We start from the raw sequence: 72089 nt of genomic DNA on the forward strand, positions 1-72089 counted from the left end.
ATAATAAATTGCAAAACTACATTTCTCCTAACATGAAAGCACTTAAGTGGTGGGTTCTCATCCTTCGCAGATGTTGCCGTCAGAAGAGTAGTTTATACAAACTACTGAAAACAACTGCTATTAGAAAAACCTTTTGCGGCTAAAGAAGGGATTTATGTGGGAGGGGTCCCTTTGGGTTTCAGACCCGGTAGCATTTTAGAATGGACACTCAAACGAGTCCCTATCAGGCCCTGTATTCATGTTCTTAACTTTACTGGGTAAACACTGACAATTTCTGAACAATTAATTTAATAAATGTCCAGGTAATCAATGTCAGCGATTTAGTTCTTTCATATGTTTTACTGAAACTTGCACTCCTTTAGAGTGTTAACTGTTCCTATGATGTTGCGTTTTATTTTTATTTTTTGTTAGTTCAGCATATTCCTCATGTATTGTGCATACTTCGAGCTAATAGTCCAGGTTTGCTTTAGGTGTATGTTAAATGTTGTGTTATTGTACCTGGATGCAATAACTGAAAGCTCAGAGAAACACCAAGAAACAGATCAGGTGGCACAATATGGGAAACACAGAAACGTAGTATGTGTGTTTAAGCCATGGATACTCAAAGTAGGGCCTGGGAGACGCATGCGGCCCACTTGACCTTTACATACGTCCCCCTGGACAATAGGAGTACAGGGTTGCTCTTCACTCAATCGTAAATAAAGAGGCAATAGTTTATTTCATGGTTAACTGGTGTTTGGAAAGGAAGTAACCAGGGAGTCCTGAGCTTCACTTTAGAAGCAAGTTAATTTTTAAAGACTTCTTGCAGCAAAAGTGTACAACTATAACTCACTTCAAAATTCAAAAAGTGTAGTAAGTTGATACGCAGTCCATTTCACCCAAGTATAATTTATTGTATCAGATCAAGTATTAATTTAAATGTGATAGTTTTCAAACAAGAACTTAGAAACATTAATTTTCACTTCTACCCTTACAAATGCACCAGTAGTGAATTAAACAAGCAAGTCAAATGTTATGTTCAGCTTTTGAGTGTCCTATTATAGATGAACAACATTATAGTTTATTAAATCAAACACAGAAACAGATTTGTATGGTGCAGACTCTGAACCTAAAATTAAGAAATTGCCTAGGATCACACACTTTGGTAAAGTGGGGAAGCTAAAATTAATCCCAGGTTTTCTAGTTTCATATTGCTCAATTCAGCCACAAGATGTACGCCCTTCGCTTCACCTACCAATACTTAACCGCCGGTCCTCCCAACCCCCTCGCCCGACCGCCATTCCGCTGCGGCCCTCGGGTACATCACAGACCAAACTTTTTGGCCCCAGGGAAAATATTTGTGAGTACCCATGGTTTAAGCCATGCTTTTAACAACACAGGCCACGCCCCTTTTATAGAAACCGCCCCCCCCCACACACACACACATACACACACACATTTTCCATCCCACTTAAGGCCCAGGCCCAAAGAAACACCCATAAAAATCTACATGAAGAATGCAAATATTTCTCTGATTATTATAAGCGTAATTAACTGAAAACCAACAGCCATTGTCTTAAACCAGCGACTGCAGTTTTCGTGATTGCCACTTTAGAAAGATTGTGATTCTGTGGATCGTGTTCCGGCAGTGCTCGTCATGCTGTTGCACGAGGAGTAAAGAAACACGCATTTGCAATGCAACAGGTCTTGCATTTGCTTGAGTTAGAGCTATTGGCATTGCAAATGCATAACTGGACTTTTCTTGCCACATAAATTGATCAACACTGCTGAATAGTTCATTCCTGTCTGACACATAATTCCAGTATCCCTGTATATATCTAAAGCACTTGCATTTACCTTCTTCCTCTATCTGCAGCAAAAAATTAAAATATTGCCAGTATTTTGTTTTATATATTATTATTTGGTACGATTGTCACTGCACTGCAGATAATTAAAAGTTTCTAGGAGGTGCGCTAAATAATGTTTTCAACTAGGCTCATTAACACTTGGGGGCTCAGGACATTTGCAGAGATGTTTTGGACTTCTGTGTTTTCTCGTTTCCGTTACTTGCAAAGTGATAAAACCTGCTGCAAAAGTCTTTCATTTATACTTGCAGTGTCAACACTGAACAAAATGTCCTTGCCATTGTACCTTTTCCAACACTGTGGCTGACAGTAAAAACGTGGTCTCAGTCACAGCTGCACACCCAGAAAAACACTCGCAACAGTCACAAGTCTGGGGATGCCGCAGTTTTATGGATTGCTTTCTTTATTTTTAATTGCAAAAAAATATGACGCCTGCAAAATTTGGGTCTGCTAAAGAGAACACAGGTTATTATGTAAGAACTTCGAAAACCACTGTCCCAGCGCTCGAATAACAAAAACAGTCAGTGAGGCACACAGTGAATTGTGAAACCCATAGATGTACTCTATTCTTGTCTTGAATATGCACATCATTATGTACAGAGCAGTACTTTCAATCATCTGAAAACTGCCAAGGAGCTGAAACTGAGCTTGCCTCCTGTTGTTGAAGTCTTAGGGCCGTCAAAGACTTCCCCTGCCAACACCTGGATTCTCTGCTGAGACTCCTATCCCTGCCAAGTGGTGCCCTATCAAGTCCCTGGGCCCCTGAGAGGTATGGCTGGCAGCTAAGAACTGGAAATTAGCTTTAGATGCCCAGCATGTAGGAAAGCTTTCTGTATATAGTCCTAAATCTAGAACTGACACATTATTTGTTGGAACGAGTGAAAGTAGACATGTGTTTTTGTTTTAGAGTAAATGGGTTTTCATGTTAAATGGACAAGACCCAGCAATTCCAGGAGTTTATTATATCTGTGGACCAAATGCGTATTACCGCCTTCCAAGAGGATGATATGGCACATGCTACTTGGGATAGTTTTCCCAAAGATTTATCAACTTGAGAACTTGAATAAAATACCTACAATAACTGAACTACGCCATGTTAGACAAAAGCAAGAATCTTATTTTGGCACAGCTGGAGACACATTTGAAGCAATAATTCCTTCAATGGGAGTTATTCTGAATTCTTTGAAAATTTGAAAGTTTTCTACTATTGCGGATAACATGCTAACAAATTTTTCAGGAGACATGATCCTAATGGATATAGAAATGGCTGCAGTAAGATCTATGACTCTTCAGAACTGCCTTGCCTTACATATCCTTTTAGCAAAGGAGGGTGATGTTTTTAAAATGATCAACTGCTCATAATACCTAATAATAATAAAGAAATTAGAAGGCTTATTAACAATTTGACTTATGATAAAGGTGATTTGAAAGAGCTGAAAGAACTAGGAGTTTTGGAAAATGTTGGCAAAGATTTTGCTTTTGTGGGAAATTGGTTGGGCAACCTAGGGAAAGGGATAATTTTGAAAATCATGCAGGTTATATTGATTATTGTGATTTATATAATTGGAGCATGGGGAATTTATAAAATGTATCATGTAATTAAAATTAAGAAATTAAAAAATGATCAGAGGAGAGAAGAAATTGAAATAGAAAACACTTTAGAGAAAATTTGAGAAGAGAAAGAAGAAATAAAAGTCAAAGAAAAAGCTATTTTTAGGTGAGCAAAAATTAGTATGGAATGTTGTAAATTTTGATGACATATTTATTCGTCAGAGGAGGAATTGTGAAAGCTGAATTTACTAACTAATGATTTTCATGCATTTTTGGTTAGGAATTTGCAAATAATTTGTCTAATATAGAAAATAATGTGCGACTTGGAAAATGTTCTAACCTGAGTGGCCACCATGAAATATGTAATGCCTTAATTAAATGCATAATATTATTAATTGAAGTGCATGTACTAAGAAAATGATGTATTTAGCTTTATTAATTAAAGGCCTTAATTGAGAGAGGTTTGGGCTTAGTCTGCACAGCCTCGTGTTAAGCTGCAATGTTTAAATCGTGGGAATGTATGTCCAGAGAAATCAATGCATTTATTGTTCACGCTGTGTTGACCAAAAGTTTAGTAGATGTCTTTAACTTTCTCATGAGAACTGCCTGCTAGAATGTCTTGTATTAGAAGTCTCTACTTTGTAAAGTTTGATGCGTGAGACAGCGATGTTCCCAGGAGCTAACAATGGATGCCCTGACTGGAGCACAAATTGCTACAAGAAGTTAAATTGATGAGTCTGACAATGGGAACAGGAGAAGAGAAACCAATCATTGACATGTGAAAGACAGTTTAGTTATATCATAGATTTGGGTTTTTGTTTCTGTTGGACTAATTGTAAACGCACGATTTTCTGATCAATGACAATGTGGGCAGTTGTTTAGGACATTCTAACTTAGCCCGGCTGCACAGAGAGGAGGTTTGCATTCTTTTCTGATTTTCCTCATAGTATAGTCTGTCTGAGGAGCTTAAAAAGTTCCTGATGACTTTATTTCTATCTTTGACTTTATTTCTGATACCTTAGATATTGCTTCTTAAATGGTTTAGATAGCTTAGGGTCAGATGTAGCAAGCATTTTGCATGGTGCAAACTGCGAAAATTGCAGTTTGCGCCATGCAAAATGCCGATTGCGATGCTCATTCACAATTTGCAAGACGATACCGACACGCAAATTCTGAATGTGACTCGCAAATAGGAAGGGGTGTCCCCTTCCTATTTGCGACTCGCATCGCTATCCTAAATTGCTTTGTGACCGCGAATGCAGTCGCAAAGCAATTCGCAGTTACCACCAGTGTCACACTGATGGTAACTCATTCACAAAAGGGAAGGGGACCCCAGGGAACCCCTTCCCTTTGTGAATGTTGCCCAGAATGTTTTTTCAGAGCAGGCAGTGGTCCAATGGACCACTGCCTACACTGAAAAAACAAAAACAAATGGTTTAGGTATTTTGTTAATTTTGCAACTCGTTTTCCTTTAAGGAAAACGAGCTGCAAAATGAAATAAAAACTGCTTTATTTAAAAAGCAGTCACAGACATGGAGGGCTGCTGTCTTCAGCGGGCCACCATCCCTGTGCGTGCAGGGAATCGCTATGGGGTCGCAAAATGCGACCCACCTCATTAATATTAATGAGGTGGGTCTTTGCGACCCCATAGCGATTCGCAGAAGGTGTCTGAGACACCATTCTGCATATGCTTTTGCGACTCGGAAATTGCGAGTCGCACCGACTCGTAATTTCAGAATCGCAAAGGCATATCTTGCTACATCTGGCCCATAGAGTCCCCCATCTCTGAACCATCCCCTTTCATTGCCCTTTGCTGATGCTGACCGAACAGATGTCCAACTGATGAAGATAATCGCAGCTTGTTGATCCATACGAGGAGAGATATAACAAAATGTTATCGTCCTTGTTGTAGGTTTTGTTCTTTGTTTCTAGGTACCAAACGCTATTTTGCTAGAGCCATAGTTAGATTTTTTTCCAAATTAACTTTAACTAAAATAGTTTTTCATAAAGTTCAACCATGCTACTCTAACCAGATTAGTTAGGGAGCCCTGGAAATGTTAACAAATTGGTATTAACAAATAATTTATGTTTTTCACTTGTTAAATCTAGATGTATGTCATTTCTATTGTGCAGTTATTCTTGCTATTAATTTATACCATAATTCTTGAATGCTTGATTGCTAATGCTTTAGTTAAAATGAGATTGTTTAGACGATTTGGTCAACTGCTGTTATTCATGTATGCTTATCATTTGAGTTTGAAACTAATTTACGTGACATTGGCACTGTTGATATAGGGCAAAAAACGTTCTAACCTTTACATAAAGGTGTGGTTATTTGTGGCCAAATGGGTCATGGTGTGTAAAGATTATTGATTCAAAAAAGTGTTTAATGATGTTTATTGACTATGATGTAGAAATTGCATTGAATATAGGATATATGTTGGAATGACTCTGAGCGTAGTCAAAAGTCTATCAAACCTCTAACGCATCCCCTTATAAATTAAAATTGAAAGACCAAATAAGGACTGAAGCGCTAACACCTGCATTTGCACTAGGCAGCTAATTTTAGTGCCAGTGCTAGGGAAACACAGCGGTGCACCGTATTGTTTTAAATATGGCTCATCCCCGCATTGCTTAAGTGACAGCGTGGCACTATCAGTTTTGGCATAGCTGGGCCACTTTTAAGGAACTGAGGCCCTTTGTTTGTCTATATAGAATGACTTAATAATTCAGGCACTTAGCCCTCAAATGACCAAGACAAAGCTTTGTGATGATGATTTTATGTTGTTATTATTGGACTCGAAAAGAAAGTGCAGGAGTTACTATTTAAAATGATATGTGCATTTCAAAGGTTAAGAAGATATAAAGTTACCAAATCCAATACAGGAATTGCTCACAGAGGATTGTTTGCCATAATTCAATAATTGTTTCCTTGTCTGGCCTAAGAGCTATTTAGGGTTTTTTTATAAACTGATGTGGAAAACGTATTTTATATAAATTACAAGCCCTTTCTGTGTAAAGTTAAAGAATTACTAATTAAATGGACACTTCTTGGTAGGGTAACTCTTATAAAATGGAGGTCCTTTCTTTATTTAATTTTCTATTTGCTGGGGCCCCTGTATACTATATTCTAATTTCATTCAGCAGGCAGAATCTATGGTTTTGCGCTTTTTATGGCCAAACTTGAACCAGAGATTAGCACTAAGGGGCAAATTTACAAGAAAGTGGTCCTGATGCACCACTTTTCTTGTGTCGCCCCTGCCCCACCTAACAACACCATGGTTGTTCCTTATTTACAATAAAGGTCACTATGGTGGTCATTAGGAAAATAGTGTTAAAAATCTTCGACGCTTTTATGGCACTTTGCTGAACTAGGATCAAAAATGTTGACACTAGTGCAGCAAAGCACAGGGCGGCCCACTGATTGAAATGGGTGCACCATTTCAACACCTGCTCTGAGCAGGTTTTAAAAATGACAGGAAAAATGGCGCAGTGAAATGTTGTAAATTTTACTGCACCATTTGTTTGGGCCTCCCTGCGTCAGAATGCCCCCCTTGCATACATTATGCCTACCAAATTTAAATAATTCCCACTGGATGAAGAAAAAAGGAGTATGGAATAAATATTTGCTACTAGTTGAAGGAGTGGATGTGTATGCTCGGATTGGTGGTAAATGGTTAAAGAAGCAGGGTGTGATACTGACCAGAGAAGGTTGGCAGACAATCAATGAGCTAAGTCTTTTCCACTGTGAGGAGGGGCAACTTTCTTAAAATGCAATTCTTTAAAAAATCGTTAATATGTTGGACCCCTCAGTTTTTAAATAGAATATGTTGGGGTCGTTCTAACCAATGTTTCAGGTGAGACACAGCTAACAGAGGTGTTTGGTCACACACTATATGGAACTGTAGAAAATTGGGTAAGTTCTGGAGAAGTATTTTTAGATAATCAGCTGTAGATACAAATTCCGCAAAACTCATGTTTGCGCTTTTTGGTAATTGCCCCTTGATTGGCAGTGAGGCAAGGCAACTGTGACTGTTATATATTTTGATGCTGATGGTGGGGCCACTGCTCCAACAGAATTGGTTCCTTGTTTTTCGGTCTAGTTATTGAAAATGAAAAGTCTTAGGGTACGAGGGGATGTTTTGGACCAGAGTCAAAAAGTTTCAGCAAGCCGCGAAATGTACCATTGTTTTATAATTCAAACTACTTTCAGGGCATTTAGAATAGGAAGACAACTCAATTTGTGTCTTTCAGGGTGGTATCATATCCCCAATGAGCTTGGCTCCGTGTTGTTCTAGTGACACTTTGGAGGGTAGTTGATGATGATGTGCTGGAGCTGCTACCCGGAGGATGTCTCCAGGAAATGTGTGTGTGTACCTTTTAAACTTAATGACAGATCTTTGTTGTGCCATTTTACTAAAAACTCACGTTGTAATTGCATCTCTTAATCTTTCATGTGTCTGCATGAACACTAAACTATTTGTAATTTCTGTATATAGCAAGTCTTTCTGAGTAATCATTCGACTGTAATATTGAAGGCATTTTGTTGTGAGAATATAGGCCAAACTACAGCTCGGTACGAGCCCCCGCTATGATTATTAACGTAGTTATCACTTGAACCTTGCTCCTGTGTGCCCGAGTCAGACACTGTTTCAAATCTGCCATGCCAGTAATATATGGCTCCTTTCAGCTGAACTAGATGAATGATATCCTTTTGTTATTCCTACAAAAATGGGGATGATTTAAGGCAACGCGTAAAGGGGATGAAAAAAATACTGCAAAATGAATGACAAGTTTGGAATTAAAGGTATTTTCATTGTAGAATGTGTGCATTAAGTTTATGAATATCCTTACCATTATGATACATATCGCTATAGTTTTTTCCCTCCATTCTGTTGTTGAATTTTAATCCAATACAACACTTCCAATATACCTGTATAACTTTGGTACACACCTGATTCGAGGTATAAATGATCTTGAGTAAAACATATGAGATCGCCTAGGATTGGTGTCCTATTAAATACTTGTTGTGGCTAGTCGAAAGCTATAGAGGAGAGTATTTGCATTAAACCTAAACAAAAAGCAGTACACTACACAAATCGTTGTGGAAGCTACATTGCTTTGAATAATAAATTGCAAAACTACATTTCTCCTAACATGAAAGCACTTAAGTGGTGGGTTCTCATCCTTCGCAGATGTTGCCGTCAGAAGAGTAGTTTATACAAACTACTGAAAACAACTGCTATTAGAAAAACCTTTTGCGGCTAAAGAAGGGATTTATGTGGGAGGGGTCCCTTTGGGTTTCAGACCCGGTAGCATTTTAGAATGGACACTCAAACGAGTCCCTATCAGGCCCTGTATTCATGTTCTTAACTTTACTGGGTAAACACTGACAATTTCTGAACAATTAATTTAATAAATGTCCAGGTAATCAATGTCAGCGATTTAGTTCTTTCATATGTTTTACTGAAACTTGCACTCCTTTAGAGTGTTAACTGTTCCTATGATGTTGCGTTTTATTTTTATTTTTTGTTAGTTCAGCATATTCCTCATGTATTGTGCATACTTCGAGCTAATAGTCCAGGTTTGCTTTAGGTGTATGTTAAATGTTGTGTTATTGTACCTGGATGCAATAACTGAAAGCTCAGAGAAACACCAAGAAACAGATCAGGTGGCACAATATGGGAAACACAGAAACGTAGTATGTGTGTTTAAGCCATGGATACTCAAAGTAGGGCCTGGGAGACGCATGCGGCCCACTTGACCTTTACATACGTCCCCCTGGACAATAGGAGTACAGGGTTGCTCTTCACTCAATCGTAAATAAAGAGGCAATAGTTTATTTCATGGTTAACTGGTGTTTGGAAAGGAAGTAACCAGGGAGTCCTGAGCTTCACTTTAGAAGCAAGTTAATTTTTAAAGACTTCTTGCAGCAAAAGTGTACAACTATAACTCACTTCAAAATTCAAAAAGTGTAGTAAGTTGATACGCAGTCCATTTCACCCAAGTATAATTTATTGTATCAGATCAAGTATTAATTTAAATGTGATAGTTTTCAAACAAGAACTTAGAAACATTAATTTTCACTTCTACCCTTACAAATGCACCAGTAGTGAATTAAACAAGCAAGTCAAATGTTATGTTCAGCTTTTGAGTGTCCTATTATAGATGAACAACATTATAGTTTATTAAATCAAACACAGAAACAGATTTGTATGGTGCAGACTCTGAACCTAAAATTAAGAAATTGCCTAGGATCACACACTTTGGTAAAGTGGGGAAGCTAAAATTAATCCCAGGTTTTCTAGTTTCATATTGCTCAATTCAGCCACAAGATGTACGCCCTTCGCTTCACCTACCAATACTTAACCGCCGGTCCTCCCAACCCCCTCGCCCGACCGCCATTCCGCTGCGGCCCTCGGGTACATCACAGACCAAACTTTTTGGCCCCAGGGAAAATATTTGTGAGTACCCATGGTTTAAGCCATGCTTTTAACAACACAGGCCACGCCCCTTTTATAGAAACCGCCCCCCCCCACACACACACACATACACACACACATTTTCCATCCCACTTAAGGCCCAGGCCCAAAGAAACACCCATAAAAATCTACATGAAGAATGCAAATATTTCTCTGATTATTATAAGCGTAATTAACTGAAAACCAACAGCCATTGTCTTAAACCAGCGACTGCAGTTTTCGTGATTGCCACTTTAGAAAGATTGTGATTCTGTGGATCGTGTTCCGGCAGTGCTCGTCATGCTGTTGCACGAGGAGTAAAGAAACACGCATTTGCAATGCAACAGGTCTTGCATTTGCTTGAGTTAGAGCTATTGGCATTGCAAATGCATAACTGGACTTTTCTTGCCACATAAATTGATCAACACTGCTGAATAGTTCATTCCTGTCTGACACATAATTCCAGTATCCCTGTATATATCTAAAGCACTTGCATTTACCTTCTTCCTCTATCTGCAGCAAAAAATTAAAATATTGCCAGTATTTTGTTTTATATATTATTATTTGGTACGATTGTCACTGCACTGCAGATAATTAAAAGTTTCTAGGAGGTGCGCTAAATAATGTTTTCAACTAGGCTCATTAACACTTGGGGGCTCAGGACATTTGCAGAGATGTTTTGGACTTCTGTGTTTTCTCGTTTCCGTTACTTGCAAAGTGATAAAACCTGCTGCAAAAGTCTTTCATTTATACTTGCAGTGTCAACACTGAACAAAATGTCCTTGCCATTGTACCTTTTCCAACACTGTGGCTGACAGTAAAAACGTGGTCTCAGTCACAGCTGCACACCCAGAAAAACACTCGCAACAGTCACAAGTCTGGGGATGCCGCAGTTTTATGGATTGCTTTCTTTATTTTTAATTGCAAAAAAATATGACGCCTGCAAAATTTGGGTCTGCTAAAGAGAACACAGGCTATTATGTAAGAACTTCGAAAACCACTGTCCCAGCGCTCGAATAACAAAAACAGTCAGTGAGGCACACAGTGAATTGTGAAACCCATAGATGTACTCTATTCTTGTCTTGAATATGCACATCATTATGTACAGAGCAGTACTTTCAATCATCTGAAAACTGCCAAGGAGCTGAAACTGAGCTTGCCTCCTGTTGTTGAAGTCTTAGGGCCGTCAAAGACTTCCCCTGCCAACACCTGGATTCTCTGCTGAGACTCCTATCCCTGCCAAGTGGTGCCCTATCAAGTCCCTGGGCCCCTGAGAGGTATGGCTGGCAGCTAAGAACTGAAAATCCACGCACAGAACGCAGTGCAGGGAAATTTACAACGCACCTTCCACAACAAGGCTGATAAACGACACACTGCTGGCTTTGCGGCTAAAATTGATGCTCCACCTGCATCGCGGCTGGGAGATCAATGCAACAATATGGGAGAAACAACGTGCAACACCCGCTTACGGAGGCTGATAACGACGCAAATCCCCACAGTGCTGTTTTCTAGCACAGTGCGACCGGAGTGTCCACGCATCGTCCCTTGGCTTCCAAGTCAACCCGACTCTGCATGGATCAGATGTGCCAATATGAACTAATGCAAGAATTGATGGACCCATCAATACTACCAACAAGGCTGCTACCATGTTGGCATTGAGGACAACCACCCATGACCACTTGCCATCACTGTAAATTGCACTATTCACTCCCTGCCACCAATAAAACACATATCACACCTGTAACACTGTCCCCTGTGTTAAAATGTGAACAACGTGAAGTGTGGTTGCAACTGGCTCATAACCACTTTATTGTCAGTATGTTGCATGAAAGACTCCTGTGTGCCTAAATGTGGCCCCAAACTAAATACACTAAATTGTATTCTGTACCATGCAAACCTGGACCCAGTTTCACATAGACATAGACTGACAGTATGTGTCACAAACCCCAATGTCAGCTCTTAGTCCCACATAGTTACTGGAAGTAGAGTTTTATCATTTGGGTCCTGGAATTGACATCTTCCCCTTCCTCATCATCACCTTCACTCTCCTCACCTCTCTGAGGTAGCTGGTCAGGACATACAGCACCCTCCACCTCCAAGAGGGGGATAGAATTCCACACTGCCACGTTGTGCAGCATGCAGCAGGCCACCACTATTCTACACACCTTTTCAGGCCCATAGGCCAGGGAACCCCCAGAGATATGTAGAGAACAAAATCTAGCCTTCAGGAGACCTTTTGTTCGCTCTATCACCCTCCTAGTACGTCCATGGGCCTCATTGTAATTCCTCTCTGTATCCGTTCCAGGATTCCTCACTGGTGTCAGGAGCCAACACAAGTTTGGATACCCAGAATCACCTAGAAAAAGGTGCAATACAGAGTAGACATTGTCAAGCCTCTTAGTCAGACAGCCTGGCTGTCTGCTAGGTGTCAGTTAGTGACAGAAACACCTACTTATGATCCACCCTCTGACCTCTTGGAATTGTTCCATCTTCTGTGGCACACTACTGTTCCTCAGCACAAAGGAATCATGGACTGAACCTGGGAACATGGCATTCACATGTGAGATGTACTGGTCTGCAGAACATAGCCAATTGGATGTTCATGGAATGAAAGTTCTTTCTGTTTATGCACACCTGTTCACTGACTCTTGGGGGTATGATTGGTATGTGGGTGCCATCGATGTCACCTATCACATGGGGTATGTTGGCAAAGGCATAGAAGTCCGACTGGATGGTAGGGAGGTCAGTACTTTGGGGAAACCTCACATAGGACTGCAGGTGTCGTACAAATGCATTTAGAAATCGTGACAGTACCATGCACAGCATTGGCTGTGAAATTCCAGCACCCATGCCCACTGTCACTTGAAATGAGCCCATGGCCAGAAAATGGAGAGCGGAAAGCACCTGCACTTCAGTAGGGATGGCATGCTGATTATGATTTCCCGGAGTTAGTGCAGGATCCAGTAATGCACAAAGTTCAGGAATTGTTGCACGGGTGAGTCTGTAATTGATTATGATCTGACGCTCCACCATGGTCCGCATATCAACAAGTGGTCTGTACACCGATGGTGCCCTTCCTTGCCACAAGGGTTGGTACCTACGAGGGATATCAAACAAGTGTGAGGAACACACATACATAGGCACACATTGTCGTTAATTGTGCACTGCATACTTGATTTTAGGGACTCAACAGTAACATGTTCTTGACAGATCTTCATCTACACCCTAATGAGGGAACAGTGTTTTTCATGTGTGTTTTTTTTTCCAGTGGTCACATGCATAGGTGCTGTATGTACAAAATAGGGCCTGCATTGTGCACAATTATTTTTTATAGATGCGTAGTTAATGCCTAAATGTCTGCCCCATGCAATCCAGGCCTGTCCTTGTGGAAGTGACCTCATACCGCTAGCGGTTGATGTAACAGCGTAAGGTGGTGTTTACCGCCGTTCATACCGACATGGATGCCAATGGGGAATCCTGGTGTATCATGATCGCTGCCGGTGAAGATGGTGCACACCGCCACAGTACGTATGCAAATTTGTCATCTATACTTCACTTGACTCCCTGATCTCGTGTGAACAGGTACTCCACTATGTCTACTGCAGTATCCTGCCTCTGGTCATGGAAGTGGCTCGTGTTGTCGGAGAAAGGGCTTTGGCCTTCACCCAGGAGGAACTGGAGAGGCTAGTGGACGGGGTCCTGCCCCTGTACGCCAAGCTCTATGGACAGCCAGAGGTACAGGTAAGTCGGGGTTTGGGCTGCACTGTTTAGCTGTAATGGATGGTGTTGCAAGGACATATGTGTACACCTCTGAGCCTGCATGGGCCTTGGATCATGGCATGCTGCATGCGTATGTCCTGTAAGTCTGACAGTACTGTCCTTCCCATAGTGGACGAATAACCTGCTTTACCTATTTTGCAAGTGCCTGACCTCTGTGTTCCATCTCTGTGTCATCCTTTTAGGGTATGAAAAATCTGTGAGGCCCAGCTGGGGAAGTCCTCCCAATGTGGAAGGGGTGCCCGTTGGGCACTGACCCCCTTCATGCAACGCATCCTGGCAGTGGCATACCCGGACCTGGATAGGTGCTTGAAGGCTGCACAGCAGTCACAAGAGGGTGGGTACTCATGTCACAATATTAAGCCTGGATGGATGTCTGTGTGTGCATTAGGGTTCATGCTGCTTAGAGGCAGGGACTCTGACTGTTGTCCATCTACATGATGGCCCCTGTAGGGTGTAGGGGTGTCTTGGCCAGGTCTCCCACACTTCGGGTCCTTAGGTACTTCAGGGGATGGGTGTAGAGCAGGGTTCTGGTCAGTAGTCAGGGGCATGGCCATGGGCATAGTGAACGGTGGTGCCTGTTGGGGGTGTTTTCTGGGTGGGTGTATGTCTGGCCACTATGTACCTCCATTCAGCTATTTACAAGTGTCCCTCCTGTTTTCTCTCCCCATCCCTGTTCTCTTGTGTTGTTTTTGTACATCAGCAACATCTGGTGAGGGAGTTGAGGCACCGGCAAGTGGGGAAGCAGCTGCCACAGATCCGCAGAGGCAGAGTTATCCGACGCCACGGGGACCAGTGGGTGGGAGGACGAGGGGAGTACCACGGGGAGGCAACTATCACTGAAGGTAGTGGCTCTGAGACCTCCTTTGATGGGGGCTCCCCGGCAGTGGCGGACCCTAGTGGCCACACCACTACAGTGACATCTTCCGCCACCCCATTCCATCACTGCCCTCCGTTTTGCTCCCCACCAAGTTGCCTGTGCCCGCTCACCAAGAAAGGTGGGTGTCTCCTTTGCCCCAGGCACCTCCTCCCCTGTCCCAGTCAGCCCTGCTGCCCTCACAGAGGAGGCTAGTGACCTCCTGAAAACCATCTCTGTAGGGCAGACAGCCATTGTCAATGATGTGTCTGGTCTACAGAGAACTTTTCAGGCTCTGGCCTCCTCTTGGACGGCAGCCAGTTTGCCTGGTCATTCCGTCCCCCCTCCAACCTCCTCTACTCCTTCCAGCACCCTTTACCCATCCAAAGTACACAATCTGACACGCAGTCAAGCACCTCAACACACAAGAAGCACACTTCAAAACAAAAGCACCACAACTCCCACACAAGCATTCACACAGTCAACATACACATGCACACACAGCAACATCCACTTCCCCCAGTGTGCCCACCTCTTCTGCCTCCCTGTCTGCCCCCTCTACATGAACACCCTGATGCACTGCACCTTCAGACACTGTTGCTGCTCCTCTTTCTGCAGTCACCACAATAGCAGACATTGATACATGCACCCCAGAGACCACACCTTCACTCACCACAACTACTGTAGTTGACACATGCAGCACACTCACCAGACTTGCAGTCACCCACACAACATACATCCACACTGGCAGCCTGTCTTCTCCCACTGTGTCCACCCCCTCCTCCAAAAACACACAAATGCACCAAGACACCCACCCATCACACATCCACCACACCTCAGCATACTGTCCTTTCGCCTGCACCCACCACACGCACCCCTACACCACATACGTCCACACCCTCTGCCTCTACTCCCACGCCCTCATCCAGGACCACCCCAATTGCTCCGAAAAAACTTTTCCTCTCCTGTGCTGACCTCTTCCAACCCACTGGCCCACCCCGTCTTGTCCCTAAGCGTGCACACCTCCTTTCCTTTTCCACTCCTTTCACTTCACAGCCCACCCCTGTCTGCCATTCACATTCCCATGCCCCTTCTCCAGAGAAGAAGAAGCCCTGTGCAGAGCCAAGTCCACATGGCTCCACCCGCTCGAAAGCCCCCACCTTACACCGACAAACCCACACCCCGCCACCTTACAAGTGCAAGTCTAAGCCCCACCCCATCACAAATCCCCACCCCCACCACCCCCTGCCCCGTTCCGTGAGGTGCCTGGATGCCCCTTTGTTGCCCCATTAGGTGGAGTACCGTCCACTTTTGGGAGTCAGGTTGGGGCCGTTGGGGCTCATGGGACTTCTTGCGATACGGACTGGCCATTGGCCTTGTTGGAAATATTTGGCTCTGTGAGCTGTAATAAATATTTTTGTGTGGCCTGTGTTTAGGCGGCACACTATAGAACCCTGGTCTTTCGTTTCATTGTTTGTGGGTGTGGGGCATTTGTATGTACTATGGTCAAGTTGGATTTGCCTTGTGTCAGGTAAGTACCTCTTGCTGTAAGGGTGTATGGGTTGTGCTGCTGTGAAGGGTTGGGGGAGTTGCTGGGTGGGTGGAGTGGGTGGGTATGTAACTGTGCCCTTTCCTCCCTTGTTTCGTAGGTTGCGGTACTTACCATCATCATCTTCATCGACGGTCTCAGTTGTGGAGGTATATGGCAAGGAGCAGGGCTGACATAATCTGCAGCTCTCCATCCATGTCTGCTTCGGCACGTTGTGTGGGCCTCCGGTGAGTGTTTCATTGGATTTGGTTCATTTCCGCAAGAACTTGCGTGGCGGTGGTTCCCGCCCCGGAACTGGTGGCGGACAAATGGTTCATAATTTGATGGGAGGGTTAGGACTTTCCGTCGGCCTGTGGGTGGACTCTTCCGTTGTTGTCGGCATTCCTCTATTGGCAGTGGGTGGTTTTCTGGATGCCTGTGTTTCGATTGGTTAATTATTCGGCGGTCTGGACCGCTCTTATGTTGGTGGTTTTTACCGCCACCGCCAGTGGCGTGGTAGGGACCCCCATGTTCATAATGAGGGCCTAAGACTCTTAGGCCCATATTTATACTTTTTGACGCAAAACTGCGCGGCGCAGTTTTGCGTCAAAAACATTACCGCCGGCTAACGCCATTTTGGTGCGCCATGCGGGCGTCATATTTATACTTTGACGCACAGCGGCGCAAACAACAGGTGGGACTACACATTGCATGTAAGTCATCATATACATGGAGTGGCATGGGTAAAGGGGCATGGCAGGGGGGCATGGCCTGCACAAACATAAGCTGGGGCACACCATTACACTACACCAACAACAGTCCCATGGGGGCATGCTGTCATGCCAGGGATGGAGCAAAGGGAAAGCCACGACAGGAGGGAAGGCCACTACGTCAAACTGACATCCTGGCACTCATCAGCCAACATACCTCCTACATTAATTAGGGCCCTATTAGCAATCCTCTAGCCAAACCGACAACTGCAATGTAATTGCAACAACAGTTGCCACTACCACCTCTGATCTGTGTGCAGCTCAAGTAGCCAATGGCAGTAACCTCCCCATGGAACATACATACCTAAATAAGGGGGTGAGGATGACAACTGCAACAATCTCCAGAAACAAGACAAAGGCCCCAGTACACTCAAATGTCAATGCCCATGGTTGCTGCAAACATCAGCCAATGTAAACAACAATAGGAGCGACACAGCACTAAGGACACACCCATGCTGCATATGTCAGGGTCCATCCTGTGCCTGGGTAACATGGCAACATCACAAATGTAATACTGCTCAGACAACAGCATTGAGGAGGGGACACATGTAACTGGTCACTGAAATACGCCTGCACAGTCAGAGGGGGAAATAGGACACTGATACGATTATCAGGGCAATCCAATGTACCACACATTACCCAACATCAGCAGGACACATTAACAATGTCAACATCCATATCACATCCTAACATTGCCATGCATAGGATATGCTACATGTCAATTACAATTAAGTCGATGTGAAAGATCAGGGATTGGGGCACATCCTGATAGTTAAGTGTGCTGCCAGGGCCATCAGAACACCCACAGCCAGTGAAAGGTCTCACTATGAGAATGGATATACACGGAGGGTCGAGTAGGACAAAAAGGTGGCAATTCTCTAGTTGGCATAAAGCAACACCTAGAGGCAATGAGGCTGACAAGTCTGATAACTCAATAACATACATGTAACACACAGGTGGGCCATAGGCCCATCTGAAGGACTGCAGATATTAATACAAAACAAGATCACATAGGGAATTCATCAAAAGGCAGGCACGTCACGTCAAAATTGTCACAACACATACACACTAATTGTACCCTGTTTCATTGCAGAGGAAGATGGATCTCCTGCCGATATGCCTGTCCCAGATTTCCCTGATGACATGGATGACAAGCCGATAAACATTCCCCAGGAGACCATCCAAAAGGTCCTTGAAACCCTCCAGACCCCACCTTCAGTCACAAGGAGGAGCACAGAACAAGCAGCCATCGCAGAGGATCCACCCACCACCCCAATTGTAAGACCTGCCAGCTCCAATACAGCTGAGGACTCAGACGACACTGGCACCAGCTTTGAGAGAACTGTAGTTGGAGTACAGCGGGAGCTGGCCAAGGAGGTGGGGATGCAAAATATGGCAGCCAGCCTTGAGGGGGTGCGTTTGTGCATGATGTCATCTGCAGATCAGGCAGCAGCTATGCAAGCCCTAACATCCATACTGCAAGGACTACAAGAAACTTTCAAGGAATTCACCACTGCAGTAAGGGATTTGCCACAACACCTCGCACCCCAAACCTTCCACTGCATGCACAAATGCAATCATGACTCCCTCAGGGACGACCAGGCTACCTACCATCGTGATGTGGCTGCTATTCTCAAGAACCAGCAGATCCTCCTTGCTGCAGTACTGTCCTTAAGACCATCACAGGGAGCAGCGACCGGGATGTCTGACTCCACGTCTTCTAACACTGAGATGTGTGTTGCCCCTTCACAACCAAAAACAGCAAGGACAAGGCAGGCAACACACACATCAGAAGAAGAAGACATGGAACAGATCACATTCACAAGGAAAAGTACCCGGAAGCACTAGTCCCTGCCACATGGCCGACATTTATCAAGGTCCTGCGCTTTGTAACTTGCCAGTCTTGCAACATTTGTACTCAAGCACTGTTCTGCAAACCACTGTATATCTTGTCACCCAGCCCAGTGATTGTCTCTCTCCTACTCATTGCCAAATCCTGTCCCTCTGCACTGTCTGAAACAGCAACCCCAGCATGACAAAAGCATTTTGGTAAACCCTTGTGTTGGATCCCAATTTAAAAGGTCACTATAATGGACTCTCAGAAATGGACAATGTACATATAGCACTACAGCACTTTTCAATAAATAGCACTTACACCACAAATCTGTCTCTGGGTAATGTGACGTATCAACTGCGCAGTAGATAATTGGAATGTCCCTACTGTCAAATAACGTAGCTTCTCAATACAACTGTCCAGATATTATGTAGCTAGAGAAATCTGCACAGTGACCATGATTGCATCATACTCTGCCCATCCGGAGGGAATAATCTGATAAAGTGAGAAACCATAGACCACCATGCTGTGTTGGACCTTGCTTTCAACATGTATGTGTGAAATAGTTGTGGTCCTCTGCTATAGGCCTTCAAAGGAGATATGTACATGATATATGTCATTAAGAGGGTGTGTGTATGTGACCATTGTATGTTAGGCATCACATTAGCTCTGGGATGTTCCGTGTCCTACTCAGTATCTCAGCAATGCTCCATGAGGCAACACTCTTATTCTGATAAGTAGAGATGAAGCTGTGTAAAAAAGGAATAGCCAGACCATGATATGGTGATTATAATAGGTGTTTATTTAAAATAGTTAACTAAAGTGGTGAAGGTGATCATATTCAGAAGAAATTATTTACAATCTGTTGCCACCTGCGTATACCAGCAGCTGTGTTCTGTAGTTCCCCCTCCTGTAGCAGGCCATCATCCTCCTCTTCCTCCTCTTCAGGCATGTGTGGCTCTGGTTCCATGAGGGGAATGTTTCTTCTGACACAAATGTTGTGCAATTTTGCACATGTGAGGATGATCCTACAGACAATCTTGGGGGAATATAGGAGGCTACCACCAGTGATGCTGAGGCATCGGAACCGTGACTTGAGGATGCCGAAGGTCCGCTCGACAATGCTGCGTGTCCTCCTATGGGCCTCGTTGTATGCACGCTCTGCAGCTGTACTCGGGTTGCCAAATGGTGTCATAATCCATGGCTGGATGCCATACCCCTGATCAGCTGCAATAGAAAATGAATGGGATCATGTTGATGTAGCTGGCACTATTGAAAAGACCTTTAATGGCAGCAGTTGTCTTGTGTTGTCTGTGTCTCTTTTGTGTACTAATGTGACATCCTATGCTTGTAGGCTATACCATCTGCATTGTGTTGTTTCCTTGGCTGAACAAGTGTCTGTCTGCTAACCGTTTGTCAGCAATATGTTTGGGGATTTTCAGTACAGTGTGCCCTCCCTAGCATTGTGACTTGTGATACAGGTGTCCGTGTGTCTTCACTGGGGGTGAGATGATAGTTCCATGCAGAGTTAAAATTGAAAGTGTTGTTAGCACGTTCATATGAAAGTACCCTGGACATCCTATACCTTTAGACTTATGCAATGTATTAATGTAGAGGTCATTGGGGCACTTACAATTTGCAAGGTGACATTTAGGCAACCACACTCATTGACATCTTCACATTAGGCTGTACAGTAATTTCCGATGTGTGACAGTTTCAATGGTGACTTCAGAAACATGGCTAGTGATGTCACAACCTCAGTGTGTTCCTGTTGACATGTTGCTGTTGTGGTGTATGTGTTGTGTGTCCTAGTGGGTTGCTGTGCAGTGTATATATAATTAGGTTTTTGTACTTACCAACAAGTAGTCCATTGCCATACCGTCCATCCTGGAAGTGTTGATTGATGGTGCAGTGATGGAAGATGAATGAGTCATGGACTCTCCCAGGATATTTAGCCACGATGTTGGTGATCAATCCCTGGTGATCGATAATGGCCTGCACATTGATGGAATGTGTGTGCTTCCTGTTGCGGTAGAGGTGTTCAGTTGCAGCAAGTGGCACAAGGCGTACATGTGTTCAGTCGATTGCACCAAGGACGTGTGGGAAGCCACTGATTGCGCAGAGCCCCTGTTTTGTTTCCTGCTGCATCTGCAGTGTGTTAGGGAAGCAGATGTGGCAGGGTGTCAGTCGAATGATGGCATCCAGTACTTTGGGCAAAAAGGCGGAGAATGATGGTTGTGATATTCCGCCAACCAGGGCACTAGTTGTTTGAAAAGAGCCACTTGCCAGCATATGAAGTACGGCAAGCAGCTTTGTTTCTGTTGGGGTGGTGTGGGGTGTCACCAAAGTGGGGGCCAGCTGCAGTTCAATGTTTCGCAGCAGCTGCTGAATGGCCTGCCAGTTCAACCTGTACTTCTGTATGATGACGTGTTCCCTGAGGCCCTGAAGGGTTGTTCTTGGGCGGAATATCCTCTCCTGCCTTCTGCGCTGCCTTTGGGGTTCCTGCTGGTGTTGTTGTAGCTGCTGTTGTTGTTGCTGGGCTCTGCGTCTGCGTGCATGCTGGATCAGAATGACCTCCATGGCTCCCTGTTGCTGCTCTGCTGTTTGTTCTGTGTGATCTGATTACATACAGGTGTGTTTGCCCCATTTTAACGCCTGCCCTGACCCAGGCGTTAATTTTTGATGCAAATCGGGCTGTGCGTCATTTTCTGGCTCCGCCTCCCGGCTGTGCATCATTTTTGCCCGAAAGCATAAATACGACGCACAGCCCTTTAAGCCATTTTTTGGACGGGAACGCCTACCTTGCATTTAATTAACACAAGGCGGGTTGCCGCATCCAAAAAATGACGCACACGGCGGAAATTTGTGGTCCGCGGGCGTCAAAGTTTAAATACGGGGCAACGTTTGCGCTGATTGTGCGTCAACATTTTTGATGCACAATCGGCGCAGACGGAGTATAAATATGCCCCTTATTCTTTTGAAAATATATATCTAGAATTGTGTATGTTGAATTTTGTCATTTTGGTCTTGTTTTATTTAGATAAGTATTACCTACTTTTCTAAACCTGAGTTGTGTCATTTTGAAGTGTATTCACTGTATTACTTTGTGTGTTGATGCAAATACTTTACACACTGCTTCTGAAGCTAAGCCTGCCTGCTCATGCCAAGCTACCAAGGGGGAGAGCGGGATTTAACTGTGTGTGATTCTCCTCTACCCTGACTAGAGTGAGGGTCCTTGCTTGGACAGGTGGTAACCTGACTGCCAACCAAATACCCCGTTTCTAAGCGTAGCTTCAGGGAGATGCATTGGGTGTTACAACCCTCCTAACAAATGTATCTTGTGGGTACAGGTGCTTTCAGTCGGGCATTGTGAGGTGTCTGTCAGATTTCACCAATAAGTTTACACACACAAACAAAAACACACACACATACTCTCCCTCGCTCTTTTTGGGAAGACTTCACAAATGTTTATTATTTCTCAAAATAATGTGCATTCTCTCACCTAGACCCCAACCAACCTGCATTTTTATCTCTTTCACCTGCCCCTTAGGGCCCTGGTGCGCCATGCTTGTGGTGTAATGTATTTTAACATCATGTGCCAGTGTGATTGTTGGGAAGTCTGAGGCTCAGACTTCCCCAGTCTTACTTACAAAGCTATGCACCTGTGTGTGTTGAATATTACAAGGACCTTAACCGGCTCAGGAAAATTAGTGAGGGATGACTAAGAAAAGAAGGCATTAAGTTTTATTTGATTGCGTCCAAATAAAATGTCAAACTATAAATGCAATGGGGTCAAAGGAAACATTCTTACTCAGCGCTGTACCCCAAATCTCTTCTGGCCTGTTGGTAAGAGGTCCCAGTCCAACAGGTCTTACTTTATCCTGGTATCTACCTGTGGTCCTCTTTACCAGTTATGTACTTTGAAAAGGAAACAGGTACGCAAGAGTGACAAGTGCAATTAAACTAATGGCAAAATTATATTAATGTTTTAGGCCCTCATTATGAGTTTAGCGGACAGGAACACTTGTGTGCCAAACTCCTGACAGGGTGGCCACCACTGTAGTAATGACCTCCCTGCCGGACCCAATATGATTTTAATGCTGGGATGGCGGCCAGAAACCAGTATTTGAGCCGGTGGCCAGCTCACTTGTAATGAGTACTGTCTGCCTAGCAGACAGTGTGCAGTAAGAGGGTGCTAGTAAGGAGGACCCCTGCGCTGCCCATGACGTGGGCAGTGTAGGGGACCCCCTGTACCAGTTCTCCACCACATCTTAATGGAGATAAAACCGCTGTGAAAAGGCTGGGGGTGAAACAGGTTGTAATCAACAGGGTGGCACTGCGTGTAGCGCCGCCCTGGCTGATTGCAACCTGCACCTGCCGTCAGCCCATCGATCCCGGGGCAGACAGCGGTACCCTGGTGGTTGGACTACCACAGCAGTAGCAGTCCAGACCACCACTGCGAGTCTGGTGGTCTAGTGACCGCCAGACTCATGATTAGGTCCTTAGTGTCCCTGCTTTACCTTGCTACACTAAATTAATTACTGACTCCTTTAATTCTTATGTGGTCTTTGCAGCATGTTATTCGGTCTGTAGTTCTCCACTCTCTCTTCTTGCTCTCTGGTTACTCCCTTTCTGTTTTAGGCCTCACATTTTCTCTTTCTGTGTTGCTTGGAATACTTATTAACTCTTCAGTTACTACATTTTGCAGTCACTTCTTTGCCTGGAGAATTTTCCACCCTACTAGACCCTATAAAGACCACATTCAGGATGCTTAATTGAAGGCTATGCTGTTCCCTTATGGGGCCTGTTTTTACATTTTGTGCTCAGAAGTCTTCCCAGCAGGGACCCAGGATCAAGGCAAAAGGAGTACAGAAGTGAAGAGGTAAAAAACAAGAAAATAAAATAAAATCAGGAAACGGGTTGCAAAAAGTGGAAAAAACACCACCCTAATACAAATTCACTTTTTGCCACCCCCCTCCCTGCGAGAGCCACAGCAATCTCTTGTGTCGTTCCATGAAATTCTGATATTCTGAGTCCCGTGGGAGTACCACGAGGACTGTGGCCAAAAAAATAGGTAATCTCTCCAACAAAGTAATATCTACTTAGTACAGTGACAGAAATCCTGCTAAAAACCATAAAGCGTGTATCTAGATCCCATTTGCCTATCCTGCAGCAACAGTCTCTCCTCCTCCATATACATTATAAAACCACGCAAATAACTTTGCATACATCATTTAATTGCACCGGCTGCAAGCGTCTGAGCAGAGCTTTGGGCACTGTCTCTCATTCCTTACAAATGATGCACTGTCTGTTGGTTCCTCTATTCTGCAGCGAGTTATCTGATCCAAGCTACTTAAGTAGATCAGAAGTTGCCTCATGCAGCCTAACAGTCCATCTTTTTTTAGTAATAGCTGCATTTGAACTGGCCTTTCGGCGGTCGACAGTCTGGCAAAATTGAAAGTGCCATTGTGGCTGTAATACGGCTACATGTTGATGTAATGGAAACTGCGTTGACTATCTCAAGCTCCTAAACACTCGCTCACTTCTACCTTGTCAGTTACTTCCTCACAGAATATGGTGAAGCGAAAACTATTAATTAATATTATTTAAAAAAAACTTGGACTAGGAAATCTTTCAATGTTGTGATCTAGTAATATCTGCCCGAGATTTTGAGGAGCCATTTAGAGACAGAGTAAAAGTTAATGGGCAGTACTTCTAATGAAATAGCATTACCACAAACTATCGCAAAAAACAAATTGGAGGAGAGACCGGGAGGTTGATTGGTCCAGTGTACAATCTCCCAAACTATAGTCAAATATATCGAGTACACTGTTCCAAAAAATTGCTTATCATCCTAGGGGACCAATAGTCTCAGGAGCAAGAACCCTCAAGCATCACAATGGATGAATAGTATCATCATCGGGAAATGCTCCACACCAAGCTGGTACTGCAATGCCTGGTGGGCACCCCAGACGGGGGCTCTAAACCATATTTATATAATCAAGACTTATTATACAGTCACAGATGCTTACATTCAAGCACCCGTACAAAAAAGAGGTCAAAAAGCTAATTAAAATTGGTTATACATCTCCCAAACAACATCATATTTTAATCAGTATCATGAAGATGAAGACCAAGGTTAAAAACAAAAATTGAAAGTCATATATAGAGTGTAATGCTCTTGGTACTTTCACATCATACTAAGGGCTCCAGGTTTTTATAGGGCCTTTAGGAACAGGCCAACATGTTTCGCGTCTGTCGGTCCATCTGGATCCATTGCCGCTTCATCAGGACCAAAAATGAATAACCTCTTCATATAATACAAAAGAAAAGGAACAACCACCTCTAGTAGGGTAGAGAAGCCGGTAACTTACAATTTAAGTACACTGGTTACATCAGGTCACCCATCCCCAATATGAGAAAGGACCCCCTGGGGAACACGTTCCTAGGACTCAGAACGACTGGTTTTGTCGTAAGGTCCAGACTGTGGACCTAACCTCCGGAAACAGTGCCCCGAACAACCGGCGTCAATGGATCCAGATGGACCGACAGACGCGAAACATGTTGACCTGTTCCTAAAGGCCCTATAAAAACCTGGAGCCCTTAGTATGATGTGAAAGTACCAAGAGCATTACACTCTATATATGACTTTCAATTTTTGTTTTTAACCTTGGTCTTCATCTTCATGATACTGATTAAAATATGATGTTGTTTGGGAGATGTATAACCAATTTTAATTAACTTTTTGACCTCTTTTTTGTACGGGTGCTTGAATGTAAGCATCTGTGACTGTATAATAAGTCTTGATTATATAAATATGGTTTAGAGCCCCCGTCTGGGGTGCCCACCAGGCATTGCAGTACCAGCTTGGTGTGGAGCATTTCCCGATGATGATACTATTCATCCATTGTGATGCTTGAGGGTTCTTGCTCCTGAGACTATTGGTCCCCTAGGATGATAAGCAATTTTTTGGAACAGTGTACTCGATATATTTACCACAAACTATGCCTAAAGGGTTTTGATATTTCTCCCTGAGCATTGATACAGTTGTTTGCTTTTCCTGCTTAGGTTTGGGATGCCTCACACGATGGGCCCGGGAAGGAAAAATTTTTGGCCTCACCCTAAATAGGGGAGTGCTACCACTGCTGCCACCCATAGGTCCCGTAAGTGATGGGTCACCAGTTCAAAGTTTTCTGAAGACAGATCGAGCTAAAGCTCTGTCCACAAAAACCCTGATGTTGCTCCTGCCCTAAATAACATGGACAATAACACGTTTGAAGGGGAAAGGTTTCCGTCACTTTATGGTGAAGGTCCTATGCTTTTGCGCACCAAATCGCCCCATGAATTTATAGTATTAGTTCCTTTTGTCCTTGGTATAAACGCACAAAACTTTCACAAAGGGATCTACATTTAAAAAAAACAACAGATAGAGTATTCTGCAATTATGATCCACACATGAACCTTTTTAATATATTTCAAACGTTTGAGAAAACGGCTATCTTGTAATTGTGTCCATCACTACGAAATGCCAATAAAATAGCGTTAGCATAGTCGATGTTTTCTATATTTTATGGACGTTCGATCATCACTTTTGCATATGTGTGTATTTGGAGTGCTCCCAAATAAACATGCGTTGTTCATTTGTTAACATAAAGCATTTTGCCATCGTTATGATTATTACATTGCTACACTTTCACAGCTGAGATACAACCCTGAATTCAAGACATGGTAATACTCATGTCTTGTCACATATGGGCCTGGGTGTTCAGTAGGCTAAGCTCAACCTTTCATCATCATAGATAACAATTGCGCGTACAACAGTTTCTGCTCAGGGGAGGAGTTAAAGAATTCAATCAAGAATCCTATGACATGAAATAGAATGTTGTCTTAAACTTAACAATATAATATATTTTATTCAGGTGTGATTGGTGAATTTGAGAAGTGTTGCCCTTTCATTTCACAGTGTAATGAGATTTCACAAGTTGTCAAGGTGTGAATCTCACTCAGCTGAGATGTTGCAATGTGATATTTGAGTACCAGCACCTACCTATAGAACAGGAAGCTCCCCGGCTGCAATATACGCTTATATGACTCAGAAGTGATTTTCTGTATGTAATTCAAAAAGACTAGGGGGGTCATTCCGACCCTGGCGGTCATGGGCCTCCAGGGCCGGGGACGGAAGAAGCACCGCCAACAGGCTGGCGGTGCTTCAGGGGCAATTCTGACCGCGGCGGTAAAGCCGCGGTCAGAAAAGGAAAACCAGCGGTTTCCCGCCGGTTTTCCCCTGCCCCAGGTAATCCGCCATGGGGATTCCGACCCCCTTCCCGCCACCCTGTTCCTTGCGGTTTTTACCGCCAGGAACAGGATGGCGAACGGGTGTCGTGGGGCCCCTGGGGGCCCCTGCAGTGCCCATGCCACTGGCATGGGCACTGCAGGGGCCCCCTAACAGGGCCCCATTAGGATTTTCAGTGTCTGCAAAGCAGACACTGAAAATCGCGACGGGTGCCACTGCACCCGTCGCACACCAGCAACTCCGCCGGCTCCATTCGGAGCCGGCTTCATTGTTGCTGGGGCTTTCCCGCTAGGCGGGCGGGCGGCCTTTTGGCGGTCTTCCGCCCGCCCAGCGGGAAAGTCAAAATGACCGCTGCGGTCATTTGACCGCGGTGCGGTCTTTTGGCGGTCTCCGCCCGGCGGGTGGCGCCCGCCGCCCGCCGGGGTCGGAATGACCCCCTATATTTGGAAGAAAAATCTCAAGATATCTTTGAATCAAGATTGTGTTGATGGTTCTTGTATTGTGGATAGCATTTGATTTTTTTGTTTTTACTGTTTTTAAAAAGAATGCTCACAAACATTTCTGAGTTCTAAAAGATGGCATAATCTGCAGTCATGAAGTCTTTTATATCTTCTAATTAAAGCTTTTGTGCGATTGAAGTGTATTTTAAATGAAAATCACAGCATTTTAAAATGTTTATGTGTAGTTCATGGTCACTATTATCCTTTTAAAATCTTTAGTATGCCAAATGTAAATAAATACAGGTCCAGAATTACTAAGGTTTTCACGTTTTATGGCTCAGTCCCAACACAAAATTATTTTTGACATTAACTTAGCTATACCAAGCTACTTTGCATGGCTTTCCGCATTTTAGTAAATACAAACTAGAGCGCCGCCTTACATTATTTTGGATCAGGGAGACATTCCTAGATTTACTAAGGTGAGTAAACCTGGAATTGCAATAAAGTCAGTCCTGTTTGAGGCAGGTATAACAAGGAGAAATATCTTCATTTCTACTCATTATTTCCCCTTTCCACATGTGATGCATTTGCAGCACAAATGTGGAAAGAGGAATTGCCTCTAAGGAATGTTCATGTGCAGCAAGGTGTCACTTCCGGCATAAAAGAAATCCTATCTGTAACACAGGCATTTTTGCCCTGCGGTCAAAGTGTGCCTGTGCTGGCGCTTAGCAGAACAGACTGTGTCAGCACAAGGGGAGGACCGAAATGCTCAATATAAATGTGCTATATATTTGTGAATAGAGAGCATTTCTATTCTCTCCTTATCATGCAGTGAAACTTCGCTTGCTGCCTTGTTTTGCGTGAAAGATTTTCAATTACTGCCACAATCCTTAATTTGTAAAAAATGAGTGATGTTTTTTCCAACTTTTTCTAACTCCTTCTTTCCACTTTGTATGCTTTATTTTATAATATGCTGGCCCCCAACAGCACCCATGGTTCAAACTAAACACTGAATAAATATATGTATAAAACTTCATATCTTGCAACATCTGAGAGCAATTCAAAACAAGGACATGACCTATGCAATTGCCAAGCATATTTGGGAGAGCAACGGTGGGCACCATAAGGGTCTCTATTATTATGGAATCTGCCATGTAACCAGAACTACAAGAGATGGAGTTTGGGAGTATGTTCTTAGGCAATCTTAGACGAAATGGATAATTTGATGAATCCAGAGATACCTTGGGGTTTAAACTATGATGCAGAACTTCAAATCTTTGATGGAGAACTTCATGTATTTTTTTACGATGAGTACAGATATTTTTCTTAACTCTTTTAAAGGCTTTGCTTTTCTGTAACACTGATTGAGATCCTAACTCTTTCACAGAAAGTTATCTTTTTGCAAATATGGATTGAAGTTTTCTTTAAAACGTCTTTGGACCTCATTGTGGATATTAGCATCTAATGTTGAAGAATTAAGAAATGGGGCACTAGGACTACTGTGATGATATGTGTTGTGGTGGAAGGGGAAAAGGGATGCTCCTCTTCCCCTCTTTAATATAGGGTAAAATGTGGGAATGAAAGAGAGTTTTAGTTTTGTGAAAAAGTAGATTACAGTGCAATTTTGAAAAAGTGCTTAATATATAATTTTGGTCTTGTAGAAAATATGTCATTTGATGCAATATTGCAGTGCTCCAGTTATTAATAGTACCACCAGTGCATCAAACATGGGAATGATTATTGTCAATCTGTTTGTATTTTTAGAGCATATAGAACTTTTATACATATAAATTGTGCAATTTTTTGAAATATGTGATGATGTATTCTGTAAAGCATATGTCACTTTAGCAACAATGCGTATATGATCTTTGCACTTTAGCTAAGCACCTGTCACTTTATGCTTGTGTATAGTACACAGCAAGATATCTTCTAATTTACTAACATGTATCTGCTTTGACTAAAACCTATACACCTTAGTAAGATCCCAGAAATGCAAAAACACACATATATATATATATAACACAAGCCAGTATATCTGGTACCACTGTGGTCCAGTGATGATTAAATGTTTTACACTTTAGCAGAGGAGTTGGCACTTTAATTATTATGTATGCACTTTATCTAATAGGCTGATGTAAGGGAATAAAGTTATCTAGTCCTGTTTATGGTATAGATTCCATTAAGCTAATGACTGACATTTGGACATTAGGGAGGGGTTGTATTGGATGTGTAAGAGGGCACATTACAGGAATAGGGCTCACTCTGCAATAGGATTAACAGCAATTGAAAATTTAGATCAATATTTAGGAATTATTATGTACCATTTTGGAGGTCAAAATATAGTTATTTACAAGTTGCTCAGATTCGGATCCTATATATCGGGTGATGAAATAAAAATGTCTCTGTAGAAGATGTAATTTGAAAAAACTGTACTGTTACTGGAAAAATGAAGTTGGTATTCTGTATTAATTTGTAATTTGATATTTGTGATTACTCCAGTGGTATTTGATCCATAAGACTAATATGGGATACATATGTGGCCTGATGGTGTAAAAGATGATTTTTCTTCCTTTTTTATGTGAATTATTCTTTTGTGTCCTGATGTTGTCACAACTTACGTGCTGCTTTAACCTGGAGTCCGCAGAACGAGTGGCGTGGATCTTGTTCTTGAATGTTCGGCCTTGGCCCCGGTAGGGGCGACTCTTTCTGGTAGCCACGGTGCTGCAGTTATGGGTATGCCAAGAGCAGGCCGTGTCCCTCAGAAGTAGTGCCAGAGGGGAAACAAAACCCTGAAAAGGGGAAAAAACCTCCTAACGATAGGTTCCTGCAACAGGAACAAAATGAACAAGTAACAGCAGGAGCAAAATACAGCAAAATACACTGGAGCCAACGAGAACCAGCACAGGAAGACAAGGAAGTAGGAGGAAGACACCATCCAAACAGAAAGTGTTGCAGCGCAAGGAGAGAAAGAATCGCGGCCCTTAAATACCAACAAACAAGAATATGGGAGAAAAACATAAAGGAAGGCACAGCCAGATGACCAGAAAAAGAAGAAAAAGAACAGGTGAGTGGGGGGTTCAGACCTGCCTGTGAGTGCGGTGCGCTAAAGAAGAACGAGGCCCCATGCCCAATTTGGGGCCTTAGAAGGTGCGAGCAGGCTGGGGAACGCGACGCGTATTGGAACCGAGTGCTGCGGCCCGAGCCAAATGTTTGGCTCGTGCTGCGCGCAACAGATGTTTCTTTCATGTTTATGAGGGATGGGAAGTCTGATTCTGCTTTAAAAGCACTTGCATTTTTTGTTTTCATGGCCAGTGGACAGCTTCGGCTGGAAAAACATTGCCATGTTTGGTGGATAGCATCACAAATGCACTTTGAAATGATGAAAAAATAATAAAATAATTCCCAAAATTGTACCTGACTGCGCCGTCTTTTGTCTAAGAGCCACCCCCTGGCCCCTGGAATTGCATCAAGGTGTGAGGGTGCAGCTGAGAGGTGAATATCTATTTATCTATCTATCTATATACATATATATATATACATACATATATATATATAAATCTGTGTATATCTTTATCTATATGGAGCATACATTCTAGCATTCCCGCCCACATCCACCATAACGGGATTGGTGCGAGTTCCCACCACAAATATACAGAGAAGGTGCTGTGGACTAAGGACACCTAAAAACGCGCACTCCAAGGCCTATTGTTTGCAGAGATGAATTTAATGGCAACGCGCTTCGATCTCACAGAGATCTTCTTCTCAGCCAGTGCAAAATCAGTGTGCACTACCAACTTTAAAAAAAAATCAATTCAACCCAAAGAAATATATTGAAAAGACTGTGAACTTGACATTATCTCATGGAAGAAAGAATCCACTACAAAACATCGTAAATTGTAAATCATAATTCATTAATTGCAGCCCACATGAATCTCGGCATCACATTAGCTTCTTGTTCAAAAAGCTGCCTGAAGAAAACATGAGCATTACAAAATATATGTTAAGTTCAACATGAATTTCAATTACATGATCTGGATTGTCAAAATCAAGTCCAAGTGGCAATTCAATCCCCCTTTTTGGATCAATCATTTAACAAGAAAGATCTGTCAAAAAAACACTCTATACCTGATTATAAAATAGCAGTGCATTCCCAAATATATGTACATAGTGGAACAAAGTACGCAAAAATATAGAAAGCAAAATATAAGAAATTATAAAAAAAACACAAAATTACATTAAATTAAATAGAATAGAAAAACCTTGCATTTCCATATCAATGAATTCCATCTGTTTCTACATAAGGGATGGACATCAGCCAACATGTACAAACAATTAATGGAGATAGTGTTTGTCAGAGTGCACTATTTATACCCATTTGCTTTGTAAGAGTGGTGAGTAGGGTATAGTCTCTCCCCACACCCTACTATGTACACCAATTATCAGAGAGAGGAGTGATAGCAGAGAGAACAGTTTGTCTCCGCTCACTATTACTCACATCTATCATCTAAGAGGGAGGTCTCAGGGGAGAGGTCAGTCTCTCTCCACACACCCTACTCTGCTTACTCCCATCATCTGAGAGAGAGGTCTGTTAGGGGAGAACAAAGGTCTGATAGAATAGGTCTGTCCATGTCTACACTATGATATGTACACCCGTGATCTGAGAAAGAGGAGTAAGTTGAGACGCAGTCTCTCTCCCTAAACTCATCATCTGAGAGAGAGGTCTGGAAGGAGAGGACAGTGCATGTACACACCTTACTATACACTCCTGCTATCAGGAAAGAGGTGTGGAAAGAGAGGGCAGTCTGTCCAGACACCCTGCTACGCACACCGTTCATGTAAGAGAAAGGTCTGAGGGGAGAGGCCGGCCCGCCTCATACCCTACTACGCAATCCCTCATCCAAGAGATGAGTCTCACTGGAGAGGCCAGTCCATCAATACACACTATTTCATATACCTGTCATCTGAGACAGAGGTCTGTGTGGGGAGACCAGTCATGTAAGAAATAGATCTCAGTGGGGAGGATACTCCATCCCACATACTACCATTTCCCTACAATTTTGTTGCAATTCTGGAAGACTCTCACCAGAGTAGCTCACAAGCTTTGGGGAGTGAAGCTTGCTGCATGAAAAGGTGTGATCTTGCGAGAGGATCGCAAAACCTGAGGTGAAATTACTGACCCTATCACAAGGTGTTTTATGATTCTGCAAGCCTCTCCCACGACCCACATGGAAAATCAATGGGCCTGCAACAAGGTGTTTTATGATCCTGCGAAAGTCTCACAAGATTGTATTGGAGGAAAGTTAAAAAAAACTGTCAAAGCTCAACCAATAGTTACTATTCTTATTGCATGGTTGAAGTAATGATGTGATGTGAATGGATACACAACCAGTGTTAGCTCATATTGTCCTTGGTGATTTGGAGAAAAGGAAGCCTGTTGGAGTTGTAGTCAGTGGAAGTGGCTGAATTTGGAACTGAGACAGCCTGCTGTCTTCAGCTATATATAAGAAACTTCTTTAAGTTCAGGTAATTAGAAAAATGCTCAATGAACTTTGTTGAGAAGTGTCAGTAAGTGCACTATTGTTCTTAAATTTATTCTATAAAAAGTTTAGTGTGTGAAAAGCTGTTTGTAGAGATGGATGTTTATTAACAGAGGTTTTGAGAGGCAGGCCTTAGATTGTGGAGAGATATAATCAAGCACTGTATGTTGTGTTCAAAAATGGAATGTTCACCCTGTATGTAGTTGTCAGTAAAAGAGGCGGTGTTTCTGAAATTATAACAGAAAGCATCTGAAATCTGTTACTACAAGGCCTGGAGTTTTTATGAACCTTGCTATGCACATATTTAACTCCTATGAGATGTTTGAGTGGGGATATTGCAATTTCTAGAGTAAAAAGTTGTGCTCACTGTTAAAAAACAAGTGGAAAGAGAATTGTTTCATTCAAGTAAATTTTGACAGAAAATGGTGTTGGAGACAATATTGCAATGCCTCAAGTTAAAACCATAATTGAGATTTCCTCTGGGATTTGAACCTGAATACATCTTGTCAACAACTGGTACGCTATTCTCAATAGTTGGCCTAGGTTAAACAATGTCTGTATAACCAGCTTTGCTTCAGTGAAGGAACTGGTTCTTTGTAAGCTATGGTTGAAGCATCCAGCCATTTATAGAGAGGGCCTCATTTACAAGGAGCTTGCACCACCATCGCATCATTTTTTTTTACACACCGGTGGTGCAATCAGTGCTTCACACTGCTCCATATCTACAAACTGATGCGTTGGGCCCAGTGTGTCAGTTTGTAGAGGCCTGTGTCACATTATACTTGTACCAGGTTTAATTTATGCAAGGTCGGCATTCCCACGTTAAAAGCCACTTAGAACAGATACAGTGAAACGTACAACTTTTCACTGTGTTACTCTGACTTGACTGCGTCAAAATTCTTACGCCTGCTCAGACCAAGCGTAACGATTGACACAGGGCTTTTAACATAGGACTCTTTTCTGTGTTTTGATGCATTGCTGGAGTTGCACAGTTTTATGAAGCAACTCCAGCAATGTGTCATTTTAGTGCCAACAGATGCAACAGAATTTCTGACACATTCGTAAAAACTTACAGCTGGGAGTTCTGTATTGTTAATATGGCACATCCATGGCATCATTAGGACATTTGTGGCAGGTGCAAGAAATCTGACACATCGAAACTGATAAGTCAGTTCTTGTAAGTGAGGCCCAGGGTCTTGCTAGAGTTCTCTCAAGTGGCACAAACAATTGTTTATTGTAATGAAAGTTTTTTTAACAGCTTATTTGAACACTGATGCACTAGGTCTCACCTTTCTTCACAGGGTCTCAGCTCAGAGTCCTTTCTTTCTATCCTGCCTCTTTTCTGTCAACTGTGCCCTAAAAGTAGCACAATTCATCTCATTGGTAGCCCTAAAAATCTCGGGATCTGAGGTGGGAGCATCTATTTACCCTTCTGACAAGTACTGTTTGAATTTTATCTGAAAACTCATGGTTTAAATGTGTGTCAACATTTGCAAGTTCATCTTTTGGAGTTTCCTTCATAATCCCCTCTCCCTTCATCTTGTAGTGGTTTGCCACTCTTCATGTTTGTGGCTGCTGCATTAAGGTGATGTGGCATTGGCTACCTTTCTGCTTCTGCTTACCTATCCCAGATTACTGACAGTACACAAAAGGTAAATCTTGAGCCACTTTTCCTTTGGAGCTATTTAAAGGTGACCAGCTCCTCTTGACCTCAGGGAAGTCTACAGAGTGCAAGCCGGGAAAACAAGTTCAGTTCACAGTTCTCTCCTAGGCAGATAAGAATTGTCTCCAGGGGATTGTTCATTCTGTTGTTTTTGTTTTCTTGCTTTCAGACAACACTCTGCCTTCAAAGTAGTAGGAGACGAAATTTAGTAATGCTAATGCAGAAGACAAGTAGCACATTCCCGTAAAATCTTTCTCAATCTTTCAAATCTTATGCCTTGTGAAAAAATCAATCCCACACAGTCATAATTCTCAGATTTTAAAAATAGGGACAGAGAGACAAGGACAGGATCATCTCCTGACATTACTAGATATTTTAATAAACATACACATTAGTTTAGATTTTTATGAGTATCTTATGTTAACTTTTACACCATTGTTTAAATTGATTTATCTTCTCATGCTGTCACAAGAAGTAAGGAAAGTTTCCTGTGGGACAGGAGTAGCTAAGCACATTGTCAGTGATTGCTCTGCTCTTTCCTGACCTTGTGTTACCTGGTTATCCTTTTATGGGAATGGATTCTCAGTTGGACCATTGACGTGGGAGATACTTAAAAGACAGGCCTTTAAAGTGCACAGAGTCCCTGAACTTCTTGCTAAGCTCCAGTCTCACTACATTGGGTTATGCAAACTTTTGTGTGGGGACTTGACACAACCTATTCAGGTGTAAGTGAGGATGTGCCCAGCTCAAAGAATAACCCATCAAGTTACACCTAAGCACATTGTCTGTGGCTGTCCAGCGGGAATACACAAATCCCATCTGTCTTTCACCCCAGACAAGTGATTAGAGAGAGGCAGAAGAAATGGCTAAAGTTAGAAAATGCCAACTTTATAAAAGTGCCATATTAAGCATTGCAAATTCAAATCTGACTTCACCATAGGTTGCAATTTTAAATTGTAAATCCAGAGACAGCAAACTCAAAAAGTTAAGAAGTAATAAGTTAATTACAATGCTATCCTATAGGAGAGAAAGGCCTTGCTGTAGTGAAAAATGACTTTCAATACCAGGACAAGTCAGTAACACAATCAGTGCTGCTGATCCACCAGTAGCTTTTAGTTTATAGGCCCTGGGCACATGTCCTGCACTGTACTAGGGATGTATAGTTAAATTAAATCTGCTGTTTGGGTATAAGCTAATGATTAGGGGAGCGAGAACAAACACTTTAGCACTGGCTAACAGTGATAAGATAAAGAGTCCTAATGCCAGCAAAAACAAGAACAGAAAAATGGAGAAGGTAGGCAAAAGGTTGGAGGGAAGGCCAACCTAAGTCTGTCAGGTCTAGCATTATGTATAACCAACTCTGTGTATGTTAATGTGGAACTTGGAATACCTGAAACAATCCATGTTAGATAATACCTAAAAGACAATGGCTAACTAAAACATTAACAAATTAAATTCAAAACCAAAGCAGTCAACACAGAGAAAGACAAATCCATTTCAAATAATACAAAATACAGAGCATGCTAAACAAAAGGTTGCACAGCTAGCCCAGAGCAAAGGAGACAGCCACTCTGACAGAGTGAAAGCCCTCCAGCACATTGGAACCTCACTCTAGAAACAAAATGACTTGCACCCTGAAAGAAAGTAAGTTTAATTATTCCTTAAAACTAAAAACAATCTAAACCACTGTAAATTGCAATTAAATAAATGAATAACTAAAACTGATTAAATGTATATTCATATTTAGATTACTTCTCAATACAGAACAAAACGTAAAAAATTCCCAGTACAGAACAAAGGGCCAGATGTAGCAAGGCTTTTACACCTCGCAAACAGCGAAAATCGCTGTTTGAGAGGCGCAAAACCCACATCACGATGCCCATTCCCATTTTGCGAGTCAGCAACCTGGTTACCGACTGGCAAAATGGGGCTGCGAGTCACAAATAGGAAGGGGTGTTCCCCTTCCTATTTGCGAGTCGCAGCGCGATGTAAGATTGCTTTGTGACCGCCAACGCGGTCGCAAAGCAATCGCAGTTACCACCAGTGTCACACTGGTGGTAACCCATTCGCAAAAGGGAACGCTTCCCCATGGGACCCCTTACCCTTTGTGAATAGCCTTCACATTTTTTTTTCAGAGAAGGCAGTGGTCCTATGGACCACTGCCTGCTCTGAAAAAATGAAACTGACACATTTAATTTTTTTGTTTGTAATGCATCTCGTTTTCCTTTCAGGAAAATGGGCTGCATTACAAAAAAAAAACTGCTTTATTTAAAAGCAGTCACAGACATGGAGGTCTGCTGTCTCCAGCAGGCCACCATCCCTGTGAGTGCTGCGACTCATTAATATTAATGAGGTGGGCCTTTGCGACCCCCTTGCAACTCGCAGATGGTGTCAGGGACACCATCCTGCATCCAGCATTGCGAGTCACAAACTGCGAGTCGCTCAGACTCGCAATTTGCAAGTCACAATGCCGGATTTTCCTACATCTGGCCCAAAATGTGATAAGGCAGAAAACTAACTACAGCAAACAAAATCAACTTGGAAGTACTGCACAAGCCAAGATCACACCACAAAACATGAAAAAATAATGTACGTATGAAATGCACAATTTCATAAATTATTAACTCTTAAAGTTATATCCCTATTAACAACTTTGAATGAAATGCATTTTAATTTAGATTTTTCATATTTGTATCATTCATTGATTCCAAAATGTTCAACATAGCCATCTGAACAACTTTACTGAATTGAAAACCCCTTATAGGAAACATCAGCTTTAGATCACAAAGAACACATTCACTCGCTAACAGAGCTCAAGTACACATTTGTAATATAGTGCAATAGTTAGAAAAAATGAGTGACAACAAGAAACAATTTTAAAAGGCTATGGTTTTGATTTAATTTTTCACAACTCACCTTCCATCATTGTGGAGAATGTGTTTCCTCCACCACCCGGCTGACATACCCACCACCAAAATAATAGAGTAACACCGACCCTGCGGAGATAACTTTGCCTTCACAGGTGTTGTCATCACTTCAACTCTTCTGAAGACGTGTAAAGTTTGGTGAGTGGCCACAATCGTCCACTTACCAAATGTTTTTTGTTTTTTAAAAACAAACTCCCAAGTAGGGATTTTGTTTTTGAAAAATGAATGAAACTAATACCTTTGGATCTTTCTCACAGAAAGCGAGGGACATTCTTCTATGCTTTCAGGTCATGACATGAGTATTTCCCTGGTCACATAAAATAAGGCTGACAGTTTAATATACATACAATGATGACCCCGACTCAGTCGTTTTGCAGTGTAGGGTTTTAGATGACTGAACTAGCAGTGTCACTCCCATTAGAAACATGAAAGATGCCCGACTCTCAATGTAGTAGACGGACTGTCAGTTTGGGGAACAAGACACAATGAAAATCATATTGACTTCACATGGTCCTTGGTTTGATCCGCTCCTGTTATGGGTAGTCATAAGTGGGGTACCATTTGTATTGGGAGTGGTGTGGGATTGCAGGGTGATAGAGATTTTGTTGATACCTGCAGATTACGAAAGTGTCTCTCACGTAAATGAGCATAAAATGTGTGATTTTGGTATAAGTTTTAGGTTTGCTGACATTCTGGGTAAGAAATCTTAATAAAATCCACACAAGTTACACCACTCTGACCTCTCCTCTGTGTCTAATTTTCAGAAATATGTGGGTTTAGTAGGAATCCCTTTTTGATGACAGATGCCGAGCCTCTCAGCATGTCAATTGAAAAGAATTTTGGATTTACCCAAGTTCTGCCGGCCGACATGTCAAAACTAAACCCAAAAACATTCAAATTTTCTCGCTCTTGCAATGGGAATGGGAACACTCCAAGTCCTATGTTGATAGAGAGACAGTTGAAGCTTTAGAGACAGAGGGAAAACTTGATGCCTAAAACGATCTGTAGTGGTTTTCTACTTCCTCTTAGAGTAGATTATGTGTTGAACCCCCAATCTGCCTCCGGAGGGTGGGGAGGCAGAAAGACTGTGGACCTGTTCTGGGGTGGGAGCATAACCTGGCTGTGTTTCCCCCACCCACCCCTTTTTTTTATTTTTTTCTCTGATGACTAGAGGCCTTTATGCCCCATCTCGGGGGCAGATTTGGGTTAAATGCCTTAGCCTACCCCCCAGAGAAGGGCAGAAACACTGCTGTGCCCATTCTGGGGTGGGGACATAGCCCAATGCCCATATGGGTTTTCCCCTGCTCCTTCTAAGAAAAACTTAGCTGGACCAGGTCTCAAGTATTGCTTTCCCACAGGTTACCCACACTTAGCAGTAAGCAGTGTCTCCAAACCTACTTTCTGACATGGAGGGCTTTAAAAGTACTACAACTGTGCATCGTGCCAGCTTGCATGGTGAACATCTGCTTAATAGTTTGCGTTTAATTTGCACTTGCTTTACCATTTATTTTTGTTTTATGTCTATTCTTTATTTTTCTCATCCTTGCTTTGCTTGTTTTTCTTTCCTTAGTAGCTGCCATAAAGAAGGGAGCTTCCTATAGGACAGGTGTGGCTTTTCTCTGGTTTTCGTTTTGTTGTTCCCCTTTGTTTTTTTTCGGTTTAATTTCTTGACTGTCTCCTTCCTGTCCACCTCCTCTTCCAAATCAATGGAAGCCTTCATGAAGAATACTGCTCTTCATCATGCCTGCTTTATTGGTGAGCATCTACTTATTCTTTTGAAGTCACTCTGTGCTGCTAACTTGCTATTATCATAATTAATGTACAATATGTTCCTTATATTTTCACCTTGTTTTGAATGTGCTGTGTTCTTTTTCTTACATTTTATTCAGCCTGCTTTTCTTTTCCTAGTAGTCATCAGAAGAAACAAGGAAAGCCAATGTGTACCCATCCATACCTGACAATGCCACACACTGGGGGGGTCAATATGACCCTGGCGGAAGGCGGAGAACCGGCGGTAAGACCGCCAACAGGCTGGCGGTCTTACTGTGTGGAATTATGACCATGGCGGTTACCGCCATGGTCATCCGCTGGTTCTCCATTCTGCCCGCCGGGCTGGAGACCTGGGTCTCCAGCCCAGCGGCCGTCACTATACCGCAGGCAGTATTTGGACCCGGCTTACCGCCGTGGATTTCCAGCGGTTTGTACCGCCATGAAATCCATGGCAGTAATCACTATCAGTGCCAGGGAATTCGTTCCCTGGCACTGATAGGGGTCTCCCCCACCCCCACCCTGACTCCCTCCCCTACCCCTCCACCACCCCTCCACCACCCCTGCCACCCCCCAAAGGTGGCAGGGCCCCCCTCCCCACCCAGACCCCCAACATCACTTCACCCATACGCACATGACACGCCCGCAGGCACCACCTACATACTTACACGAACACACGCCGACATACATGCCTAAATCCACACACACTGTCATACATGCACACCCACATTCAAACATACACGCACACATCCATACAGACATACCCACAGACATACACGCACTCATTCCTATACACACAAAACCCCGCAGGCATACACGCACGGTGGGGGTGGGAGAGACCCCTATCAGTGCCAGGGAAGGAATTCCCTGGCACTGATAGTGCTTACCGCCATGGATTTCATGGCGTTCAAACCGCTGGAAATCCACGGCGGTAAGCCGGGTCCAAATACCGCCGGTGGTATAGTGACGGCAGCTGGGCTGGAGACACAGGTCTCCAGCCCGGCGGGCGGAACAGAGAACCAGCAGATGACCATGGAGGTAACTGCCATGGTCATAATTCCACACAGTAATACCGCCAGCCTGTTGGCGGTCTTACAGCCGGTTCTCCGCCTTCCACCAGGGTCATAATGACCCCCATAATAGGCCGAGAGGCAAACCGGCACCACTGGCGGTCTTCCGCACGGCGGTCCCTCGGCGGTCTTTAAAAAAGACCGCCGAGGTCAAAATGACCCCCTGGATCTTTTAAGTTGTTTTCTTTTCTTCTCACCATTTCTCTGTAACATATGTGCCTTTACATTGTGTACAGGTCCCTAGATTAGGAATTCCACTCTCATTTAGGAGAATGTTCTTAGAGACTAGACAATATCTTTATCTTGATATAATGATATGAATTCTCTCTTTTATGTCTTTGATGCCTATTCCCCCTGGTTCAGTGTTACAGCTGATCATGTAGCTCCTCTCATGAAGTCCTTCTCTGTTCTTTGGTTTTCAGAGGATGTGGCTTCTCAATTGCACGATAAACCACTGAAAGAGCATGGAGCAAGGTTTATTCTCCCACCACCAAAAGCAACTACCTTCTAATCATGAAATATTATACACAGCTGATAAGCAGATGTGTTTAATCTATTATTAACCCACCATTATCAATAAAAACTGAATTATAGGCATTCTAGTACTTGGTTGAACTACCTGCTCAACAGCTATTATTTACTTTACCGAAGAACTTTGTAATTTAATCTTCACATTTTTAAGGTGACTTTGGGCATCTTTCTGTTTTTTGCCAAACTCCCTCCTCATCCCTATTTCACTTCTGTCTCTCAGCCATGCTTTTTCTGTTTGTTCCCTCTTAGCCCACCCTAAAAAGTTTGGGTCTCCTTTATACCACCCCTCTACTCAGGACGTCAAAAAGGGGCTCAAGATTATCAACCTTGTTCTTGCATCTCCCAGCAACTTGTTCATCACAGAAGAAACTGTCTCTTAGAGAAAGAAGGGGAAGACCATGTAACCACACGATGTAGGGGACAAATAACATGGAGAGAGTCTTGGCAGTGAGTATCTGTTTAATGGTGATAAAGTGTGCAATTCTGGAAAAGAGATCTACTACTACCCAAATAATATTAAAGTCAATGGAGTTCAGTAAGACTGTGATAAAGTCCATACTAATAGTATGCCAGGGATTTGGGGACAGAGGCAAGGTTTGTAAGTGACCCACAGGGGCAGAATAAGACACTTTGGTGGTCATTACAACCCTGGCGGACGGTGTTAAAGCTGCGGAAATACCGCAAACAGGCCGGCGGACAAAAAAAGGGAATTATGACCCTGGCGGAAACCGCCAACAAAGACAGCCACTTTAACACTCCGACCGCCACGGCGGTGCAAACAAGCAGCGCAGCGGTCACCACCAACAGACAGGCGGAAGACAATGGGGGTTATTCTAACTTTGGAGGAGTGTTAATCCGTCCCAAAAGGGACGGTAAAGTGACGGATATACCACCAGCCGTATTACGAGTTCCATAGGATATAATGGACTCTTAATACGGCTGGTGGTAAATCCGTCACTTTTCCGTCACTTTTGGGACGGATTAACACCTCCTCCAAAGTTAGAATAACCCCCAATGTACCGCCCACAGTATTACAACCCGCCAATCCGCCACCTTTTCCGGGGCGGATTCACCGTGGATAAAAACACGGCGGAAACAGCTTTTGCTATGGGAAAACGCTCACCTCAACACATCCCACGAGGAACGAGGACTCCATGGAGCCGGAACTCCAAATACTCCCTGCCCTTGTGTTTCTGCTCCTCTACGACCAACAGCTATGTAGGCGCCGAAGACAACGGTGAGTACTGCACCTATGACACGGGGAGGGGGAGGCAAAAGTTAGGGGGACACCCACCAAACACCCCCACCCCCACCCTCGCATATTACAACATACACACCAATGCATTCACAAAAATCACAGTAACAACCCACAATCCCCCCGGAAGAATGAAAAGACAATGCAAAATTCGGTCAAACATTGTAATGTGGCAATACACATGTCATACAAAAATATACATATATATATTTGAAAATCCGTCATAATTATATACAATACGAGAAGTAGTGCAGATATGTACATAACAATGTCCGTGCACCAAAAGTCCAAAAATGCATGGGCGAGGCCCACAAAGGATACCTGACCACAATCGGAGAGAACACTGCCGGGGCATCAGATAGAAATACTACAGGCACCTCAGGGGGAAGGGAAGGGGGGGCACCTCAGCCGGATGACTGCAAAGCCAGATCCACGACGGGGCTCCATGTGCATTGCTGTATCCTGGTGAGTGCAAAGCCACAGTCTCTCAAGTCTCTACAGTGGGTGGCTTGCCCACTGTGCCATCCTGGGGAGTGCAAAGCCACAGTCTCTCAAGTCTCTACAGTGGGTGGCTTGCCCATTGTGCCATCCTGGGGAGTGCAAAGCCATAGTCTCTCAAGTCTCTACAGTGGGTGGTTTGCCCACTGTGCCATCTTGGGGAGTGCAAAGCCACAGTCTCTCAAGTAGATGCAGGTCTCTACTGGTACTAGGGGGGACTGGTGCCCAGACTGGATGAGTCTCCCCGTGAAAGTTCCTGTCCTGTCACTGTCCCAGCTGCACATGGGATAAGGATGCCTGATGTGGTGGTCCATTCATTCCTACCCGGTGCTTGCCCTGTTCAGCGGTGCATTGCCATGGCGGTCTTTGCCCTGTTAAGCGGTGCTTTGCCATGGCGGTCTTTGCCCTGTTCAGCGGTGCTTTGACATGGCGGTCTTTGCCCTGTTCAGCAGTGCTTTGCCATCACGATCTTTGCCCTGTTCAGCGGTGCTTTGACATGGCGGTCTTTGCCCTGTTCAGCGGTGCTTTGACATGGCGGTCTTTGCCCTGTTCAGCGGTGCTTTGCCATGGCGGTCTTTGCCCTGTTCAGCGGTGCTTTGCCATGGCGGTCTTTGCCCTGTTCAGCGGTGCTTTGACATGCCGGTCTTTGCCCTGTTCAGCGGTGCTTTGACATGGCGGTTCTGATACGGACATTGGTGTGTGGCATGACGTTCTCTACACTGGGCATTGCTGTGTGGCATGACGTTCTCTACACTGGGCATTGGTGTGTGGCATGACATTCTCTACACTGGCATTGGTGTGTGGCATGACGTTCCATCATTGCCCGGCGGTGGTCTCCTGACCAGTGACGATACTTGTGCCCTCCTGGGCTGTGACTCCGGCGGTGGTCTCCTGACCAGTGACGATACTTGTGCCCTGCTGGGCTGTGACTCTGGCGGTGGTCTCTGGACCAGTGATGATACTTGTGCCCTTCTGGGCTGTGACTCTGTCGGTGGTCTCCTGACCAGTGACGATACTTGTGCCCTCCTGGGCTGTGACTCTGGCGGTGGTCTCTGGACCAGTGACGATACTTGTGCTCTCCTGGGCACTGACTCCGGTGGTGGCGGTGGTCTCCTGACCAGTGACGATACTTGTGCCCTCCTGGGCTGTGACTCTGGCAGTGGTCTCCTGACCAGTGACGATACTTGTGCCCTCCTGGGCTGTGACTCTGGCGATGGTCTCTGGACCAGTGACGATACTTGTGCCCTCCCAGGCTGTGACTCTGGCGGTGGTCTCTGGACCAGTGACGATACTTGGGCCCTGACACTGGCGGTGGTCTCTGGACCAGTGACGATACTTGTGCCCTCCTGGGCTGTGACTCTGGCGGTGGTCTCCTGACCAGTGACGATACTTGTGCCCTCCTGGGCTGTGACTCTGGCGGTGGTCTCTGTACCGGTGACGATACTTGTGCCCTCCAGGGCTGTGACTCTGGCGGTGGTCTCCTGGCCAGTGACAATACTTGTGCACTCCTGGGCTGTGATTCTGGCAGTGGTCTCTGGACCAGTGACGATACTTGTGCCCTCCTGGGCTGTGACTCTGGCGGTGGTCTCTGGACCAGTGACGATACTTGTGCCCTCCTGGGCTGTGACTCTGGCGGTGGTCTCCTGACCAGTCACGATACTTGTGACCTCCTGGGCTGTGACTCTGGCGGTGGTCTCTGGACCAGTGACGATACTTGTGCCCTCCTGGGCACTGACTCCGGCGGTGGTCTCCTGACCAGTGACGTTACTTGTGCCCTCCTGGGCACTGACTCCGTCGGTGGTCTCCTGACCAGTGACGATACTTGTGCCCTCCTGAGCTCTGACTCCGGCGGTGGTCTCCTGACCAGTGACAATACTTGTGCCCTCCTGGGCTGTGACTCTGGCGGTGGTCTCTGGACCAGTGACAATACTTGTGCCCTCCTGGGCACTGACTCCGGCGGTGGCGGTGGTCTCCTGACCAGTGACGATACTTGTGCCCTCCTGGGCTGTGACTCTGGCGGTGGTCTCTGGACCAGTGACGATACTTGTGCCCTCCTGGGCTGTGTCTCTGGCGGTGGTCTCTGGACCAGTGACAATACTTGTGCCCTGCTGGGCTGTGACTCTGGCGGTGGTCTTCTGACCAGTGACGATACTTGTACCCTCCTGGGCTGTGACTCTGGCGGTGGTCTCTGGACCAGTGACGATACTTGTGCCCTCCTGGGCACTGACTCCGGCGGTGGTCTCCTGACCAGTGACGATACTTGTGCCCTCCTGGGCTGTGACTCTGGCGGTGGTCTCTGGACCAGTGACGATACTTGTGCCCTCCTGGGCTTTGACTCTGGCGGTGGTCTCTGGACCAGTGACGATACTTGTGCCCTCCTGGGCTGTGACTCGGCGGTAGTTTCTGGATCAGTGATGATACTTGTGCCCTCCTGGGCACTGACTCCGGCGGTGGTCTCCTGACCAGTGACGATACTTGTGCCCTCCTGGGCATTGACTCCGGCGGTGGTCTCCTGACCAATGAAAATACTTGTGCCCTCCTGGGCTGTGACTCCGGAGGTGGTCTCCTGACCAGTGACGATACTTGTGCCCTCCTGGGCTGTGACTCTGGCGGTGGTCTCTGGACCAGTGACGATACTTGTGCCCTCCTGGTCACTGACTCCGGCGGTGGCGGTGGTCTCCTGACCAGTGACGATACTTGTGCCCTCCTGGGCAGTGACTCTGGCGGTGGTCTCTGGAGCAGTGATGATACTTGTGCCCTCCTGGGCTGGGACTCTGGCGGTGGTCTCTGGACCAGTGACGATACTTGTGCCCTCCTGGGCTGTGACTCTGGTGGTGGTCTCTGGACCAGTGACGATACTTGTGCCCTCCTGGGCACTGACTCCGGCGGTGGTCTCCTGATCAGTGACGATACTTGTGCCCTCCTGGGCTGTGACTCTGGTGGTGGTCTCTGGACCAGGGACAATACTTGTGCCCTCCTGGGCTGTGACTCCAGCGGTGGTGGTGGTCTCCTGACCAGTGACAATACTTGTGCCCTCCTGGGCTGTGACTCTGGCAGTGGTCTCTGGACCAGTGACGATACTTGTGCCCTCCTGGGCTGTGACTCTGGTGGTGGTCTCTGGACCAGTGACGATACTCGTGCCCTCCAGGGCTGTGACTCTGGTGGTGGTCTCCTGACCAGTGACGATACTTGTGACCTTCTGGGCTGTGACTCTGGCGGTGGTCTCCTGACCAGTGACGATACTTGTGCCCTCCTGGGCTGTGACTCTGGCGGTGGTCTCTGGACCAGTGACGATACTTGTGCTCTCCTGGGCACTGACTCCGGTGGTGGCGGTGGTCTCCTGACCAGTGACGATACTTGTGCCCTCCTGGGCTGTGACTCTGGCGGTGGTCTCCTGACCAGTGACGATACTTGTGCCCTCCTGGGCTGTGACTCTGGCGGTGGTCTCTGGACCAGTGACGATACTTGTGCCCTCCCGGGCTGTGACTCTGGCGGTGGTCTCTGGACCAGTGACGATACTTGGGCCCTGACTCTGGCGGTGGTCTCTGGACCAGTGACGATACTTGTGCCCTCCTGGGCTGTGACTCTGGCGGTGGTCTCCTGACCAGTGACAATACTTTTGCCCTCCTGGGCTGTGACTCTGGCGGTGGTCTCTGGACCAGTGACGATACTTGTGCCCTCCTGGGTACTGACTCCGGCGGTGGTCTCCTGACCAGTGACGATACTTGTGCCCTCCAGGGCTGTGACTCTGGCGGTGGTCTCCTGGCCAGTGACGATACTTGTGCACTCCTGGGCTGTGATTCTGGCGGTGGTCTCTGGACCAGTGACGATACTTGTGCCCTCCTGGGCTGTGACTCTGGTGGTGGTCTCTGGACCAGTGACGATACTTGTGCCCTCCTGGGCTGTGACTCTGGCGGTGGTCTCTGGACCAGTGACGATACTTGTGCCCTCCTGGGCACTGACTCCGGCGGTGGTCTCCTGACCAGTGACGATACTTGTGCCCTCCTGGGCACTGACTCCGGCGGTGGTCTCCTGACATCATCAGTGCGGAGGCCAGAGATTGCAGGGTTCGCTGAAGGACAGCCTGACCAGAATGAATGCCCTTCAGGAATGCATTACCATGTTGCAACTCTCGTTCTACACCCTGGATGGCATTCACAATGGTAGACTGCCAACAGTGAGTGACCTGAGGAGGTCAATGGCCTCCTCACTGAGGGCAGCAGGGGTGACTGGGGCAGGGCCTGAGGTGCCTGGGGCGAAAGTGATGCCCACCCTCCTGGATGAGCGGGCATGGGGAGAACGCTGAGGGGCTGCTGGGAGGGCGGGGCGGGGCGGGGCTGGTAGGGGAGGTGGCGGCTGTATCTGTAGAGTTGGGGGGCACAGATGGTGCCGCCACCACAAGGGAGCCCCCATCGGCGAACGAGTCCGTGTCGCTGCTTGGTGATCCGGTGGCCGACGTGAAGCTCCCCTCGCCCTCCATCCCACTGGTGCATTCAGAGTCCGTGGTGTGGCCCTCCATGGCCATGTGGGATGCAGCTCCCTTGTGCTCCGGTGCCACTGTACCTCCGCCTGTTGATGCTGATGTACAAAAGGACAGGGAGAGCAGAAAAAGGTGAGGAGACAGAATAAAGAGAGTTTTAGTGCATGGATTACCGCTACCGTTGGCGGACAAGACAGACGCAGCAGCCCCCTGCATTACGCCGTGCTCCTGCCCTCTGCACATGCAATTTCTGGGATATGGCCTACATGGCAATGGTGGACATCTGCGCACATGTATGCCACAGGGACAACTGTACCTCGACTTGGCACTCTGCTGAGGTGGGGTAGAGTGCCACATGGCCTGCATTACCGAGGGGCCTTGCCTACCGAACTTGCCCTGGCCTAGGGACACCCACAGCCCACCTCCCCCACCCAGACACCGCCACTGCACGCAAAGTCCGCAGACTGAGGTTGTACTCACCCCGTTGTGTGTGCTGTGATGCCCTCAAGCGCCCATCCAACTCCGGGTAGGCCACCGCCAGGATCCGGAGCGTCAGGGGGGTCATGGTGCGACGGGCACCCCTTCCACGTTGGGCGGCCATCCCCAGCTGAGCCTCCGCCGTCTTCTTGCTGCAGCGGCGAATGTCCTCCCATCTCTTACGGCAGTGGGTGCCCCGTCTCTGGTGGGCCCCCACGGTCCGGACCTCCTTGGCGATGGTACGCCAAATGTCCCTCTTCTGGTGGGCGCTGACCTACATGACATGCACAAGGAAAGAGGAACAGTCATTACCAACTGCACCACCGTTGTGAGTGGCCCCCTCCCTACTCTGGCCATATGGCCCATTCATTCCCATGCTTTGTTGTTCTATGAACTCTGCCCCCTTCCCTCTTCCAACCAGCCCTCTCCACCAAGGGCTAGCCCATACAACGTGCTCCCTGTGTACTAACCTGTTGGTCTGGAGGACCGTAGAGTAGCGTGTACTGGGGGAGGACCCCGTCTACCAGTTTCTCCAACTCCTCTGCAGTGAAGGCAGGGGCGCTTTCCCCAGACGCAGCAGCCATCATCGCTTCCAGACCGAGGTCACAGCAGCACTTGCAGTGTAGGTCCTCTCCTGTCGAAGGTCAGGTATCTAGTGATTGAACAGATAGAAAATGGCGGTTGTGTCCGTGACGGTGACGTCCTTGGCGGTGCGCATCATCATCGCCAGTGCACCTGTTCATTGGCTCCTGGGACCCATAGGGTCCAATGTTAACCAATGCAGCATTGCACCGCGGTCTACGACCGCCTACCGCGGCGGTGTGCAATGCCAGCGCAGTTACCCCACAATCCCATTGTCCCAGTTTAGAGGTCAGGCAGCCGCCATTTCAGGGGCCCACATGGCTTCATTTACTACTGCATCACACATAGCTAGGCCTACACTCAACACACATACAGGAAGGGTTTTGTGAGTGGTGTAGTCTTTTTGTGTAACTGTGGGTACATACCTGGAGGAATAATGACTGGTTCTTCGCTGTTGTCCTTTGTAGGCACCGTCAGCTCGGACATATGAGAAGATGGCGGAAACCTCCGGTGTACCGACCGCTGGTGGACCTGTTGACAATGGAAGAGAGACATGTCATCGTCACCTACCGGTTTGACCATGCCACAATCCAGGAACTATGTACCCAGTTGGAGCCAAACCTGATGTCACCAATCCGCCATCCGACTGGAATCCCCCCTGACGTGCAGGTGCTGTCAGTGCTCCATTTCCTTGCAAGGGGGTCTTTTCAGACAACTGTGGCCATGGCATCAGGGATGTACCAGCCTATGTTTTCCAACGTGTTGTCCAGAGTGTTGTCTGCCCTGCTGAAACACGTAAGGAGATACATCATTTTCCCTCAGGTGGAGGATTTGCCTACAGTGAAAGGTGACTTCTATGCCCGTGGACATATCCCCAACGTCATAGGTGCCATTGATGGGGCCCATGTAGCTCTGGTCCCCCCCCACAGGAGTGAACAGGTGTACAGGAACAGGAAGAGTTATCATTCAATGAATGTCCAGATGGTCTATTTGGCAGACCAGTACATCTCCCAGGTAAATGCTATGTTCCCTGGCTCAGTGCATGACGCCTACATCCTGCGGAATAGCAGCATCCCTGATATGATGGGTCAACTCCACAGGCACCGTGTATGGCTATTGGGGGACTCTGGTTACCCCAACCTTTCCTGGCTATTGACCCCAGTGAGGAATCCCAGGACCAGGGCAGAGGAATGGTACAATGAGGCCCATGGGCGGACTAGGAGGGTGATCAAACGCACCTTCGGCCTCCTGAAGGCCAGTTTCAGGTGCCTCCATATGACAGGTGGATCCCTATTCTACTCAACGAAGAAGGTGTGCGACATCATCCTCGCCTGCTCCATGCTCGATAATTTGGCTTTGCGACGCCAGGTGCCTTTTCTGCAGGAGAATGATCCAGATGACGGTGTTGTAGCAGCTGTGGAGTCTGTGGAGCCTGTGGACAGTGATGAGGATGAAGCTGAGGAAGAAGACAACGACAACAGGGAGTCAGTCTTACTGCAATATTTCCAGTGAGACACAGGTGAGAACATTTTCAGGTTTAACATTACATTAATTTTCACACGTCTACCTCTATCCTGTTTCTCGATTTAAATCACTATTTGGTAACTGAGTTGTACCCTTCCATTACGGTTTTACAGGTGTGGTTACCTATGGTAAACCCATTATGACACAGTCATTGATAATACATATTTACTAAATCACAGACTGACTCCAGATTGTTTTGTGTTTCAAGGGTGTTTATTGAAGTGCTCAGAAATGTGAGGGGTTTGTAAAATGAATATGGGTGATGGCGGAGGAATGTCCATGGCAGAGTACAGTCTATTAGTCTCACAGGTGCACTGCCCATCTGGGTATAGGAAGTGGAGCTGGTGCAGTTTAAGTATGGACAGGGTAACAAAGTGGGACAGTGGGAGGACAATCAGGGTGGTCTCATTTCCTGGCGGGGGTCTTGCCATCTTGCTCTGTCCTGTTCCTGGATCTCAGGGACCGCTTGCGTGGTGGTTGTCTGTCTGCAGGGGGTGGGGTGCTGGTGTGGTGGTCCTGTGGCGGGGCGTCCTGTCCACTAGCGCCAGCAAAGGTGGTGGGCAGTTCATCGTCTTGGCTAGTGTCAGGGGCCCCTTGGAGTGCCACGGTGTCCCTCAAGGTCTGCTCTATGTCCTTCAGCACCCCTACGATGGTGCCCAGGGCGGAGCTGATGGTCCTGAGCTCCTCCCTGAACCCCAAATACAGTTCGTCCTGCAGGCGCAGGGTCTCCTGCAACTTGTCCAGGACCGTCGCCATTGTCTCCTGGGAGTGGTGGTATGCTCCCATGATGGAGGATAGGGCCTCGTGGAGAGTGGGTTCCCTTGGCCTGTCCGCCCCCTGTCGCACAGCAGCCCTCCCAGTTCTCCTGTGTTCCTGGGCCTCCGTCCCCTGGACCGTGTGCCCACTACCACTGCCCCCAGGTCCCTGTTGTTGTTGGGGTGGTGGGTTAGCCTGGGTTCCCTGTAGTGGTGGACACACCGCTGATTGACCTGTCCTGGGTAGGGAGGTTTGGGCCCGCTGGGTGGGTGCTGTGCTGGTGTTACCAGAGGGCGGAAGGTCGGTGTTGGGCTGTGCCTGTGCAAGGGGAACCAACTGTCCCGAGGCACACGATGGTCCGGGCTGGTCATCAGGATCCAGTAGGGCAGAGCTGCTCTTGTCACTGTGGGCCTCTTCTGGGGGTGGAGTGGTGTTGTCTGGACCCTCTGGTGTGGTGACGGTCCTTCGGGTTCCTGCAGGGGCATAAGAGCATTATTATTGCATGTGTGTGTTTAATGGTGTGCAATGGGTGGGTGTTTGTGTACCCCAGTGCAAGCATTCCTGTGTGTGGGTTTGTGTGGTGATGGTTGGGGGGATGTTCTGGGTATGTGCAGTGGGCATGCTTTAGTGAGGGGTGTCCTTGCTTAGTTGTGTCATGCAGGGCTTGGTGTTTGGATGGGTGGTTTGTGTTATGGGTACATTAGTGAGGATTTAGAGTGATACTGGAGGGTGTGAGGGTGGGGGTGTGTGATAGCATGCAGGTAGGGTGGGGGATATGATAGTTAAGATTTGACTTACCAGTGTCCCATCCTCCACCGACTCCTCCGAGGCCCTCAGGATGCAAGATGGTCAAGACTTGCTCCTCCCATGTTGTTAGTTGTGGGGGAGGAGGTGGGGGTCCGCCGCCAGTCCGCTGTACTGCAATGTTGTGCCTGGAGACCGTTGAATGCACCTTCCCCCGTAGGTCATTCCACCTCTTCCTGATGTTCTCCCTATTTCTTGGGTGCTGTCCCACGGCGTTCACCCTGTCCACTATTCTGCGCCATAACTCAATCTTCCCGGCTATTGATGTGTGCTGTACCTGTGAGCCAAATAGCTGTGGCTCTACCCGGACGATTTCCTCCACCATGACCTTGAGCTCCTCCTCGGAGAAGCGGGGGTGTCTTTGGCGTGACATGGGGTGGTGTGGGTGATGTGTGGGGTGGTGTATGTGGTGATGAGTGTGGTGAGTGTAGTGGTGTGTGGTGTTTTGTGCGTGGATGTTGTGTGGGTGATGGTGTTTTGTGGGTCTGTGTGATGGGGTTGTCTATTCTGTGCTCTCTCTCTGGCCTTCGTTCGTGATTTTTTGGTCGTAGGGGTTTTTGGGTGATGTGGGTGTTTGTTTTATATTGTATTGGGTGTGTGGGAGTGCTGTTTGTATGTGTATCAGGTGTGTGTATTTGGAATTGTCCAATGTGGCAGTGTTTTGGATATGTGTGTGTATTTTGAGCGCGGCGGTGTGTACCGCCAATGGAATACCGTGGTTGAAAGACCGCCACGTGGATTTGTGGGTCGTAATAGCATGGGCGTGTTTCTGTTGGCATGGAGGTAGAGGATTTGTTTCTGCCAGTTTATCACTGACCTTTGGTGTGGCGGTGTTGTGTGGGTGTCTGAATTTCGGCGGATTCCAAGATGTGTGTCATAATAGCTGTGGCGGAATACCGCCGCCGCCGCGGTGTATTGGCGGTCTTCTGCACGGTGGTAAGCGCCTTTTACCGCCAATGTTGTAATTACCCCCTTTTTTTTTTCAACATGTAGGGTGCGTCTGGACATAATAATAATGCACATCTTTGGACAGTGTTGGCCAGCAAACCATTGTTGACTGCTAGAGATATGAAATCCAGGATGTCTAGCTAGCAGGGTATCATGACACCAGGTTAATGCTACTTGTCTCAATTCTTCTGTGGGGACATATCAGGTGGGTGGTTCCATGGTAGGGAAGATCGTTATGTGTATGATTATCCTTTCCGCCCACCCACCAGGCCATACTTTTTTTGCTCATGCTCTGTCTTACTCTGTTTAGGAATAATTCTTGTTCACAAAGTCCTACAATATGTCCTGGGGCTATGATGTTCTGTGGTGTCTGTTTCTTAGAGTCCTGACTTGTTTATCCCACCTAAATAGCATATCGGCCTTGATCTGTTGTGTGCCTATGTGATAATGAAATTGTATTTACTAAAAAAACAGCAACCACCTCATTTGTCTAGGAATCAATGCTTACAATGACCTAAGGAATAGGAGATTCTGATGATCAACGTTTATAGTAAGGATGTGTTGAGCGCCTAGTAAATATTGCTGCCACTCTTGGAAACATAATTTGATTGCCAACAATTCTCATTCTGCAACTGTATAGTTCTGCTCAGCTGCCAATCATTGCATGTGCCCAGTTGTGCTGTTGCGTTGCAACAGAATTCCTCCAACTGCTACCAGAGAGGCATCTGCCTCCACAAAGTAAGGCTGCATGGGATCTAGTTGTTTGAGTATCAGTGATGTGGTGAATGTTTCCTTAAGTAGATTGAAGATATCATTGGTTTCCTGAGACCAACCAAAGGGTACCTTCTTTCTTAAAAGCCTAGTAATTGGACTTATAATTTAAGAAAAATGGGTGATAAGTCATCTGTAAAAGTTTGAAATACTAATGAAACTTTGCATCTCCTTAACTGTGGCTAGTGCTGGCCATTATATATATATTGCCTGAACCTTCTTTGTTTCCATGGTTACCCCTTATGGAGACAAGATGTGTCCCAGGAATTCAACAGATTGAGGGCCAAATTTATAATTGCAAAACTGCGCCAATGCATTTTTGCGTCAAAAACTTTAATGCCGGCTAACGCCATTTCTTTGCACCACCCGGGCATCAAATTTATACTTTGATGCACCGTGGCACAAACCACAGGTTAGAGTCATTTTTTTTTTTACTCTAAACCATTGCGCCACGTCATAAAGCAAAATGACGTTAACGTGGAGAAAATGACTCTAATCCAGTTTACGACATCGCAAACCGGATACGTGCCATTTTTCCCCACAATAGCGCCAAAAAGCATCGCAAACGCAGAAAACAGTGCTATGGAGCTCCAAAACAGATCCCAGAAGCCAGGAGAGACCCCAGGGAGACTCCAATCGACCAGGAACAAGCCAGGAGGACCCAGACAAGACCCAGGAGAGGGAAAAGAAGAAAAGGAAGTGTTGTGTCAGTGCAGAGGAGCAGGAAATACTTGTCAGAGAGGTGATGAAACACTAGCATCAACTTTTTGTCACCTCAAAATTGCCAGTTGGGAGGAGAGAGGCAATTTGGCAACAAATTGTCGACAAGATCAACAGTGTGGCAGAGATACAGAGAACAGTCATGGAGTGCAAGAAGCGCTGGCATGACTGCAAGTGCAGGACCAAGGAAAAAATGACAAGGAACAGGAAGGCAGCACTGCAGACTGGAGGTGGGAGTCCAGCACTGCAGGAGGCCCTGGACCAGATGGAGGAGATGGTGGCAGCAGGCATCCCAGAGGAGATCATCACAGGAATTCATGGACAGGACAGCACAGACTACCAGGAAACAACACAGATGCAGGGTTAGTTGCATGGGGGACATAAATGCCTAAATGTTAACAGCAAGCAGGGGGAGGTACATACCTACTACACAATGCATGTCAGACATGGAAATCAGGCAGTGGAAAGGGCAAAGGGGCATGTGACCTGTGCATGGGCTGTGCAGGGGAAACCAGGGGCACAGCACAACACTAAACCAACAACCTTTGCATGGGGGTACTCTGCCATGCCAAGACTGTTGGAAAGACAAAGCCAGTCCAGGAGGGTAGGGTAGAACGTAAAACTGGCCTGCTGTCACAGGACACCTGGTATTGTCACAACCTGCTCTCAGCAACGTATAGCTGTATGTGAAATATCAGAGTCCGGGCAAGTCCCATATTGTTAAGTGTGGTGCAAGTGGCATCAGAACACCCACAGCCATTGCAAGGCCTCACCATGCTAATGGAAGTAGAGGGGGGCTGAGTAGGACAAGAAGGTGGCAACACAAAATGTGGAGAGAACCTACACCTAGGGGATGTGATGCAGACAATTTCCCAAACTGCCCACACTACATGTGACATGCAGGTGGGGCATAGGCCTGTGAGAATGCTAATGTTAAAGAGAGGAACAATGAACAGGAACCAAGATTACAATGTCTCACTAATAGGAAGTCAGTGACATCACATTACAACTACCACAACACAGACACACTAATTGTACAATATCTCATTGCAGAGGAAGTTGGCTCTCCTGTGGATATGCCTGTCCTGGACTTCCCTGATGACATGGATGACAAGCTGACAACCATTAGCTAGCAAACCCTCCAAGATGTCCTTGGAACCCTCCAGACCCCACCTTCACTCGCAAGGAGGAGCACAGATGTAGCAGCCATCACAGAGGACCCACCCACCACCCCAATAGTATGACCTGCAAGCTCCAACCCAGCTGAGGACTCTGATGACACTGGTACCACCTTTGAGAGGACAGTAGTGGGAATACAGCGGGAGCTGGCCAAGGAGGTGCGGGTGGGGGTGCAAAATATGGCAGCCAGCCTTGAGAGGATGCGCATGTGCATGATGCCATCTGCAGAACAGTCAACAGCCATGCAAGTGCAACAATCCCTACTGCAAGGACTACAACAGTGTGTGAGGGATTTCACCACAGCAGTTAGGGTGTTGCCACAACACCTGACATCCCAAACATTTCACTGCGTGCACGACTGCAATTGTGACCCCCTCAGGGCAGACCTGGCTGCCTACCACAGCGATGTAGCTGCTATACTAAAGAACCAAAAGCTCCTCCTTGCTGCAGTAATGACCTTAATAGACCCACAGTTGGCAGCTACCTGGAATTCTGAGTCCACATCTTCAAACACTCATGTGGGCAGAGGAGATGACACACACATCAGAGGATTAAGACGTGGAACAGATCACCATCACCCGTGGGAGTACCCGGCAGCACCAGTCCATGCCACATGGGCACTGATTTCCTATGTCCTGTGCTTGTTGACAATCCAGTCTTGCTACATTTGGTAACATGCACTGTTCTCCAGCACACTGTTTACCTTACCACTATGCACTGCAATTATCTCTCACTACCTCATTGGCAATTCATATTCCTCTGCACTGAATGACACTTCACCACAGCATGTCCAATGACATGTCCCTCACCATTGCACTTGTGTTGCGTCACATTAGAAGGCGTCACACTAATGGACTTATAATCCTGGACTATGTACATATTGCATTACAGCACTTTAAAATAAATAGCACTTACACAACCACTTTGTCTCTGTGTAATGTGATGCAACAACTGTGTAGGAGATTTGTGATACATGTCAATGGCCATAGAATGTCAATACAACAGTGTAGAAAGAATGTGGGCTGATAACTATGCACAAGGGTCTGGATTTTATCATCATCTCTGCTTCCTTAGGCTTATTTCTGAAGATAAAAGATCGCAAACAGTATAATGCTGTGTAGAACTGAATATGTCAGGTCCAAAGTATGTCCAAGATGAAACTCAATCAGGCCCACATTCCCTTCAAGATAATCATTATATATGTGACATCTGACTCAAAACTTTAATCACACATAGACACCAAACAGCAGGAATGGATGTGTACGAGTGTGTGGACAATTACGTAACCTGGGAGTACAATGTAAGAAATCAGAGGTCTGAGTTATGTGTTCTGAACTTCATAAGATTATGACATCACTCAGCTTATCAGGGTTCACATGAACATCAGGCTGCAGGCAGACGTCCCACAGTGCCCAAGATTCCAACACAGGACTCAAACAATGACAGATTTAAAATCACACCAACCTTTACAACACATTGGAAGCCATAGAGTGGTGGGTGCAATGGATGGCAGATGCATAGAGAAGTAGCTTTGTTGTAGCTGCCAAAGTGGCAGCTCATTTGGAAGTGGGAATAACCATGTCAAGAATGGGATGCTGATGCAGGATGGAAGCCAAATGCAAATACAAAAATAACACTGTACACTCATGCAAAGGCCCTGATCCCCAAGCATATGACACATACTGTAAAGGAGTACATAAAACTTTATAATATCAGTATGAAAGGAAACTTAAACTATGGGAAACACCTAAACTAACATAACCTATCCTAACTATACATTACCCACAACTGACCCTAACTACCCTAAGCTAAACTCACTTACCACATGTAACTAAACACTCTAAACATCAACCCCCCACCACTCGTATATGACAGGACACGTGTAGGACAACATATACTAAACTAAACACATACTAACATCCTAAACAAATATATATATATTTTATTTTTTTAAATGTTATATATTCTTTTATACACATAAACCCCAAAATCATCTGTCACCCACCCACCCACAAACAAACATGTAATAATAGAACACCCTCCAACCCACTTATCCTAACTAAACTAACAACCTACTCTAACCTAACACTAAGCCCCCTGAACCCACTAAAGAAAAGAACAACGAAAAAGGAGGGAGGGGACAGAATTATGGGTGAGGATCAACAAGTCACAAATTGGCCCTCCTCAGGATCTTCTTAATCCCCTGCAGTCTCCTGCTATTGCGGGTGACCTCCTGCTGCAGCCTGTCCATTCGGCGCAACATACGTTGCATGTCACATTGTAGGGTCCTGAATTCAGTCATGTCCAATACTGCAGCTGGGGTTGTCTGGGTAGCACTTGTCCAAGCTGGTGCTGGTGCCGTGGTTCGAGGGGGAGGTGCAGAAGGTACTTGTTGTGGGCCTTGGGCTGAAGAGGCCGAGGGACCTGCTGGAGTGGCTGTCATCCCTGGGGTCACTGTGGTCTGAGCTGTGGTGGTGGTGGCAGCTGTGGGCAATGCTGGCCCCCTTGGCTAAATGCCCTCCATACCCCTGTGGCTCTCTCACAACAATGTCTCCTTGCCATATTGCGGAAACCAGCCTCCACATCGAGTATGTGGCGGTACCGCACTGCCCGCCTCTGAAAATTACCGTATCTCCTGGGCATTCATGTTGGCAGCTGTAAAAACAGAGACAGGCAAACATTAGTGACAACATTGTGTGATACATGTACAGATGATATTCTAACACTTCCTCATAATAGCATATGCAGTCCAAATCACAGTACAGATGATGGAATGTCCCTGAGGAATGACATGCCAATGCAGCTTACCCATCAACTATCTAACAGCACAGCAATGCATAACAAGGTGTGTACTTAATTAAATGATCTGTGCATATTTGTACTGCTATTAGTCACATAACAAATGCTGCAAGTACTCAACATGTGCCAGGCCGACTAATCACTATCTTCTGGATCAAATTCAAGGCACACAAGACCTTTGATTTGTATAAGGAACTGCCAGAATGGTGTGCAGTTGGTAATCATGAGGGGGCATTGTAGTTTGGAACACATAAATGCTTGAAAACATGTCTGTCATCTACACTGTGATCATCACACCTAGCTACACATATTTTCTACCCCTTACCCTGTGCCTCAGCGGGGGATTGACATGTAACACATACTTTCAAACATCAAGGACAACCACAAAACTTTGGACAGCTGTCCATTGGTTTAGTCAGTACCACACATGTAAGAAGGACTGACAACTAGGATTGAGTCAACCATTGGACAATTACATCTACATTCATTTGTCTATTTGTGGACAATTGTCAACATCATTAGATCTCACTGACACATTTCCTAAATCAAGCACATTGCTCCAAGCACCCATCTGGCCTTGAGCTGCATGCACGCCTATGACATTTCACTCAAGTGCCACGTAAATGGAGTACAACATGTGAAGCTAGATGCTGTGGGACAGTCACCCATGCAGTCCTACAACTTCATTACTTAACAGGGATGCACAAGTCTGTGTGTAAAACTGATGCATCACTGTTCTGTGTGAATTAGTGTAGAACTTGCTGACTACATTATGACACTGGCCACCTCCAAATCAATTTTTGGCATACATGTAGCAACAAATCACATTGTTCACCTGCCCATGCCTATTGTGCAGCACTCAACTCCCAATATATGACTCTCCACCGCTGAATGTCTAACTCTTCCATGGAACAATATGTCAACATCCAGTCAAGTAATATATCAGATCATGTGCCAGCACATCATATCTTGCAATCAGTCCAACACACAGGAGTCAATCACACAACAGGTGCAAACACAACACATGACAAACATATTAAAACTTACTGGATATGTCTGGGTCCGCAAACCAAGCCACTTCACCAATTGTGTAGGGGGCTGGTCCACCTGTAAAACATGGAAGGGTGATATGTGCTCAATGTCTGCTCATTGTACAAAAGTTGGAACAACAAATCACTGTGTGTGACATTTTATATGATAGATCTGCACATCAGGCATGTAGACACCCCAACAGACATACTACTAGAAACATGCATTGACCCTGTCACTCCAGTGAGTGATAGACACACATATGCACACATGCACTGTCCCTAACAATCATGTGGTGCCAAACATGATTTCTCAATGTTGTGCTTAATTCATTCCAGAGGGTACTCCATTTCATCATTTGTAATCGGGAGACACAAGCAATGCCACATTCCTGGTACACTGCAATACCAGTGTAGGTTGATTTGCGTTCAGGAATTATTGTTCTTTCAGTGGTCCATTATAGGTTTGCCAGTGTTGTATGTAGGTTACATATGCCACATTGGCAGTGTACCCAGAGCCGTATATGCCCCCTATGACAAGATGATGGCAGGGATCCTGTGTGTTACGTGATGACAATGTTACGCTAAACATGGATTGGCCACTTTTCTGATTCAGCACAACAAAAAGATGTGTAGTCCTTACACATGAAATGGGTTACCCTGGGCCCTGTGTAGCTATATTTGCACCCAAGCCAAAAATGTTATTGGGCCCTGCTACTCAATGATGAGATTTCAACACCTACTCTGAAAAACCACGAGATGAACCTGTTTTGTGCTACTGCAATCTGGTAGCATCCTGGCACATTTGGGTTGGCCATGTGAAAGATTATCTGTCCAGACGTAAACACACAGAAACAATGAACTTAGGGTCAGATGTGTCAATTTTTTTGTGTTGCATTTGCTTCTTTTGTTTAGGCTACAGCTATGGAAATTAGCAAAATAAATTTGATTGTAGCAAGTGTGCTATACTTTTACGTCCAGAAATAACGCAAATGCAGCACAAATGAAGTTGAAATATCAGCCTAAGATAATAGCGGAGGTTAGGAAGAGCTTTGTACGTGTGGCAATGAATACTGTTCAGACATGGTTAAAAAAAACTGGGGACTACATTGGTTCCTTGTATTAAACATGTGAAATACATACCATTCCTGGTGCACTCACAGGCCCTGATTAAAAATTTTGTTTGTGCCTCATTACCATCATCTATTGAAGCAAAAGCGGCACTAATTTACAAGATACATTTTGTCTTTTGTAAGTTTACGCGGCTTTTGCATCAACAATGATGGTAATGTGTTGCATAAATTGTATAAATCAGGGCCACAGTTTGTTCAACTTGCATTCCACATGTCCACAAACATTGCATGCAGCATGTCACAAAATCTGCTACTGTCACTCCAGTCTTTGTACTGTACACATTAGTCAATTTTGTCCTCACCAACAGGGCCACCAATCACCAGACCCAGGTGGTCCAGCAGGTCCTGCTCTCGGGCCACCAGGTCAACACAGCGATGCTTCAGCTAGTGGTCATTACGTTAGCTGTTGAATATGCGCTGCAAATGGAACAACACCTTTGCCCACCTGAGCCTTCTTGCCTCCGTGCAATGCCCCTGTATCACCCGGCCCCCAGCCTCCAACATCAGGGGGAAATTAGGAGAGAAAAGGGTAAAGAGGGAAAAACAAGGAAAGGAGGTAGAAAAGTAAACTAAACTAATCCGCAGACAGCCCAACAATACCCCAACTAACAATACCCACCAGCAGACTCCCAACAGTACAAAGACAAATCTAATTACAATAAATGAAAAAAAAACGTGTACGTCAAAATACAATATCAATAGCACACATGAGACAAATTCACAATATTCACAGAGACAACTCAAGACACAGCCACACAGTCTAGAATAATCACAGACTGCAAAGTGAAAGTGAAAGTACACCCACTGTACCATTTGTGCAAACAGGATATCCTATTACGTCACTTCCTGTTTCAATTGCGGGCTGTTTTTTATGTATTGCCTGTAATTTGATGACGCTTATGGGGTTTGCGTCAATATTTTTTGACACATATGCCTGAAAATTCCCTCGCATTCAAGGATCAATACATTTGAAATGGATGACTGCTTTCCTGGGGTGCGGTGGTGGAATTAATGGTAGGGATCAATTGATGCATAATGTGTGTGAGCGTAATTTTTTAATGCATACGAGTTATATTTTGACGCATATGCGTCTTTTTTATGTGTTTGCGTAAAAAAAATCTGTCTTAAACTGTGTTTGTGTGATTTTTATTTTTTTTACATGCATGCAGCCTATAACTATAGAATGATTGGATGGTATGACCTGCAGTGTGTGTTCTTGTGTTTGGGCACATGTGACAGACCATATTACTGTGGCCCATAATACTCATGTTGTTGTGCAGGATTAGGTCTCTTAACTGATGCAACAGCAACACAACCTTTGGAAATAAAATGGGTATTTTCTAGTTTGAGCGAGTGTTGCATCAATAGAGGGCAGCAAGGCTACGCTACTAAACAAATAGACTCATGGCCTGTGTGTTTATGTCTGTGAATTGTCTGTTCAAATTATTGTTGTGCCTCTGTGGGAATGTCATGAGAGAAATTTGGCGTAATGTGCATGTATGTATGTGTTACAAATATGTAGAACCATCAAATGCCATTCATTGAGGTACATCAGTCATGATATGTGTTTGTAATATCTGTTGCTTCTTATAGCTGTGTGTACTTCCGTAACTTTGGGGACAAAACATTTCCCATGACTAACTATACACAGGAAAGATCGAGGATGGTTGATAATGGCTATGTCAGATATGTTATCCCTCACATGTAATGAAATGTTGGATACCACTTCATGGTCACTTGTGTGTATAGTACCCATGAGTCAAGCATTTAAACATGCTAGGTAGGTACAGTGTTTGTGACACAGAGTCTCAAATCCAATCCTAAAATTCTTATCTACACCACAGTTTGAGTCATGTGAATGACCTATGTTTCTCCTGTGGCTGCGGAGGACCAGCAGACCATGCTGCATGTGTTCACATATTTCCAGTGGTTCATTGCACAATGGTGTCCAGTTCAACTCTGTGGCCATGTGTACCGTGTGTCAGTATTGGCCTCCGTGTTGTCACAGTTACGTGCAGGTCTAGTCATGAGTCTGTGGAGCCAACCCTTGAATTAACAGAGTATCATTCAAAGCAGATTTGACCAAAAGCCAAAGATCAACTAACGACACACATGCGGATAGTCTAGCTATGGCACAGCAGAACTTTTAGAAGGCTGACGACAGAGCAACCTTGGTGTGCTCAAATACGTTATGGATCAGTAATAGGAAACCAGCAGGTTTCATCACAACATTTGTACACAGGGTGGGCTCTAAAATTCCCACTGCAACAGGGAACATCAGTGCCTCTGTGCTGATTAATCTCACAGCTAGTCACCACGCAAGCCCCATCAAAAGGTGGTGGCAGAAGTGAATCTGTGCCTGGACCGTCAGGGCACAAACATGTTTTGTCCTTACATACACATTAGCAACCCTTGTTTTTTGTGCTGGAGGCACAGTACTAAGTCCATGCATACAGCCATAGCACACTGTCACTGTTTGGCACTAATGAATCCATGCAAAACCAGTCAAGGGATGGGGGCTGAATTAGGCCATTTGAATACATGTCCCAGAACAGAATACAATAAATAAACTGATTAAACTATACTATACATTTGAGGATTCATCATAGACCTACCAGACAGAATATCCCAGGAGGAAACATAGGGCATGGAAAGCAACTATGACACAAATGTAGCCACAGGGAACCTCTATGGTTAACGCAAAGACTGGAACCAGTCTGGCTAACAGGATGCAGGCTCTGTCAGGAACAAACATGAACAAGGCAAATACACGGTGAGCAGACTCTGACTGGGACAAGCATGAACAATACTGTGGGAACAAAAAACAGTTTCTGCTGTGGTCTGCACTGTTACACAATCCCCCAAGGGCTCTGGTACACAAGTGATTTGTACACCAATACACAACAAGGAGATTCATAAAATGGCAGCTTCTAAGCAGTTCCAGGCAGCAGCAAGGGCAGGGCAGGTCTGCATGTAAGTGCTCACAGCTGTGTAAACCTTCAGTCCCTCACAAGTCCTGGAGTTGAGAATCAAGTTCAAAGGGCCAACTGGACCTTTCACACTGGAAGCAATGGACTGCTGATTACAGGTCTTACCGACTACCAGGCAGTGCATTATCGGACCTGAAATCCATGCAGACTGATGAACTATGACTATGGCATGCCATACTGAAGAGTCAAGCGCACAGGAGTCAGAATGGGAGTCTGGATGAGGTTAGATGAAGATTCTCAGGGTACAGATAGTCCATTTACAGCGCACCCTAGAGAAGGGTGGGGAGAGACTTAAAACATGGCAGTGGCAGGACTTATTAGCTGGGATGGACTGCAGAGGGCATGTCTTGAGAGCAATGATTGTCATACCTGGGACACTTGTGCTATCCATTTTCAGGTATGATGCACTTCTTGTCACACATGCTCCTTGCAGAGCTAGCTGATGTCACACTTACTGCTGTCAAGGGTCTGGTCATGCATTCCTGTTACCAAAGCAATTGCACATCCACTGCCTCATTTACAAAGCACTTTTTTACCTTATGATTGATGGTGTCTTAGTTGGGTGTCATATGCTGCAATGGACCATGTTGGCAACATGGATGTGTCTCATAGCTGTGGTCCTCTGATATTGCCTTTCAAATGTGAAATAGACAGGATATATGTCATTAACACTGTGTGTGATGTTTGCGGTACATTCATGCCCATGAAATGCGATGTGGCTTTTTCAGAATGCAAATTTATGTTTCTGCAATGCTCCATAAGGCAAAACTCTGATTAAGATTCCTAGAGATCATGTGATGCATAACTAATTACCCAGAGCATGACTGAGTGATGAAGTGAGGTGTTCAATTACATATTATAACAAAGTGGTGATGGTGACTATAGTTAGAAGACGTTTTGTCCAATGTGTTGTCTCCGACGCAATCCTGCAGCTGTGTTTGAATGTTCCCCCTCATTTTCATGGACAGCATCCTCCTCTTCCTCCTGTTCAGGCATTTGTTGTTCCGTATCATAGAGGGGAATGTTCCTCCTCACACAAATGTTGTGCAGGATGGCACAGGTCAAAATGATCTTGCAGACCATTTCAGGGGAATATAGGACGCTGCCTCCAGTGATGTCCAGGCACCTGAATCTGGACTTCAGGATGCAAAAGTCCGCTCAACTATGGTGTGTGTCCTACGATGTGCCTCATTATAGGCACGCTCTGCTGCTGTGCTTGGGTTGGCAATTGGGGTCATGATCCATGGCTGGACCCCGTCACCCTGATCAGCTGAAAGAGAAAATGGGGGTAAGGATTTTGTTGTTGTTGCACAGTGATTGTCACTTTGCATGGCAGTTGTTATCTTGTGTCGTCTGTGACTCATCTGGGTTAGTGGTATTGTGTGGGATCATAGGCTTCTGTGAGGTTCTTTCTGCATTGGATTGTTTGACTAGCAAAACTGGTGTTTGGCTGATTGACATGATATCAGTGGTATATTTAGAAACTTGCTGTTCAGTGTGTATCTCCCATGCGTTATGTAATTTGAAAGAAGTGTCTGTGTGCCTTCACTGGAGGTGACATGATACTTCCACACACACAATCGATTCCACTTTGGTAGTAACATGGTTGCACTATATGGACTGAACATCCCATCCAATTCGACATATATAATTGTAGGGGAAATGCAAAAGTGAGGCCCTTTGAATTGGCTAGGTGACAATGCACAACACATCTTCATAAGTTGGCAGCACTGAAGTGTTCACAATTAACAATGCACAATTATCTCATGTGTGACAGGTTCTATGCAAATCTATTTGTGTGTCCTCACCGAGTTGGCTCATGTGCAAACGTTTACCTACACTACTGAACTTGCTCCAGGTAAGCTGGCTAACTTGGTTGTGGGGGTAAAGGTTTTAGTGTAGGAAGGTCCATCTGCCTGTACATCTGTTATGTATATGGGGAATTGTCTCAATCCACATGTGTAGCAGTGTGCACTTTGCATTAGTGCCACATCCACATGTTTTCATAGCACAGTCCACTTCCTTATTGTTATCTGGCAATGTCACCCCAGGAGTGATGTGAGATGTTGGTACTGCCTCAATAATTCCATGTCACCTTCATTAGAATCAGCGTCATCATGCTATGTGTCTCTTGGTGTTTGACTTGCAGCAACACACATTACACAACCCTTACACAGGACGTATTGCTTGGAAGGGTGTGGGACTGAGTGTTATTGATGTGATTTTGAATGGTTCATCTTCCAAGTTGTACTGGCAGTTAAGGCCATGTCATTGTCACTGTGTGGTTTTAAATTGGTCCCATGTGGCTCTAGAGTGGCATCTCTTGTTATTTACATCTGTCATTTTTCCATAGTTATGTATCCCATTGGGTCAGGATATCAAACATGACTACCAGTGTCACACATCAGTGTCTTCGAGGCCACGTGTGAATGTAGTGGTGTATATGTTGGGTGTCCTACAGGGTTGCTGTGCTGTGTGTAAATTACCAGGTTTCTGTACTTACCAACAAGTAGGCCATTGCCATATCGTTCATCCTGGAAGTGCTGATTGATGGTGCTGTGGCGGAAGATGAATGAGTCATGTACACTCCCAGGATAGTTTGCCATGATGTTGGTGAACAATCCATGGCGATCCACAATGGCCTGCACATTGATGGAGTGTGTGTGCTTCCTGTTGCGGTATAGGTGCTCAGTTGCAGCAGGTGGCACAATCCGGACATGGCAGTCAATGGCACCAAGCACGTGCGGGAAGCCATGAATTTGATAAAACCCCTATTTGGTCTCCTGCTGCTTCTGCTGTGTGTTGGGGAAGCTGATTTGGCAGGGTGTGAGGGAGATGATGCAATCAAGTACCTTGGGAAGGAAGGCAGAGAATAAGGGCTGTGAGATCCCGGCAACCAGGGCACCAGTGGTTTGAAAAGAGACACTTGCCAACATGTGCAAGACAGCTAGCAGCTTGGTTTCCGGTGGAATGATGTGGGGTGTCTGCAAGCGGGCTGCCAACTGTGGCTCAATGTGGCGCAGCAGCTGCTGTATGGCTTGCCAGTTTAGGCTGTACCTTCGGATGATGTAATGTTCCCTAAGGTCCTGAAGGGTTGTCCTGGTCCTGAATATCCTCTCCTGCCTTCTGTGTTGCATTTGGGGTCCATTTTGGTGTGTGGGTAGCTGCTGATGTTGGTCCTGTGCTCTGTGTCTTCGAGCATGCTGCATGAGTATCACCTTCATGTCTTCCTTTTTTGAGTAATGATGTTGCTTGTGTGAGTTTTCCTTAAGTATTGGTGTGTTTGCCCCATTTTAATTTTAAGAACAGGATTAAAGGTAATGAATATCTATTCTTCTCAGTCCCTTTATTCAGTGCTCTATAGTTAATGTATGCCCTCAAATTGCCATTCTTCTTTGGGACAAAGAAGAGGGACAATGATTCAGCGGAGGTGGAGTGACAAATGAACCCTAGGGCTACCAGCTCATCTAGATTTTTCTTTAGGTGTTTTGTCTCGGGTTCAGAGAGAGTGTATTCAAGGAAGTGCTGTGCCCGGAATTAATGAATGTTTGCATTGTTCAGCATTCCGTCCATCATTTGTTCTTTTTGCTTTTGTCACCGAAAGTGGGAAGGGTATGCCAAGGGTGTGCCCAGATGTGGGCCCCGTGCTCACTGCGCCACTAGATTCAAGCTAGCCTGGCTGTTGATGGGTAATACCCTGAAACCAGTCCCAGGATGCTTGTTTCTGGTCCAGGAAGGCCCTGGCTTGGCAGTTTGGGATGGACTGTTCCCATGGGGAACAGGGACAAGACTAATTTGCATATGGCTGGGTTCAAACTGTGGTGACGTGGTGGGCACAACAATGATGGATTAAACCCCGATCTTTGTGACTGGAGTGAATGCTGGCATTGTTCATCATTCCATCTGTTCTTTTTGCTTGTGCCCGGAATTAAATCAATGCAGCATATATATTCCCCATGAGAAAGTAATTGCATAGCCTTTTGCTTGTCAAATAAATTTAGAAAATCCGATATTCTACAGGAAGGCATATACAAAATTATTGTATAAAGGCCACAGGTGTCAGGGGAGATAGAACTTCATGTGACTCTTTATAGCAATGACTTTGACAGTAGTAGGAACCCAGGTTGACCTGGCAGAGGGTGCAGTTGTTCATGGGATTGTGAAGATGAAGCCAGGGGACCCCTAACATGTGGGTGTATCAATGAGATCAAAGATCAAGGTCTCAGTATGCCCATTCTCACATACTAGATTTATTGGTTCAGTTTGATGTGTGATCATCCCAGAAAAGAGCTCTGAGTTACCCACATCTCTAACCTGTTCAGGTACACTTTTCTTGATGCATGGACTTTGTAAGGAACTGGCCAAGGCTGGGTCAAAGACCTTTCCAATAGCCACAAAAACTAGTAGTATAGGTACGACCTTGGGTGGTTGGGAAGACAATATAAGGAAGACTAGTACTGTGAAATGTAGAGGAATCTTATGTGAGGTTTTTGGCAAGTAATGTGGGGTCTGTCCTAGGACCACACCTGACTGGTTGACCCCCGTGTCAACCGGGCTCCCTAGTTTTCCTGCACCAAATCAGATGTCCTAGCAACATTCTTACGAATTCCTTTTGCATTCATACTACACTCTAGAGCAAAGTGACATGTCTTACCACAATACAAACACAAATGAAACTTTTTTCTCTGTTCCTTTTCCTTGGCAATCAGAGGGCTGCGCAAGTCGCCTATATGCATGGGCTCAGTATTATCCCGATGCTTGGACTCTGCCTCTTTTTGTTCAGCTAAACAACTAATAGTTTGGGCTTTTCCCACGGAAGTTCCCCCTTTAGTTGAATTAACCTGTGATCCAACTGGACAACGCAATCAATTAATTCAGAGCAATCCGCCAGGAAATCTATGATGTGCGCCAAGGAACCTTTTAAGTCATTTTGTCGCTCTCTATAAAGGACGGAGGTTCTCTTCTCTTCTGGAAACTCGGTTTCTGTAACCAGCTCACAAAAGGCTGCACTGTAAGTCAGGAGGTCCTTGTTGCCCCGATGTAAGTTTAGTAACTCACTATCACTAGCTTGAGCAAAGGTGAGTTTGGCAAAGAAGTGACACATTGTCTTTGTAAACCTTCCCAAATTACGTAACAGCTCTTCATTATTTTCAATGAGTGGAATAGTCCAGTTAGCAGCTATGCCCCCAAGATAGGATATGATAAAGGATATTTTAGCTGTGTCTGAAGGAACAGCTCCTGGTTGTGCAGGAAATTGGTGTTGACTCCAGAATACATCAAATTTATTATTATCCCCAAAAAAGCTTTCTGGCTGAGCCAGAGTTGCAGAGAGTGGAGTGGTTACAGTGACATAAACCAGATTAACAGTTCCGGTGGGAGAAGTACCTGTTTGATTTCCTAATTTGCCAGAATGTATATATTGGAGAACTGGACATGTACATTGGTGAGACACCTCACCATCAGATAACCAGAGTGAATGCAGGGGCAACAGATTTTCCTGTCGTAAGGATGACTGAACTTCATTTTGCACATCAAATAGTGCCCTTTCTAATTTTAAGTCACTTGGAATGTCTTCTGACAGTGCCTGAGCTAGATCTTGAATATGTAATTGGTTGCCCATGTCATCTGAGCTGTGGAAGAAGTGTAAGGATTAGCCTTCTGTCATGCACTCACCTGATTCTGACCGCAGTGGTGATGCTGGACCTCTTACCCTCCTGGAACCCACAAACCTTAAACCCTTAAATCATACACTGCCTTCAGGAGAGGGGGGGTTGGACAAAATAAGGAAAGATAGACTTGTCTCACTGGTCCTGCTTTGCTGCCTTGCATGGCTGAGTAAGAGGTTCTGTACTCCCTGGACCTTTTGCCTTGGTGTGGATGTAGCACACTGAAAATAGCAACAAGAAGAATTTACCAACAGTTCTGGGCATGCAAAGATTACATAGTTATTCACAATATTGTATACACTTCACCACAAGTACTGCATGAGAGTACATACAAATCACAATTCACAATTTAAGGTTGGAGTTTCTGCCACTTCTAAGAATCATTTTACATTCACTTCTCTGAACAAGTTTATATACATACATAGGGCACTCTAATACGTCTTATCTCATTCTTATTACAACAATTTGTCAATAATTACTTGTGGGTGGATTTCAGTTCTCATATAATTTAAGTGCAGAGCGCCCACTCTGTAAAGCAGTTCAGAGCGCTAAACTATTGAAACAAAGGTAGTGTCCAATTTTTGGAAAACAAGCGTTCATTATTCAGAACTCAGTCTTATAGATTGTCTAGGCTTATTCTAAGGATTAGTGCACACTAATGGGTGATCAAGTACTTAGCATTGTCCCTTCTATGTAAAACTGGAATCTAGAGGAGGTCTTTGTAGCTGTAGTGCAGGGAGCTGAAGAGGAAAAATAATTGAAACACTGGAAGCAAAGAGAACAGAAGTGTCACTGAAAGGACCACAGGAGTTGCAGAGAGGCTTAAGCTGAGGATGACTAGAGAGCTAACAGGAACAAGGCCATGCACTGACTAACGTTTAGGGTGTGGTTTAAATATTCAATGGGTATGGTTGACTCCTGAAAGGCAGGTGGTTTACATGGGAGACAGGAAGGTTCCAACAGGTCCTGGGAGAGAACACCTGTCAGCCTAATGGTTTAGATATTCAATGCAAGCATGTGTAATCAATTAACATTAGCAGGTGGACTCAATAGGTCATGGCAGTTGGAACCAATAAACAGAAGCAGGTGGAATCAATTAACATTAGCACAAGGAGTCAAGAGGTCATGGCAGTCGGAACCAATAAACAAAAGCAGGTTGAATCAATTAACATTAGCAGATGGAGTCAATAGGTCATGGTAGTAGTAGCAAATAAACAGGAAGCAGCTTCCCAAGCATGCTTAGCATAGATACACCACTTATGCACTGTGCAACACCACACCCCAAACCAATGTAGGCACACAGCAGTGGAATTTTAAAAATGAGTAAGCTTGTGGGCCTATCTCCAGTGATACAGGTTAAAAAGAGCAAGTTCACTGCTACTGATTACTACACAGTATGTTGCCACAACTATGCTTGTGCTGCTAACTCTTGGTAAAACTAATAGCCTTCCACCACTACAAGGGCGTCGCTTTGGGCACCCCTTACGGGCCAATAAGACTGCAATCCACGAGACATGTATATGTTGTGGTGCACGCGCATGATCCATGTTTAACTATGACAATAAAAATCAGCATTAGGGATTCAGACATCAGTACAGCTAGGTTAATCAGGGAAGGTGTGCATGGCCATTACGATGTGGAGGACTTTTCAGTGCCGACAAGTGGTATTGAATATTGCATGGCACACACAACATGTCAACTCCTTGTCATCTTTTAGGGACTCAAATGAGCCAGCTGTATTTTCATCTGCCTCCCTGTCTTATAACACAGTGACATTTCTTGCACTAGAAACATTTAACACAGTTATATTAGCATGAAGTGGGATATGAAACAGCACACTGGTGTGGTCCCATAAAGACTAAGGTGGTCATTATGAGTCTGGTGGTCCGTGGATCGCCACAGTGAGGTGACGGTCGCACTGCCACAGCCCCAGTGGAGCAGATTGACATATTGTGAGCATGGGGATGGAACCAACAGAACACGCCAAGTCGCTGCCTGAACCGCCATTATGGAGGGACCGCTGCAGCTGGGGGCAGGCATATCCAGGCTGACGGTGAGGCTGTTTCCCATGACCCTATTACAAGGCTGCACACCGCCAGGATTTCTGGAGTGGTTGCACCGCCAAGAAAAGCCTGGCGGAAACAAATCGCTAAAAAGGGACCATTCGCCTTCAGGAACACAGGCACGTCCGCAGGAGCCATGGCACGCGAATTTCAAGTCTTCCCAATGCTCCTGCTGGCCATTGAACTCCAGAACCAGCGATGGCGACAAAGACACCAACTGTAAGTACACCCACCAAGCACACACTGGGGGGAAGGACATTAGTGCACACACACAACACACATGGCATGTCATGGCAAGCCACACACACTCGCACATGCCAAATTGCATATTTATGACATATACACGTGGAAGGAAAGTGAGGATAAGGTTGTTACCATCGACGCCAATGATGCAGTGGTGCAGATATATTAGAAAAGTAAAAACTGTAATAAATAACTATGTAGTACCCCTTGCACACTGGGTACAGAATAAGACCCCAACTTGACTTCTGACTGCAAACCGCTGGCCTCCTCTATGCAGGGGCATCAATGGGGCATGCAGGTGCCTCAGGGATGAGGTGGTCAGGGGGAGATGGATTTAGAGGTGGGTCCTTAGGTTTGGGTTTGGAGGAGGGTCCTTAGGCTTGGATGGGGAGAAGGTTTGGGCTTTGACTCAGATTTTGGAGGAGTAGGATTGGGTTTGGATTTGGGAGGGGTGACTGTGGAGTTGCTGGGGGTGGACGTCTTAGGTGGGGGAGGGTCATGGCCATGACCAGGGGAGAACAGGGAGGTGGAAGGCAGGGGTGTGGGGAGGGTAACAGGGCACTGGGGGGCAGGTGACTGGTAGGGAACAGGGAAAATTCACAAAGGAAATGTTTCTTGGGGCACAGGGATGGTCATGGCAGAAAGGTAAGGGAATGGAGTGAGAGGGGATGGTTGATAGGTGTGTACGTGGAAGTGATTTGGGTGCAGCTGACTGTTGGGTGGGTAACTGTAGGCATTTAGATGTAGTGGGAGGAGGGAGTAGGAGATACAGGTAGATGGCAGGGGGGATGTATGAGTGAGCCTTGTGGTGGTGTCTGCAGGTAGGGTGGGTGTGCTGCATGTGGGGGTGTTGACATTCGTAGTGAGTGTGCATGTTGTGTATGAGGTGCATGTATGCGGGTCTGATATTATGGTGACGGTGGCAGGGAGTGCACTTGTGGCAGGATCTGGGACTGATGAGGTGGTGACTGCAGGTGTGAGTGGTGTAGTACCTGTGAGGGGAGAGGTGGTGGGTGAGTTGGTGTAAGAAGTGGATGTTGTCATGTCTGAATCTGAATGTTGAGTGTGTGCATGGTGGTGGTGTGTTTGTGGTGCTTATGTTTGTCCTTGTGTACAGTGCCTGTTGATGTGGATGCATGTGGGTCAGAAAATGTGCCCTGGATGTGTGATGGGAGAGGGATGTGGGAATGGGAACAGGTAGCTGGAGGAGGGGACAGAAGAGGAAGGGACACTGGCTGCCGTCAATGAGGAGGCCAGAGCCTGAAACGATCTCTGCAGTCCAGCCAGGGCACCATTAATGTCTTCCAGGAACACACTGGTCTGC

The sequence above is a fragment of the Pleurodeles waltl genome, chromosome 4_1 (genome assembly GCF_031143425.1).
Source record: "Pleurodeles waltl isolate 20211129_DDA chromosome 4_1, aPleWal1.hap1.20221129, whole genome shotgun sequence".
Taxonomy (NCBI): domain Eukaryota; kingdom Metazoa; phylum Chordata; class Amphibia; order Caudata; family Salamandridae; genus Pleurodeles; species Pleurodeles waltl.